The 70254-nt window shown below is 49.2% G+C and overlaps 3 protein-coding genes and 1 long non-coding RNA gene across 4 annotated transcripts; 3 read left to right on the top strand and 1 right to left on the bottom strand.

The window, feature by feature from the left end:
- Positions 1 to 17897: 17897 nt before the first annotated feature.
- Positions 17898 to 18961, top strand: LOC137467274 (cyclic nucleotide-gated channel beta-1-like; the record flags this gene model as incomplete). Its single annotated transcript, XM_068178772.1, has 1 exon — positions 17898 to 18961. A coding segment is annotated over exon 1 (639 nt), but the record flags the coding sequence as incomplete, so codon positions are not given.
- Positions 18962 to 19068: 107 nt separating this feature from the next.
- On the top strand, positions 19069 to 19986 carry LOC137467279 (inositol 1,4,5-trisphosphate receptor-interacting protein-like 1). Its single transcript, XM_068178777.1, has one exon. The coding sequence runs from the start codon at positions 19253 to 19255 to the stop codon at positions 19829 to 19831; it is 579 nt and encodes a 192-aa protein (XP_068034878.1). The 5' UTR covers positions 19069 to 19252; the 3' UTR covers positions 19832 to 19986.
- Positions 19987 to 30910: 10924 nt separating this feature from the next.
- Positions 30911 to 31775, top strand: LOC137467281 (uncharacterized). Its single transcript, XR_010995477.1, has 2 exons — positions 30911 to 31210; positions 31324 to 31775. It is a non-coding gene; the product is annotated as an uncharacterized lncRNA (long non-coding RNA).
- Positions 31776 to 31987: 212 nt separating this feature from the next.
- Positions 31988 to 64502, bottom strand: LOC137467273 (serine/threonine-protein kinase pim-2-like). The gene is made up of 5 exons (XM_068178771.1): positions 64485 to 64502; positions 55188 to 55646; positions 54929 to 54979; positions 54624 to 54737; positions 31988 to 31999 (listed from the first exon to the last, which is right to left on the bottom strand). Exons 1-5 carry the CDS (start codon positions 64500 to 64502, stop codon positions 31988 to 31990), a joined length of 654 nt encoding a protein of 217 aa, XP_068034872.1.
- Positions 64503 to 70254: the final 5752 nt, after the last annotated feature.

Below are 70254 nucleotides of genomic sequence, written 5' to 3'. Positions count from 1 at the left end.
GTGAAGTGCGCTTTACAAAAGAATTATTTCAAAAGATTAAAATACACAACATCTCCAACCTCATTCCAGCCTTATTTCAGGCACTTCTTCACATTTCTCTCCTCCTTTTTTTTTTTTAAACAGGAAGGTTGAAAAATTTAAAACATAATATAAAATAAGACAAAATACCTCAATGATAAAATGCATAAAACTTATCAAAACTGACAAAAAATCAAGAAGATTCAAAAGAAAGAGATTCTAAATAACATATATAAAATTGAACAAAGCATAATCGTTAGAAACATTGTGCCTGTTTAGGTAGTTAAATCAGAAAGTTTGACTGTGTGGCTGAGGAAGAATTGCTGTGGTGGACTCTTCCTCGTGGATAACTCTTCTTGAGTCTGCTGCCATTGCTGTCTGCATCCTTACCATGTCATGACATTGCAGTTTGATAATGCATGTGATTGTGAAAGTGGAAAAGTGTGACCTTGAGAAGGGTGCAGTAGGATAGGGAAAGAAATACGGAGTTGAGGGGACAATAAAGAATTGTGAGTAAATATGAATCTTCAAAATGACACATTTTCTGCCTTGAGATTTTGTATGCATGTGCACCGTCCATGTACATCTAGCTGGTCTTTTTTTGGTTTTGGTTTTGTTTTTTTGGGGGGTATTTTTTTTTGGTGTTGTTTTATGGTTTTTTGGGTGGGTTTTTTTTCTTTCTTATGGGCTTCAGGTAGTGATTCTCAAGAGAAATAACACTGGTTGGAAACAAAATTGGTGGTCTTTGAGCTCCAGGACTGATGAGTAGTGAATAGTTATTTCATTCCATGTTTTTGTTACATTATTTTTAATTTCTTAAAACCTTACTTTGTGCTTTAAATGACAGGGGAAAAAATCAGTTATTTGGGCTGATGTTTTCCTGTAGCTTCTGATTTGGTGTATTAACCAGAGGCAAAAATGTTATGTTGTGCAAAACACTAAAAAAACAAAAAAGATGAACCTATTGCTTATGTGTAGTTGAATTAGGACAAATACAAATATTTTGATGAATGGAAACAGTGAAGAGCTCAGTCCTTTGAAAAAGATATGCTGATTTGAAACTTTTACATTTCTGATATTAAAAAAATGTGGAATTGTAGAAAAGTAGAGCTGGAAGACTTCATGAGAGCTTATACTGCTGATTTCTTCCCTGTGGCCAGAGCAACTCAACCTGAACTATTTGGGACAGAAATGTATCCAGCCTATGCTTCAGAAGGTCTGGGCTACTGAGAATAGAAAATTTCAGGAACCTGTTCTCACACATCATTGCTATTGCTGTCAGGAACTTTTCTCTTAATACTCAGTTTGCATTTTCTTTGTAGGGACTGCAGGTTTTGATTCCTCTCCTGCCCATGACAAACCTGAAAAGAAATTTGTTCCCCTTTTTGAAACAGCCCTGCTCAAACCCGTCCTAGATGGGATTAGGATAATATATTAGGATGAAATTAAAGCATTTGAAACAATTCTAAATTCCTTTTTTTTTTTTTTTTGTGGGCTGAATACTCAGCTTTAAGAAGATGCAGTGTGGGAAAAGAAAGAGAAGCACCAAGAACTGAGCAGGCTTATACAGCTCAACAAAGCCAAAAGCAGAGAAGAGCCTTCTTAACTCCAGATTTGATTCCTGGTTTGGTACACAGACCATCTTCCTTACCTAAGAAGTACTGAGCTTCTCACCAGGGACACTTGTCATTTAAAGCAGCATAATTTAGAGACATTGGTCAGTTTTGAATCCAGCTGCTCGTGGTTCCGTGTGAGCCAGTTTCCGTGAGATTGGATCAAGACTCTTTGCAGTGTCTCTGGTAGATGGGATATGCAAAGGGGCACATGGTTTATATATGGCGAAGAGAAACACTGAAAAGAGATGCTGCGAAAACCCTAAAAGCTGTCTCTGAAATTCCATTGTTTTTTACTGCATAATTAAGCACTTTTGCTGACACATCCTCCCTTATGATTCCCTTTAAGGTGGAGCATCTGGCCGGGTGTTGCACAAGAGCCCAGTTTTCTTCTCCCTATACAACGGAGTTTTGATTAATTAATCATGGCTTCTGTTTGAATAATACATTAAAGAGGCACTTGAATGTTCTAGGAAAAAAGTAAAATTAAAAAAAGAATGCACACAAAGGGAAATACTGCTCTGTCTTGTGAAATGACATGTTCTCTTCAAATGGCAGGACTGTTCTAAATGTGTTACTGGTCAGGCTGTATTTCTTTTCCTGCTTGTTTCTTTTCATGTCCATTTCACATGGTGATAGTCACTTGCCTCAGCAGGCTTTTAAGTCACCAAAATATTGAATTTTAACATGATATGGAAGAATGCTACAGTTAGGACAAATATGCTTTTTGAGACAATGCTTTGCTATATTAAAAACCAAGGAATTATGAAGCTTTCATATTGTTGGCTGCTGTCCATTTTTATTCATGACTTCACAAGAGCAGCTTTGTGCTGATATGACCAGAGCAAGTTGAGTAGTTGTACTTCTACAAATTTCACTATGGTTTCAGCTCTTGGTCTGAGACTTTTTTTTTTAAATACTGAGGGTTGGACTAAGCTTGCCTTCATGTAATTTGAGCTTTTTGGAGTTGCTCAGTGTTTCCTGTGCATGCTGCTGAAGCAGCATGCTGATGTTGGATCATGCATCTTCAGTGTGTCTGGTAAATAGAGCTCTTTGCAATCCTGTTCTATTGACACTTTTTAAAGAGGTCTTAGTAGCAGTGACAGAAGAGATAAGGTGGTGCTGTGTGTTGAAGTGAGAGCGAGGGCCTGGCTAGCTCTTACTGCTGAAGAGCTGGGGTGTGAGAGGAGACCACTGCTGAAATCCCGACTATGCAAAGCTAAGGCAGCTTCTGTCCCTGGCCTAAAGAGACAAAGTGCTGCCTTTTCCCTAGATGAAGGACCATGGGGAAATCAAGGTTTCATGCAGTTGTTTCTGTGTCTCTCAAGTGGTGATAGCAGTAAAGCACAGGGTGCACCTGCAGCCTCATTTGGGTCTGCCTTCCTAGGTGACTGAGCAGGAGAGCTTTCCAGTCTTTATATGCTGTCAGATGGGACACTTGGCCAAAAGCCCCTACTCTGAAAATGCAACAAAGTGAAGCCCATATGACTGCTGAGATCTCACTAGATGGAGCAGGGAAGCACTGCTGGATGTTATCCATGGAGGCTCTTTCAAGAGCTTTTCTCCCCTTCTGCCCCCTTTAATCCATTTTCAAGCCTAGCAATGCCTCATGTTTACCCAGCAGGCCCACATGAAAAGGTCACTTCTATTTCTTTGACCTTTTTCAGCTCAGTAAACATCGGCAGCTGGAAATCCTTTCTCTAGACATGTCAGCTGCAGTGAAATGGTGCTGCAGGTAGTGACATGCATACAGAGCATCTCTGATCTCTGATGTTGTTTTCCCATCAACACAGAAGTTTTCCCAACATTTTAGTCCTTGTGACACCAACTGCTCTCAGGGAGCTTGTGGAAGGGTTTCCTTTCCCTTTTCCCTTGGCATTGTTTGGGTGCTCTCCTTATTTTGAAATGAGATAGTAAATATTTGCAATCTTAAATTTGTAGATGTGCCGGTTGTCACTAATGTGTGGTCATGGGTTTTATATCCCTCAGGTGTTAGTACCAGTTTGTTGGGATAGGAGGAAAATCTTTTCCTGACAGTTTCTTTCCTAAATTTTTCTCTGAACTGGGAGACCATGTCTAAGACCTGGATGAACTAGTTTTGGTGAGGATGAAGGGGAAGGAGAACAGCAACCTACGGGCTGAATCTTGAATTGTGACCTTCTACCCAATATCCACCAGAACCAACTGCTGAAATTAATGTCCCTGCTGTGGAAACACAGACACAGTGTGTGCACCATGAGTAGAGCTTTGTCCTGCTTTGGTTTAAGAAGTTAGGTTCTAGCAGCTCTAGTCCAGCTTTGGATGTTCTTTCTAAAACAAAAGTTAAACTACAATGTGTCTCTCCAATGCCAACCTTAAGCCATGGCCAGGTATTGCCATCAGTCTCTGCTGCAAATCCTGGAGAGTCTCATCAGCCAGAAGGCTCGTGGATAAGTGATGAAAAGCAAGTTGTCATGTTGTGTTCAAATTATGAGTGCTTTTGGGTGGAGCATTAGCTACACAATTCCCATGAGGCAGGTGATGTTTTTCTGCACATCCTGTGCAAAGCTGAACCTCATTTCCCCTTATTTTCGCAATTTGGCCTTGTTTTTTGAGTTTTTCATAATACTCTTGATGTGTAAGAAAGTTTTCATAGGGAAGTATTTGTGCAATCTTGCTGCCTCTGGGAATTGTTACAGGTGGTTGTAAAGCATAGGCTGTGATTTGTACTTGCCCTATGAACTCTGCATCTATCACACCGGGTAATACAATTACTCCTTTTTACTTGTTGACGACCTGCCACGTAAAAGTCCTCCTACTCGAGACTCAGCACTGAGCACAGGGCCTTTTACTTCAGCTGGAATCAATGTTACCTCTCTGTTGCTCAGGGTTGCCTCTACTGTGGTTGCCACGTCCACTCCGAGACTCCCTCGGGTGGCTGGGACGTGCTGGTATAGGAAACTGTATTTTTCATCTGTGTCAAAGGGGTGTGCTGGGTCAAAGGGGTCTGTACTTGTGTCTTCACACGGAGACCCCTCATGCTGCTCTGCGTGTTTCCTGACGGTCTGCGAGTACAGGCAGCAGTAGCACGAGCATCAGAGTTACACACACAACACCAAACAGTTTTGGAACAGGTTCGCTGCCTGTGACCAAATTCAGCGCATCAGAAGCGGGTACCAGTTTCAATCTTTTTGTTACTTTGACCTTTTATTTTAGTTTGCTTGCCTCCGCTTCCAGACAGAGCAGCTGCAATTACATGACCTTGTTCCTTTAATGTTTCTTTCATCGCTGCCGTGGAGGCGGCTGTCTGATTATTCTGTTCTGCCCGAGTGGCTCTCATAAGCATTTCGTCAACTGGGCTCCCTTGTGGTAATGTTGCCAGGATTGCTCTTGTTCTAGGATTTGCTCCTTCAAAAGCCAGAGTGCGGAACATATGTTCCTGGAGTTCAGGTGGCAACTCTGCATTGTCTTTTATTGCTGCTGAGAAACGGTCTGGGAATTGTCCACAGGGCTCTGTGCTTCCCTGACGGACAGTGGTATAGGGTGCAGTTTTCTTCTTATCAGGTACAGACAAAAGAGCTCGGTGGGCTAAAGTCTGTGCAATTTGGTGCATTTGAATAGGATATTGTAGCTGAACTTGTGTGTTAGAATAGGGTCCTTGCCCAGTTAGCATATCTGCTTGTATACCATACAGAGGGTCTCCTACTATTAAATGTTTATTTGCTTCTTCAACTGCTAATCTTTTCCATTCTCTTTCAAACAACAAATACTGAGACGGAGTGAGGAGAAGGGAAGCAACTCTTGCACAGTCAGCAGGGGCAAGGACATCTGCTGTAAAAATCAACTGAGTAATTTGTCGGCCAGCTTCTGATCGAATACCATGGGTAGTAACTGTTTGTTTTGCTTGTTGCAGTATTTTCCAATCATGAGGTTCCCAATTTGCTTGATTATTACTGATTATTACAGGGCAAGCAAGAGAACTGGCAGCCTGCCACTCACTTTCTATGACAGCATCTCGAATCACACCCGACCATCGTTGTTGAATTGGATTTTTTCTGGCCTTGGTGCCTGCAGGGGTATTGCAAGGCATCTGGGCATCAGTGGAGCAGTAGGCTCCACAGGGGGTGTCACTGGGATTGGGACAGAAAGGGGTGTAGGAATAGTTTTTAGCACTGGCACAGTCTCTGTTTTTCTAACTGTTCCTGCGGTATGGATAATTCTGCTAATTTCTTTAAGACTTCTTGAATGGAGTCATTAGAATTTGATTTTTTAACTTTGTTCTTAGATTCAGAGCGTTTTGACCTTCTAACTGTATCTTTTTCCTCTCCCTCGGACTCAGCCGACGGCATAGATTCATCTGACGCTGTGTGAGGCAAAGGAGGGTACAGGGAAGGGCGGCATTCTTTTCTTTTTCCTTTCTGCCCACAAGCTGAAACTCCCTTTTTCAGCCTTGAATCACCCTCCGCCTGAGGAAATTCTTCTATTTCTCCTGCTTCAGGCACTGCTTCCATATCTATTGCTTCTCCTGAAGGGGGATCGGTTACTTTTTCTAATTTTGGATCAGCTGCAGCAGACTCTGATGGGGCAGCCTCCTCTTTTTGTGATGGATTATTTAGCAACTCTTGCAAATTAGAGCAAACAGGGGCAGAGATTCCTTTCATGGGGACATTTCCAACTCCAAAAAAGTTAGCAAGACGTGACAGTTTGGAAGGAACTGGTTTTACATCGCCTCCCAAAGCCTCAATGGCTGTGGCAGCCACCTTTTTCTCAGCTTTCATAGTCTCTAAAGTTTTGATGATGGATTTCCAAGTAACTCCTAACTCTCTGGCTTCTTTTCCATTTTTTCCACCTTCTATCATAATGCCCCTGAGGTAGTTTCCTACCTCTTGCCACTCAGATTCACTAAACAGCACAGCAGGGTCAGAAACTTTCCTTTTTTATGTGCCCATTTTATTAGGGCTATGACATCTGCTTCTTTGGTGTCCTCACCTCTCTTAGAGAGGATAGTTGTCAGTAATTTAATTGCCGTGTCTAATTCCATCGTGGTCTTACCTCAGCAGGGACTTGATCAGCCGCTTAAGCTCTGGACTCTGGTCTCCTTCTTCACCAGGCCTCTCCTGCCTCCAGCTCTCTGGCTCCCAAATCAGGTGCTTGCCTGATGCTTCAGAGTCTTCTGCATTTAAGCAATCCGCATTTAAGCAAAGGTGTCCCTGTTCATGGCACCAGTATGAAGAGGGTCCCACAGAGAGCCGGCCGGAGTAATGACACTCAAACCACTGTGGAACCCCTGGGACCAAATGATAATACAGGACAACAGATTAAAGAGCTACCACGGGATGTGTTGATTGACATCAAGAATGCAGCATGCAATGCAATTTTACAAACTCCATCAGCAGGAACACCTGAAAACATCTACACAGGGATCAGGTGAGGACCTTCAGGACCTTTTACTTCATTCCTTGAGTGCCTCACACAAGCAGTGAACAGGCAAGTGAATGAAGAAACAGCAAAACCACTCCTGATTTGGGGTCTTGCATTTGCAAATGCCAACACAAAATCATCAACACACTGCCTGGTCAACCCTCGTTGGAAGAAATGGTGAGGGCCTGCAGCAGAAATGATACACCTCAACACACTGCATCCATTCAGGCAAACATCTGGGGAGAGCAACTTGAAAGGATCCTCCAAGTTCGGGATGGAAGATTTCTCAGAGCACTTCAATTACTGTTTCAACGAAACAACTTTACAGATGACACATGAAGATTGTGGAAGAGGACCAGAAGAAAGAATCACAATTACTTGTTTCTTTTTTGTGAGACAGGTTATCATTGTGTGGGATACACACTGTGAGAAAGGGACATCTTATCATAATGAAAATTGAAATAGAAAATTAAATAGCATAAATTTTTAGTAATTTATTATATTAAGGTTTAAGTTAGGTCGTATTTTAATATTTTATTGATGATGGGCTTGATTTTTATATAGTTTGGTTTGAGTTTAAGTATTGTTTAATTAGAGTATATCACTTGAAGTTTTATTTTAGGTTTGGGCCCTGAAGAAGTTAAGTTTTATAAAAGTTTAATTGATAATGAATTTATATATTATTAATTTGATACATCTGGATTTTATAAAGTTAATATAATTTAGGAATTTTTTACCAAGATATTTTTTATATTGAGTTTCAGTACTGTTTGATTCAAAAATTATTTTAAGTTTTTCAAAGATCAAGTTTATTTAGCTAACAAAGTTTAGTTGTTTTTCTTTAATGATGGGAGGATTTCAACTGAAAAGGAAGTCATGAGACATTGATGAACATTGATTTAAGGAGGAGACACAGTTTGTTGAATCCTTGGTTTTGTTTCAGTCTTCTGTGTTTTATTATAAGTTTATCAATATATAAGAGTCTTAAAGGAATTTGTTTTGGGTTTTCTGAGATTGATTTCATCATTTAATAGTCAGTTTTTATAGTCTGTTATTTCTTTATATAATGATACAAAGGGTGTTTGTTGTTTTCAAATCCTTTCTTTTATTTTTCAACTATTTAAGTGTTTTACAAATATTAGTGTTAAGAAATTTTATCTTATTACTAGCTGAAGCCTTGTGCTTTGTTCTTTCATAGCAAATTTTCATATGTTTTAATGTCCTTTATGCAATCTTATCCAGGTTGCATGCCATTTTGAAGTCTCATTTTGGTTTCTAACTGTATTGTGCATTTTTCTAGGTGGACCTTCTGGTTTGTTTTTATATCTCTTGTGAGTGGAATAATTGCATTTCTATTTTTTATCATTCTCAAATGTTTTTCAGAAGATCTCAAAGGGAGATGTCTGAAACATTTTGTCAGCCTTTTGTCAACTCTTGATCTTATGATTTCGTCCAATTGACATCCTTTTTCCCTCAAAGAAGTTTCAAGGAAAATGAATCTTTTTGTCATCTGATCGATTTACCCTCTTGAACTTCAAGTGTTTATTTTATGTGACAATGTTATGATAGGTTGTTATGTTTTAAGTATCATATATGTATTGTTGGTACAAGCTTGGTTTTAGATAATATGTTAGGGGACATCACTCCAGTTTAAAGTTTGGGCCCTGGCCAGGCTCTGATTTTAACTTGGACAGATGAGTTTGCCAGCAAAATCCAGAGGTTTCTGCACAAAAAATGAATAATATGCAGGTCATTTTGACCTACCAATTCGATACCACAGATGGAACAGCTGAGGCAGCTTTGAGGTGAAACTTGTCAGCCTTGCCCGGGAAAGGATGCCGAGGATTTTCACTGCAAACAAATGTTGCAGCTGTTTGCAGACTCTGAAGTGCTGGCACAATGTTTCTAATGATTATGCTTTGTTCAATTTTATATATGTTATTTAGAATCTCTTTCTTTTGAATCTTCTTGATTTTTTTGTCAGTTTTGGTAAGTTTTATGCATTTTATCATTGAGGTATTTTGTCTTATTTTATATTATGTTTTGTATTTTTCAACCTTCCTGTTTAAAAAAAAAAAAAAAAAAAAGGAGGAGAGAAATGTGAAGAAGTGCCTGAAATAAGGCTGGAATGAGGTTGGAGATGTTGTGTATTTTAATCTTTTGAAATAATTCTTTTGTAAAGCGCACTTCACTGATCATCGAGTGAAACGTGAGGAGAGTCCCAGACACTGGACACATCAAATTGTAAAAACCACTCAAATTAATAACTTTGGGAAAGAATTGTGTTTGTGTTTTCACAGGGGTTGAAAGTATGCATGAGATCTTGTTGAGTTCAGAGGAGAGCAGATCCTGACTCCAGAAGCAGAGAAGTCAGCACGCAGACGTGAGCAGGTGTCAAGACAGCGGACATCTCTTCGTTCTACATGCAGAAAGAGGACTCTGGGACTTGGGCTTCTTTTGGGACTTAAGTTGTCGTCTTTCCATTTCAGGAAAGGGAGATGATGGTGTTGCATTCCAGATTCCCACAGGGAATGAGGCCTGCAGTTTGATCAAGTGTTATACTTGTGCCTCATCTTCTCACTGATTGCCTTGGGCAATGGGGTGGTTTTGTTCATGTTTCAACCAAGGGAAATGTTTGGAAAACTTGGGGCAACACATCAGGGTTGACCCTATCAGTCTGAAACACTCAAGGCCAGAAAAGCCCTTTTCAACATGTTTGAATTTGCCAGGGAACAAATGGCTGATTCCAAAAGATATCCCTCCAACAATTTTGCAATTTGGAGAATGGAGGTGGTGTTTGGATGGGGTTTCTTGCTGCAGCTCCTTATGAGCCTTGAGAACTGGAAAGTTGTGGCAAAAATGAATTTTTATATAATTTTTCGGCTTTTCGGAGTGGCACAAAACAAAGATAAAATCATAGAAGTCACTCCAAACCACTGAATTTGCAAAGAAGCATCATCTTGGTGTATCTACACTAAGATGTCGAACAAACCATCCAACCAGGTTTCAAAATAATTGCCACGAGAGATCTTTTTCATTTGTAAGACAGTTTGATTTGCTATCCCTACAGATATCAGGGACAGTCCATGCAGCATTGGCAAATCTTTTGTTAACACGCAGCATGACTTTGATAAAAGAGCAAGAAGGAAAAAATCGAATGAGTGAAGAGATCCAGATTGTGACAATGATAATGTTAACACATGGAAAAAAGGCTCGGAAAACTGGGATGGTTCTGCTTTCACAGCAGGTGGCATCAAAAAGAGCCTTGGCACAGCTGGATCAAAAGAGGTTGTGGGCAGAGTAAAGATGCCCATGCCGTTTCTTTTGCATTGAATGATTTGTTAGCTAGGAGTGTGAAATGAGAACAAAGCAGCAATTGAACATCTATTGCGGGCACATGGACACAAGAGTGATAAATGTGAAGAGGTATCATGAGAGAAAACACACCTGGAGGGAAACTAAATCTTAGATGGATGCTGTGTTCAATTTGTTTAACCTTTCACAGTTGTAGAAGGAAATTTTGAAAACAGTTGTATATCTTTACAGGGTATTGTAATTCTTCTGATGCTTGTGCCGTGCATGCTTTAGCGCATGCGGCAGACCACGGACAGAGCTGTCAAAGAAGTGTTCTTGGTTCAAGAAGGAGGGGGAGATGTGGGAATCCAGGGCATCCCTCTGGCTGTCCTGGAAGGTCTGGGACCCTGGCAGGGGGTCAGGAACCCCCCTGCACAGAGCCCCAAGAGACACTGTCTCCGTTCTCTGTCCATGCAAACGATTTTTCAATCTTTCAGGATGAATTACAAGCTCTGACTGTTTGATTTAAATAGTAATTAGTGTGGCACGGGTGCAAAAGTAGAATTTTAGGATTCTAGATAAGGGTTTCAAAGGGGGCAAGATGGAGGAAACTGGGCGTGCCTTGTCCTTTTTCTTCTTCATACCCTCCATACTTCACTGTGGTGTTGGCATTTTTCTGTGGGTTTAGGCTGGGGACACACTGTTCAACATGGGTGATAGGTATTGGCTCATTATTGTAAATATAGCACACGTAGTTTTTGGTATATGTTTGTACCATCCCACTGAGGGGCAGAGCCCCACACACTGTCCTGCAAGACAGACCTGCTGCAGGTCAGAAAGAAAATATTTTAGAGAAGAAGAAATAAACAACCTTGAAAACCAGCAAAGAAGAATTACGACTCCTTCTTTGGCAGCGGGACTGAAAGACCGAGACTTTCTACAATCTTGGGAGCATCTACATATCACAGATCCCCACAGGTTTTGGTTTGGGTTTTTTGTTTTTGCTTTGGGTTATTTTTTTCATTTTGTTTTGATTTTGTACTTTGGTTTGGTTTGGTTTGGTTTTGGGTTTTTGGGTTTTATTCCCCCTCCCCTTTTTCTTTTCACTTCTCTTGAAGGAATGGCTCTTCTATTTACTTGGAACAAGAAACTTGTCCGGAAAAGAAATTTTCTTGGCAAATTTTATTTCATTTCCTTTAGTATCCAGAGCACTCCCAGACCAAGCTGACGGGCAGCCCGTGCCCTGTGCTCGGCCTGCTGGCACGCCGAACTGTCGAAACGGCCTCCCCACCGCCCCTTGCCCAGGACCCTACAAACCCTCCCCTGCAAAACAGCATCTCAGCGGGGCCAGCGGGGAAGAGAAGCACGTACGTGCGGCGGAAATCAGCAGCAGCCGCCGGCCCCCGATGCGACTCGGCCCGCCCTGCCCCGCCGCACCGCCGGCGGCAAGCGGCCGGCCGCTTTTGGGCGGGTTCTTTGAAGGCCCGCAGAGGTCTTCGGCCCTCAGCGGGGATCTGGGGGTCACGGGGTCTCAGTGCTGAGGGACAGTATTAAATTCTGGGTTTTTTTTGTCGTGTAGAGGCACATGTATCTGAAATAGAGCTGTCTTTTTAAACTATTATTTCTGTTTGCTCCAAGAGGATGTTAACAGACTACATAAATTCGAGGGGAGTTATACTTGAAACACTCCGAGCAGCATTGGAGATATTTCCATGTGGCTGGTGGGGATGATGTGAGACATGGAGGACATTCACATCTTCCCAGAGCATCAGAGAAGGTTGAGAGCGCTGCCTCAAGTGTTTCAAGGGGACTGACATTTATTTTTGTAATTCTTTTTCTATCACTACGTTGGTATGTTAAACTCCACATATGTGGTTTTCTTTCTCCTTGCCTCTTTGGATCACCAAATCGTGTTTCTCTGTGGAATTTCTTAGTCTTGTGTGTAGTTCTTGTTGGGAATGGTATCTGAGGAGTTTCAACACAGACACATTTATGTATTAATGGACAATTTTTTAAAGGAGATAGATTTCTTGTTGCTTTGAATGTAGATTACACCTCCACAGGCACAGAGATGAGACACTGATGCTGTCTTCTTCAGCTAAAACAAACGCTCTCCAGTTAGTTACGTTTCATCTATGTCAGCACCCTGCCCTTACGGGAGCTATTTCTGCTCTGTTTTTCAAACTTATGTCTTCCTATGCATGGCAGAATTGCACTCAGGATGGTGTGATGGGACAGGCTGTAAACCCTTCATCGGGGCTTATGATACGTTTGTCATGAGTTTAACACCCAGATGAATTTAATGAGTAAGCAGAATGACATGCTATTTATTTACAAGCTTCTCTTTTGCTAGATTTGCATGCCACTGTGCATGCTATTCCACTGTGTAGAGATGTGTTTGGATGTGTTTGTGTGAGAGAGATGGAGGAAGCAAGATGAAGGGATCTTGACAACATTTTCATAAATTCAGGAAACAGTTGCACTCACTGAAGCCAATGAATACAGAAACTGAAAACCTGACATGAGTTATGAAAGTTAGCAGTAAAACCCTCCTAACATACAGCCAGCCTTCTCACAGCTAGGCCTTTTGAGATAATTCCCAAAAGCAGCACATACCATATGGCAGTGGCATTTATTGTGGATTTGACACTCACGATTAGTGAATTCCTCTCAACTTCAAAAGCAGATAGCCTTTGGCAAAATCCTGATGGATGCATCTGGCAGGTAGAGAGGGGGAGAAAAAAAATACTGAGGTGAACACAGGAAAAAAAGAAATGTCTGAAATATTAGTTTAGAATAGTGGCAGAGACCTGCTGGGAGTGGTTGGGAAAATGCCTGAGCTCGTTTAAAAAGACAATGAGCAGATGATTGATATTTAGGCCCTGACCCAAACTTTTATTAGCAACTTTATAAACCTTTCAGTTTGGCTTGAGGGATACCGTTTCCTGTCCAAACTTATCCACCTCTATCCCTGTAGGGGGGAAAGCAACAACAGATACAGATGCAAAATTGCACATAAATCTTAATTTGGAGAGCTGTGATGGAACTCAAAAACCAGAAGAAAGAGAATTACGAGAATTTATTGTGCCTTTTCTTACTTTTTTAGAGGGGTGGAAGGTGTGTATTTTTCCACATGGATCAAGAAAAAATTCATTGCAGTTTTTTCACACTTAGGTATTGTAAATGATACCAGTATGGCTTATCATAATTAAACCATATTTTTTTTGTTGATATCGGGATGTCAGATGTACTGAATATTCAATAAAGTTGTCAGAATTAAGTCCATCTTGCTTCCCCCAAGTGTTTCAGACAAAATAATTCCAAGGTTTCTGTAAGATGTAGGAGAAATGAGCTGTCTTGCCAGTTCTCATAAGATTGTTAGTCATGTCACTGACAAGCCCTGGCATCTCTGTTCTTTGGAATTAAGACTTGAAATATCATGAGGAGGAAAATACAAGGTTCTTTCCCTTCTTTGTGGGAAACAGACGAAAACTGGCAACATCAGGCAGTTCCGGAAACCTGGTCACATGTGTGTGTTTGAAGGGAAGTTTTCATTCTCTTCCAGGTGCAGTGTGTTTATGGCATAGGTCCATCTTCCCAGAAGAGCTGAGCATTTGCTGGGGCAGGAGAGCTGAAAGTAAGCAAGATTTTGCTCCACAGTTACTGAATCTCCCAGCTGCATCAGTCAATGGTGGATGGGGAAGAGGGAGAGGGTGGGGTAGTTAAAGATGTGTCTGTAACTGCAGGAGTGCTTCAAGAAACCACAGCATGTCACAGCTCCTTTGTGTTCAGACAGCAATTAAAATTTTAGACCTTCTCTTAATGGCAGTTACAGGTTTTCATCTTCTCTGGGTTTTCATCTTCAGAAGTGGGAATCTGTGCTGGAAATGTTAAGATATTCCAGCGAGTCATGTGGGGATCAATGCAATACAATGCATTTCCTTTATTGCATGCCATACTCTAAAAATGTGTTCTAAAAAATTGTGCATGTATAAAACTAAAGCTACACACAACTCAATTGAAATATGTTGTAATACAGAATCAAAGTCATATATTCTCCACCTCTGTTTATATAATACACTGTGATCTTTAATCACATATCCTTTGTTCCCACATTTTCCCTGATCCATTAGTTGAAAAATTCTCTTCTTCACTTATACTTAACTTTTAGATACTGATTCATGTCATTACTATCCCAGAAATTGTCACTGCTTGCTCTTGTGATGTTTTTAGGGTGCTCGCTCTGCATAGACCTTACTTAATCTATGCAACTTAGATACTTCTACAACTTTGAGGTGCTTCTATTATTATGTTATAGCTTTAATACATGGAGGAGCTAACAAACTGTCTTCTAATAGAAGATTGACATCTTTAGAAAACCAGGGGATGAATTATTCCATATTTTCATACTCTTTGTCTAGCTCTGCTTTCAGTCTAAGAGAACTGTGTGTATTTATCATTCATTTTCGTGCACCTGGACATAGCCTGTGACCTTCATCCAAACTGCAGAACTCCTTAAGCACAGAAGTGACATTCAGCTTCCCTAAGAAGTGCATCCTCCTTGTCTGCTGCATCATTTAACATGCTCATTCCAACGTCTAGAGCAGATGCAGAAGGTTTTCATATACCAGTCTCATTCATTAATGTCATTTTCAGGACAGCATCAGTTTTGTTACTAAAGAATGGAAGAGTCTGTGTCCTAATTCATGTATGTTCAATTCATACAGTGTAGACAGTCATGTCTCTATCTTCTGGGTAATAATATTTTTTAATTAATTGAGAGGTACTTCCATACATATTTTCTGAGTGTATCTCTAGGTTCTATTTTATAGGGAAAAGTAGACTATAGCCAAACCAGAAGATTGATTGCCGTCTCAGGAAAAAAAAAACATTTGCATTTTGCAGCTGTGCTTGCTCTGCTGGAAGAGGAAGCAAAACCAGACAAAGCCCTGCTCCTGTGGTAGCATCAGCAGCTGTAAATCTGAATGCTTATGAAAAAAACAAAGAAAGTGTGTTGAGTGAAGAAATGGTGTTTTCCTCTTGTTTGTTATTTAATTAATTTTTGGTGGTTTGTTATCTCTCAGAAAAATCTATCTCAGATTCCTTTGCAGAAAAACATGAAGTGTTTATGTGAGAGTGAAGATCCTACTACTGGAAGATTGTATAGTTACGCAAAAGAATTTGCCTGTTTTGTCTCAAAAGTGCTTTCTGGAGGCAGTTATCATTGAGACTTATAATATACCCGAGACTGATGATGGATGGGCACTGCTGTCCATGCAAGGAAAGGCTCTTGTATGTGCATAAACTAAATATAAATGTGAAGGCATTTATAAATAGAAAAACCAGCAAATTTCTTACAGACTTTTTTTTTCTTTTTTTAAGCTAGTGAACTTGAAGGTCAGATCCAACTATATGTTGCATTTTTTGTCATATAATTATCATATATATGTACATATATAATGTCCTGGAGAGCAGCTTCCAGTCACTGACATCAACAGTTTACTTAGCAGATGAACTAAGAATAACCTTGGAGAACTGACCCATATCAACCTCTTAAGTGTAAACTGTAGCTCACAACAGTTTTTGTGTTTTCATGGTCACAGAAGGGCCTCAGTTGGGTAAAGGCAGAATTGTGTTCAAAAAATACGGAACTATTCTGCTGAGTGTTCACTTTATTAAATCTTGGAAAATGAGAGGAAACAAATCTGGAAGAGTGATACTTGGCAAATAATTTTTGCTCCCTTGTAAAAAGAAGGAAGGGACAACATCAAAAACAGCTTCCCTAGAAGAATGCGGGGAAGATACATGATAAGTGGCATCAGCTCGGAAGAGAGTTTAAAACTCTTTATTGGAATACTTTTACTAATGACATCTGTTAATCAAATCCAATTCAGAGCAGTTTTAGCCATCCCAACATTATTCTGCTACACACCAATGGGTGAGCGTGATCAGCCTGAGGTCAGTGTCTGTCTAGCAGTGGCCATCTGTGGTCACGATGCAGGTACTCAAGTCACATCCTGCTTCCCTTTCCTCCCTCCCCATTTCTGCAGTTCCATTTAGAGATGAGTTCCCCAAAGAAAGGTCGAGGAGTATAATCTCTCCTGTACTCACAGTCCTTTGGAGATAAGTACACAAAGAGATAGCAGAAAGAGACAGAAGTTCCTTTATCAGTCAAAGAGATTGGCTAAGACTGTTTAAGGGAGACAATTTTGAAGATGGTGGGAGTGACAGAGGTACATCTTTGCACAAATTTGAAAACACAGACATTCTACTTTCTGAACAAAATCCTGGCTATACCAGAATTTTGCACAGTGTTGAACCACAGAGTTTGAGAGCTAAGAGGTTATTGAAGGCATCAAAATTTTGTAATTAAATTATTTGGCCTTTTTAGGATGGTATTAACTCTTCCTGTGCATCATCCAAGCAGCCTGGATTTCTTCCAGAAAGAAAGAAATCTCACTAAATCTGTAACAGAGCATTAGCTTCCATGACATCCTACCCCAAAGTAATAAGTATAAATACTACTAATAAAAAATGTCCCCCACCAGTATTAAATAAAAGCCTACACTTGTACACTGAGAACATCCATGGGTCATGTCACCCAGATTTGAATTTGACAAGGGTTGTGTGTGAGGGTGCTTGTGCCTGCTCTGTCAAGGGAAGCTCTGGTGTTCCCAGGTTCCCGAGTGATGGATCTGCACTTGGTGTCTGTTGGGGCTCGGGGTGCCCAGGGCCACGATGAGTTCCCTGACCGGGCTGGGGACGGCGGGCGGGGCTGGCCTGTGCCGCGCTCTGGGTTCTGTGACATCGCAGGCGCCGTGTCACAATGGGGGCAGCTAGAAAAGGCCCCAGCGGGTGCCGCTGCCCCAGTAGAGCCTGGGCAAGCGGTGAGTGCACAGCAGTGAGGAGACGGGGCTGGGGGCTGGAGGAGGGCTGGGGGAGAAGCGCCGGTACCTGGGGCTGCCCCCGCATCCAGGGCCCAGCCCCGGCGGGAGCGCCTCGCTGAGGGCGCGCTGCTTGCTGGGGCAGCGGTGCAGGCCTTGCCAGCTGCCGGGGGCCCTCTCCTTCCTGCCGCCACATCCCTGCTGCTCCTGCCCCTCATTGTCTGTCTCCATTCCGGCCCCACTGAACCCCTTCTGTGTGTCCTCCTGCAGACCATGGCCTTACTGTCACTGCTCTTCGTGCTCGTGCAAAGCCTGATCCAGTACCCCCAGCCGGCTGGGGATGGGCTGGATGAGGCCACGCACCAGCGAATGAAGGAGCGTCAGGAGCTGCTGGACCGTGAGATGGCTCAGCTGCTGCAGGAGCTGGAGCGGGGGCCCCTGGAGCAGCAGGACGAGGGCTGGGGAGCCGTGCTCTTTGGTGCCCTGCAGCAGTGGCCGGTCTGGGTTCTTGCTGGCGTCCTGCTCTTCTTGGGCCTGTGGTTTAGCTGCAGGAGAAGGAGCTGTGACACCAGCAGCAGCAGCAGCAAGGACCAGAGCTCCTGCAAGACCTTGGGAGATGAGAAAGGAACAGAACAGAAAGAAAACAGCACTGATCCAGAGGAAGGTGGAGAAAACACTGACGTGACTGTGGAGGCAGATGACAGCAGCACTGAAAATGACAGAGGAGGCAGTCCTGTGGCTGTAGGTGAAGGAGACAGTGATGATGCCATTGAAGGCAATGACAATGTGAAGGTGAAGGAAGACAGCGATGTTCACAGAGACAATGGACATGATTTAAAGAAAGATGAGGGACGGAGTGATGGGGATGTGCCAGGAGACAGTCGTGGTGACGAAAATGAAGAAGAACCTGGCCATGTTGTTGGAAATAAAGAAGACCTAGATGAAGCAAATGAAGGAGAACACAAGGATGTGCGGGTGGAGCAAGACAAGGACACTGGAAAGGAAGAAGAAGGAGATGGAAATGAAGAAAAAAACAATAGTGTGACTATAAAGGTGGGCGACAACAATGACATAAATGAAGGTGAAGACAACATAGATGGACAGGAAAAATACATGGATGTGAAGGTGCAGGAAAGCAGTGATGCCAGTGAACAGAGAAGCAGAGATGTGACTGAGCAGGAAGATAGCAGTAAATGCGGGAATGAAAGTGCCCTTAATGGTTTTGCTGGACCTGAGAAAGAAAATAAGGATGTTACAGAAGAAGATGGCAATGATAGAAACAAGGTTGAAGAACAGGGTGATGTGAACGTGGAGGGAAACAAGAACAAGGATAGAAAAGAAGACAAACAAGGTAACGTGGCTGCCAGTGAAAAAGTTGGCAGTGATGGTGGCAAGGAAGAGAGCGGCAGTGGTGGACCCGAAGACAGAGAAGACACTCAGGATGCTGGGAATGAGCAAGGCATCCTTTTAGTGGATGGCATACAGTGGCCTGTGGAGGACCTGGAGAGAGGTTGCTCAGTGGTAGCTGAGCTGATGGAGAGCTTCACGCGTGTCTTTGTGGACAGCGTGAGCAATAGCTTCTACCCGGTGCCTCAAGAAGCCATCGGGGTGGGCAGTGCCTTTGAGGGCTGGAGTCCCCGTGGGTGGGATGGTGTGTACCACGTGCTGGTCCCACTGAATCCCCCGCCAGGGCACGTCTTCCACCTAGAGCTGAACAGTGCAGGGCAGATGGTCACAAGGACCTTCAGCGTCCGTGTGGAGCTTGCGTGCTTGTGCGAGAGGGAGCGGCTGGGCGAGAAGCTGTTGTGCTTCCTGCACCACTCGCAGGAGGAGCTGTGGCGGGAGCAGAAGCGCAGCCTCCTAGAGACACTCTGCACCGGCTCCTACTTGGATGTGGAGAAAACCTCCCGCTGGTTCTACCAGTTGGTGAGATGCTCATGGCTGCACGTGCCTCAGTCATACTCATGGCACTTGGTGTTTCAGCCCTGCAGCCGGTCCTGCCAATTCCAGCTGAGCAAAGGCAAGAAGAGCCTGACGGTGGAGATGCTCTTTGGGGTGCGCCAAGGGGACTCTGACATCTTTGTGGTCAGCCATCCCACAGAGGCCCAGAAAGGCAACTCCAGCATCTTTGTGAGCAGTCAGCCCGCCGAGGCCAACATCATCGCAAGCACAGCATGGCCTGAGACATATGCTGTGGCAGAGGCAAAATTCTTCCAGCACATCGCCAGGCAGATGCCGTGCCAGAGCTTGCACCTGAAATGCCTGCAGGTCTTCACCTACATCCTGAGGGGCACAGGTTTTTCCAGCTCTACCTGGAAGACTGTGGTCATGCACGTGCTGACCACCGTACCGCTGTCCCGGTGGCGCAGGAGGGAATTTGCACAGCGGCTGTGGGACATCATGGCGTACCTGCGCCGCTGCCTGCACTTGAAACACCTGGAGCACTTTGTGCTAGGCAACGGGAGGCTTCCTGCAGAGATCAGCTTGCCGCCAGCAATGCGAAGGCTTCAGCCACTCAACCTCTTTGAGCACCTGGCCCGAGATCCTGCTGCCCACCTAGAGGCGCTGCAAGCTTATGGTCGGCTGCGATTTCGCCTCCGGACGCTGCTCTCCAGCTACTGAGAGGAGTTCCCTGCACAGAGCTGTGCTGGGGGGGTCACACCCGATGGCAGCCACGTGAACGCTGCATAATTGTTGCATTTGTCACTGGCAATCCTGAAGCTGCTCTCCTGCTCCTGCGGAAGGAAGATGCTGCAGCACATGGATTCGTTGTGCAGACACATCTCTGAGTGGCCTTGCCCTTCACCTTCCAGTTACGACGGTGCTGTTGCCTAAGTCTATGAGGCAGAAACTGGCTCCACCTGCACATCCTCACAGAAGAACAGTGCAGTTGATGGAGGTTGCTTGAAATATCTCGAAGACAGCAACCTAGTCTGTTAGGGACTTAGTGTAGTCATTTAATGAGCTGTAGCTTTAATTAGACTAGTTTCTTAGCATTCCTTCCAGATGCCCTTTAGTCTCGTGAGTGTATAACTATTCTGCAAAGTTACCCTTAGTATAGAGAAATACCCTACTGTAGTTGCTTGTCTGCTTTTAAATAATATTTGAATATCTATGTTTGAGAAATTAATAAAAGAAAATAAGTTTCTCAAATTGCCTGAAATGTGTCATTCTTTGTATTTAACCCTCTGTATTTAGAGAATGTCCTTCCTATATCCCTATCTGAAATAAAAACTTGTTGCAAACAGAGATGTTGGATATATGAAGTATGCTGTCTCTCAAGCATTTCCATAGAAATGCATGAAGCTTGAAGTGAAAATGCCCTGAAGTGCCGGAAATTTTGCAGCAGAGTACTCCTGAATTTTTAGGAATAATTGGAAAAGTTTTCTTCACACAGTCACTTCTATACGCTCCTGGGGAACAATTCAGTCCTAAGAGTTGAAGTCAGAGAAGTCCCTAACTGCAAAACATGTGGTTCAATACATCTTTTTTTGTCTTCTCATAACCAAGGTTTTGGCACAAAATTGTGACAGTAGAAAGTAATTTTTCTGTTTTTCTCATTTCTCTATTCCTGGTTATCTGTGTCCTTTCGGAGAGGCCCTGCTGGTCTATTAATATAACCTTTTCCACCAGGCCTATATAATATTGTCTAGCAGTGAGAGCCACTTTCCATGCACAGCTTTACCCATGGTCAGATGCAGCTAAACAAAATATGATTTACTTCTTGCCATACATAGTAGAGATTCATGGTAGTTTGGAAGCATTTATTCTCTTTGCCTTTGTACCAACACATCAAAGAACAAATAGTGGCATTGCAGGTTGACATCTCAGAGTCTTCTGTGACATCACAGAGCAGCTGTCTGACATCACAGGGTGACATCTCAGAGTTGTCTCTGTGACATCGCAGGGGCTGTGTGACATCACAGGGGCTGTGTGAGGTCACTGGGGAGGTGACTCTGCCCCAGCCCCCCCTCCCAGTTCCCCCAGAGAAGTCCAACACTGCTCGTGCACAGCGGGGTCCCCTGTCCCCCCGCGTCCCCCCGCCCCTGGCGCCGCAGCCTCCCCCAGAGGATGTTCCACGAGATCGAGCCCAGAGCCTGACACAGGGCCATGGGGGGTGGGACAGGGGACAGGGACCCCCCGGCAGTGTCCCCGAGTCCCCCAGGGCCAGAGCCTGGCCCAGGGCTCCTTCACCCTGTTACCAACGAGGGCTTGAGAGCGCTGAAAAAATCCCCGGCAAGGGAGCAGCAAAAACCCGATTTAATATTGAGCAACAGCACCACAAAGTTCCTTGGCAAGAGTCACTCTGCTCCTGACTGGACACTTCAGGCACACCAAGGAAACAAAGCAACAACAAAACCAAACAGAATCCAGGCAATCAAACCAGAAATGAACCAAGAACTGTCCCTGTGAGAGTGTGAGACACAAGGAAATGAGGGCAAGGATAAAAGGAATACAGGCCCAAGAGCTTACAGAGCTCAAACTTAACAGGGCTTAACTTATACCTTAACCTTAACTTCCACCTTCAACTTCACAATTTAGCAAAAGAGCAGCACTCTACAGTATTTAACCAAACTTATAACCTATGACTTTGCAATTTCACTGAGAAATAACATTTAACAATATTCAACTTGGCTTATATTTTAAACCTAACAACTTAGCAAAGAACAACTCTTAGCACAATTTAACTTAGCTTAGACCTTGTGATTTAACCCTACTGACAGGCCTGACTGGCTCAGCTATCCAAGGCACTCAGACCCCTCAGAGAGCAGCATTTCTGCCACATTTCCCGAGCACAGGCACTCCTGTGTGCACACAGACACAAAGAGTCAGTGCAAGGCACCTGTGAGAAATTCCCCTGAGGGCCGGGAAATGCTCCCTGCCGATGCTTTGGCATCTCCCCAGCGGGGGAAGGGTTGAGCCTGGAGGAGTGGGGGGATCGGCCCAGGCTCCCTCGTTGTTGGGGATCCCCGAGTGCAGCAAACGGGAGAGTTCCCGGCTCGGAGAGGCCCCACTCCGAGGGAGTCGCTGGCCCAGGAGAGCTCCAAGGGGCTCCTTTTGGAGCGCTGTCTGTAGGGCCCCAAGAGAGGGGCTTCAGTGCCAGCAATGTTTCATCCTGGCCGCACTTGGCATCCACAGCTTTCTTTGGCAGGGTGAGAACAGGACTGTTGTGCCACCGAGGGAACAAAAACACTTCCCGGGGCTGCTCCTAAAGCCACCAGGAGCTGGTTGGGCAGCAGCAGTGCCTGGAGCAGACAGTGTTTGTGATGAGCTCCAAGGAGCTGAGCCCAGGGGCTGTTGGCCAAGGCCGAGGCCCAGCGAGCATTTCTCAGCTGGCAGGGCGGCCGGAGAAGGTGGAGGCGGGGGAATAATTCACGCCCTCAGTGTGCTCCCAGTCGCTCCCAGTGTTTCCATGTCCGTGCCCCAAGTGCTGCTCCCAGCCCTGATCCGTGGGGATGGGAATGTCCCGCTCCCTTGCCGGGGCAGGGTCACACCTGAGCCAGGTGTGCAGGGCAGGCCCTTGCCCTGACTGCCAGCACTGTCCCAGCTGCAGGATCTGCTTCCCACCGGCCTCTTCCTCCTGCGGCCCCGAGCCCAGCTTGGTGCTGAACAAAGGGGCTGTGCCGGGGCCATCCCCCGGCGGGGGCTGCACACCCCCCTGCCCCCTCCCCAAATTCCCTCTGGGGGAGCAGGAGCTGGGGCTGGAGCCCTGTGGGGAGGGACAAGGGGGTGACAATGGGATGGGGGGTGTCACACACGCTCTGGGGGGACACGCACGGCCCCGGGGACCCCCCCATATCTTCTGCAGAGCCAGGACGATGAACCCCAACATGGAGCCACTGACCTCTGGCAGTATCTTGGGGGGTGGGGTCTGGTGGCAGCTTTGGGAGTCTGGGGGAGTCACAACCACCCAAAAACGCCCTCCCAGCCCCACAGCCACTCCCAGACTCCTCAAACCACCCCACAGCTCCCAGCCAGGACCCCCCCCCAACTACTCCCTGCAAGATTAATGACCCCAAGAACCACCAAAACCCGTTTCCATGTCCCCCAGGACCCACCCAAATTCTCTGCAAGCCACACAGCCCTTTCAGGGACCCAAATCTCCCTCATAGACCCTGCCAGGCCCCCTCCCAGCACCACAAATGCCCACAGGATTGACAGAAGCCCTTCCCAGTCCCCCCAGGAGCCCCTAAACTCCCACCTCCCATGGCACTGACCAGGAGAGCTTGGTGGACAGGAACATTTACAGCCAGGATCAGCTCGGGCGCTTCAGCAGTGATTTGGGCACTTTGGGGGAACATCCCGGATAGGGAGAGCCAGGCCAGGGACTGGGACAGACAATTAGAATTATTGGAGAACAGGCGGGCTCAGGTGGACACCTTTTGCCGGCACACCTATGAGATTGTGGACATGTCCCCTGCCTTTGATAGCTTCAGAACACCCAAATCCTCCCAAATATTCTATTGAACCAACCCTAAATTCACCCCCAAATCCAGGTAAATGGTGCAGCTTTAGATCTCTTTGCTCGATTTCTTTATTTTCACCCCAGTTTTGGTTGTTTAGACAGGGTGAAGAAAGAAATTATTGAAATGGAAAAGACCTCCAAGATCATGCAGCACTGCTTGATGCCACCAGAAGAAATAACTGGACAGAGCGGGTGAGATTTTTTGGGGTGTAAAGTCAACAAATCACTTTCTGCCAGTGAATTTCCAGTTTAGATCAGAGTCCTGATGGATGTTCCTGCCCCTGTGTTCATCCAGGTGCCTATGGGGATCCAGGAGGATGTGGAGACCACCTTCCAGGTGTCTTCTCAGCAGGGATCACTGGGAATGTGGGTCACTAGGGCTCTGACCAAAGTGGGTCCTCCCATGGGGGATGGAGTTGGAGCAGGGCACGAAGCTCTTCCCACAGCTGAGGCATTTGCAGGGCTTCCTTTACCGGTGCCTCTGTTGGTGTTGGGTCAAGGTAGAGCTTCTGGAGAAGCTCTTCCCACACTGGGGACACTCGTAGGGCCTCTCCCCAGTGTGGATGCGCTGGTGGGTGACGAGGTGGGACTTTTGTTTGAAGCCCTTCCCGCAGCTGGGGCAGCGGAAAGGCCTCTCCTCCGTGTGAATCCGCTGGTACCTGAGGAGACTGGAGCTGGTCTGAAACCTCTTCTGACACTGGGGACACTCGTAGGGCCTCTCCCCAGTGTGCATGCCTTGGTGGGTGACGAGGTGGGAGCTGCAGCTGAAGCCCTTCCCACACTCCCCACACTCGTAGGGCCATTCCCCGGTGTGGATCATCTGGTGCTGGATCAGGTGGGAGCTCTGCCTGAAGCTCTTCCCACACTCCAAGCACTTGTAGGGCTTCTCCCCATGGTGAACCTGCTCATGGCCCACCAGCTCCGAGCTCTGGCTGAAGCTCTGTCCACCTTCCTGGCACAGGATGCCAGGGCTTTTTGGGCTCCCGGGGTCCCTTCTCCCCTCCTTCTCTGCTTTGGGCTGCAGGGGCTCCAAGGAGTCCCCCCTGCCCCTCTCCAGGCTGTTGAGGGTCCCGCCAATGACGGCGCTCCCCCCTCTCTGGGCTCCCCACTTTGGGCTCCTGGGGGACACAGGGCTCTGCTCCTCCAGGCTGCCTCTGCCGGCAGCTGCCACCGGGACCCCCCAGTGTCCCCCCAAGGGGCCTTTTCCACTCAGCTTTGCAGTTCTTCATTCTCCAAACATCCCCCCAAAAAGCCCAACCCAGGGACCCCCCCAGGATATCTGGGCCGAGCTCCCCATCCCTGGTCACCCATGGGATGGGGGCTGATGGTCCCAGCAGGGCTGTGAATTCAGGAAGGGCTCGACCTCGTGGTTCCTTTTTCTTTTCCTGATCCTCCTTTGTCCCTCCTCTTCCTCTTCATCCCACTCCTCCTCTTCCATCCCTCCTCCTCCTCCCTAAGCCCACCTCCTTCTCCTACTTCCATCCCTTCTGGCTCTCCTCCTCCATCCCTCTTCTTCCCTCCCTCCTCCTCCTCCCCCAGGAGCAGTGACACCCTTGGTGCCCTGTTCCCGCAGCCCTGACAGCCTGCGGCAGGAGCGGGGATGGAGCCGGGACAGGTCGGGATGGGCAGCGCGGGGCTCACGGCTGCTCCCACCCGCTGGGGGCGGGGGGAACCCGGCCCGGGCAAAAGGAGAGGCAAACTGGGAAAACTGGGGGCTGCGCATCCAAACTGGGCCTTGCTGGGGACCCTGCCAGGGGACTGCCAGCCCTTGGGGCTCCTCTCGGGAGATCCGGGAGGGGGGAACGCAGAGAGGGCTGGGAGATCCCAGGAATGGCAGCACTGGGAGTCACTTTGTTATACTGGGATCGTACTGGGATCATACTGGGAGCAGCTGGGGCCATGCTGGGGCAGACTGCGGTCACACTGAGGGAGACTGGGATCATATTGGGATCATACTGGGATCACACTGGGACAGAGTAGGAGCCTGCAGCGGGCAATTGAGACCATGCTGGCGCAAATAGGATACACTGGGAGTGACTGGGATCATTGTGAGTTTGACTGGGAGCAACTGTGAGCAACTGGGATCATGCTATGAGCAAGTGGGAGGAACTGGGAGTCACTGGGTGCATGCTGGGGGTGACTGGAAACAACTGGGCTTTTACTGGGATCAACTGGGATCATGCTGGAGGTGACAGGGATCATATTGGCAGTGAGTGCAACTACACTGAGGCTGAGTGGGAGTGGTTGTGAACAAATGGGATCATGCTGGAAGGAACTGGGAGTGACTGGGAGTATGCTGGAAGGAACTGGGGTACACTGGGAGAGACTGGGAGTGACTGGAACAAAAGTGAGGGTTAAAGGGAGCAACTGGAACCATGTGGGGCACAACTGGTTCATACTGGCAGTGACTGGGAGCACACTGGTCTCATCTCTAGACCATACTGAGAAGGACTGGACTAATCCTGGGAGTGTCTGAGACTGACTGGGAAAACACCAGGCACATCATCCCCCATACTGGCTGTGACTGGGAGCAACTAGGAACACACTGGATGAAAGCGGGAGCAAAAGGGACTATGCTGGGGGCAAATTGTATCATAATGGGGAATGACTGGCAGCAACTGGGCTCCTGCTGGGAGCAGCCCCTGGCGGCCCCGGGAGCCCCGCACCCCTTTCCCGGCCATGCCGCCCCTCCAGCCCCAGCACCCCCCATTGCCGGGGTGCCGGCACTGCCAGGGGTCCCCCCCTCTCGGGGTCCCCGCTGGGGCTTCTGGGGCTCTCCTCTCTCTGGACTCCCGCTCAGGGCAGCCGCGGCTCTCCTGGGGCTCCCCAAAACCGGTGTCCCCCTGCCGGGGCTCTGCTGCCCTCACCGCCCACCGGGACCCCCGAAAAACACCTCCCGGGGACCCCCCGATGTCCCCCCGAGGACCAGCTGCGGCTCGGCTTTGGAGCCCTGCCAGCTCCAAACATCCCCCCAAAAAAGTCCCAAACCCAGGGAGCCCCGGGATATTTGGGCCGAGCTCCCCCTCCCCGGGCACCTGCGGGATGGGGGCGATGCTCCCGGGGTGCTGCGAGCTCAGGCAGCGCCAGGGCCACGCGATTCCTTCTCTCCTCTCCTCCGGCTGCTCCCTGCTGCCGCTGCGCCTCTTCCTCCCTCCCTCCTCCTCCTCCTCCGCTCCCGAAGCCCCCGCAGCCGCGGGAGGGGCGGGGATGGTGCCGGGACAGGTCGGAACGCAGAGAGGGCTGGGGGGATGCCAGGAGTGGCAGTGCCTGGGCTGTCCTGGGATCATACTGGGAGCGGCTCCTGGGTGACCAAGTTCTACTGGGATCATACTGGGATCGTACTGGGAGTGAGGAGGAGCAGCGCGATGGCTCCAGCGCTGGGGCTGGGGGCGCTCCTGGGGCCCCGGGGGGGCAGCGAGAGGTGAGGGGGACCCCCGGCACCGGGACTCTTTGGTCGCCCATTCCGGAGCACCGAGGGGCCCCTGAACCCCCATTCCCGGGCGCCGCCATCCCCCCGCACCCCCATCCCTGGCCTGGGTTCCACCCCGCACCCCCTTATCCGGCACCGGCAACCCCCGCTCCCCTTTCCCGGCCATGCCGCCTCTCCCAGCACCCAGAGCCCCCTTTTCCTTCACCCAGAGACCCCCTGGACCCCTATTCCTGCCTTTCCCAGTGCCCAGCCCCTCCTTTCCTCAACACCGAGGACACCCGGGACCCCTATTTCCAGCCAGCCTGGGTTTTCCCACCTTTTGCTGGGAATGGGGACACCGGGGACACTTGGAGTCCCATTTCCTGACGATAGTGACACAATTAGGCTCGCCCAAACGCCTCCTGGATCTCCCCTAAGCCCCCAGTGGGGATTCCTGGGAGTTCCCCTGTGTTCCCCCTTTCCCAGGACTTTGGGGGTCCCCCTGACCTGTCCGTGCACCCCCAGATTTCTTCCACAGCCTCCTGTGATGGTGGGGGTGGGGGCCGAGTGCTGGCGCCCCCCTGCCTGCAGCAGATCCAGCAGGGAGGGGAGTTTGGGGGGGGTCCCTGAGCATTAGGGGTCCCCTGGGTTTTGGGGTGACCCCCGGGCCTCCCAGGATCTCCCTGAACACGCTGACGCTGCCCGTGCACAGTGGGAAGGTTCATACCCGGCACGGGGTCCCACTCTGTCATCGGCATCACCCAGGAATCCCCAAACCCTCCCGGGAACCCCCAAACCCCCCGGGACACCCCCACCTCCTCGGGACCCCAAAATCATCCCTGGGCCCCACACAGACACCCCCCAAACCCTCCCAGGACATCAAAATTCCCACAAGACCTCCCAGCACCCCCAGACACCCCTGAGAAGGTTCTTACATGGCAGAGGGTCCCCATCTCTGTCACCGGCAGGTACCCCAAACCAGCCTTGGGTTCCCCCTGGGATTGCCCAATCCCCCTCTTTGGGAATCCTGAAAACCCCCCTGGGAACCCCCAAAAATCCACCAGGACCCTAAAAACCCTGGATATAGACAAAACCCCCGTCAGGAATTCATCATGAAATTTATACCCAGCATGGGATCCCCATCACCATCATCGGCATCACCCGGGTACCCCCAGATCCTCTCGGGATCCTGTGCCTGATGCAAATGGAAAGAGAACTGGGGTGTGAAAAATAAAGCTTGTTTATTTTCAGAAAAACAGCAATGAAAACACAGAACACATTTACATTGTAAGAATATTTGTAACAACAACAATCTATAGAACGTATATACCTAAGAACATATGTTATGGTTTGACGCTGGCGCGATGCCAGCACTCCCATGAAAATGCACTTTTTAAAATAATTGCTGTGAGATGTGATCAGGAACAGAGCGGAGCAGGCTCAAGCTTAATAACAAAGAAAAGAACTTTATTAAACTACTACTACTATAAAAACACAGACACTCAATCCTGGACCTTCCAAAACACTCTTCCTCCTCCCAACTAATTCCCACCTAATTTCCAAATGGAACCACAGTGAGACACCACCCGGGATCCTGATCAAGTTGCCACCCTTCAGATATTCAAATACTCAATCTTTCAAGGGAGACAGGAGTCTCCCCTGTGCCACAGACCCCCCAGGAAACACAATTGCCACCCTTGTGTTTCCATGTCACACACGGCAACCGCCCAGAGAAAATCTGCCGTGGTGAAACTCTCCTCTCCATGTCACAGTGCTCTCACCACCGTGCATGGACAGACTGCTCATAGGGCTCCTTTAAGGATGCTTTGCCATGGACCAAAAGAGACAACAGTTCAGTTTCTCATTGCGGGACTACAGTCCCCCCCATTTTCCCCTGGGGCTGAGGGTCCAAGAACAGAGGTCTTCTTCTCCTCTTCTTCTTCCTTGAAGATAGAGGGCTTCTCCACACTTTCTCCTCCAACTCTCCTCTGTTCTCTCTAATCCTCTGCTGGTAATCACTAATACAAGTCTCTTGGCTCACCAAACCACCCCCCTAAGTGCAGCTTCTGTCAGGAGAATTTGGTTCAGTCTATGGCTAACAAGAAAAGTCCAGCCACAAGCCACTCCATCATCTCCTTCCAACTCAAGAATTTCTTCTTCCATCATCTTGGATCCCAGACTGTCTCTCTTCTACTTCAAATCAAGGAGGAGTAATAATTTACAAAGCCTTCATTTCTCAGGAAAGGGTTAAAAGCTCAGACTCCCTGGACGGCTGATATCTCTGCCCAGCAGCCGATTCCCAAGGCCAAGGCTGGGCACCTTCCCCCACCCCTTCTCCTCCGCGCCAGCAAAGTTACAAGTGCCGTCTGGACTCTCTGTCTCTTCCCTCTTGGCGGGGGAAACGACAAAGACATCTCCACTTCTCTCCACCCTTCTGTCCACAGGAGCTGGCTCGGTTCCAGTCCTTCAGCCCCCTCGGCTCACCTCGACCAGACCGCATGGCTTCCCCTCCCCCACCCAGCCCCATGGCTGGGCAGGGGAGATCTGCACTGCACCCTGACCGGAACCAAAGAGAGCGAGCTCTTGGGAGTTCCTGCTTTTAACCCCCTGTGTTCTCAGAGGCGTATCCACACCTTTAGTGGCCACTTAAGGTGCCAATATCCAAACTTGACTACTGATTGGTTTGACCCAACTTCCTGAAAGAATTCACTTCCATGTCAAACCACAACAGCATATCCAACAAAAGTCAATGAAACGTATTTACAGAAGACAAAAAGAAGCCCTGAAACCTATGGCCTAAAGACAACAACAAACTCTACAACGTATGTACAAAAGAGTGGCGTCTCTGTCCGGGATCTCCATCGGTCCTTGAGGAAAAGCAAGAGGCACAGTCACTCCAATCAGGCAGAGAGGGCTCTTCCATGTGCCCCCCCCCAGGCTGGCCCAGCAAGCGCAGCACAGGCTGGGGATGGCCACCAGAACCCAATGCACCGGGTCCCACATCCCTGAGCAGGGACTACCCAGCCCAGTCCCAGCCTGGCAGCAGGGGACCCGCTCTGCCTGTGGGGACCACATGCCTGTCCTGCTGCTGGTATTGCTCTTCATCCCAAGATCATGGCCTCTTCCTCATCTTTTTCATCAATGTCCATGTCCTCAAGGTACTCTTCCATTTCCACGTCCATCTCCTCTTCCACATCTACCTCCATCTCTTCCTCTCCACTCTCTTCTCCATCCACTTCCATCTTCTCCTCTGTATCAATCTCCATGTCCACTTCCATTGCATCGTCTCCACTCTCTTCTCCATCCACTTCCATCTTCTCCTCTCTATCAGCCTGCATGTCCACCTCCATCTCGTCCTCTCTGTCTGTGACAGCCTGCAGAGATAGCAACACCTCAGAGTGGGGTCCCTGTCCCACCCCATCCCCACAGAACTCCAGCCCAGCCGGGCAGCCGGGGGGTGTCCACCTCCATGGAATGGCACCGTACCTTCCTCAGGACAAATGTGAGCATCCTGCAGGGACGGATGACAAAATCCAGGCAACAGAGAGCTTTCAGGACTGATGGGAGTATCAGGGCGCAGGTGACGAGAAGGGTGACAGGGAGCATGGTGAAGGGTGAGCTGGCACGAGGGCTGGCACAGGGTGGGCTGACACAAGGGCCAGTGGTTGTGTTGTGCTCTTTGCTGGACGCTGGAAGTTCCTGCTGGAACATCACACCTGTGACATCACAGTGGATCTAAAGAGCATCTTGTTCCGAGCTTAGCAATCTTCCCCAGACCATGCTGCTCACAGCCCTGTTGCCAAGGATGGGGCATCCACAGCCTGGGCCAGTGCCTCAGCAGCCTCAGTGTAAAAGAGCAGCTTCCTCAGATCCAACTTCAATCAGCCTCCTGCAGTTGAAAGCCATCCCCTCTTGTCCTGTTGCCACGGGCCCGGCTGAACACTGTCCCCGTCTTTCCTGTGGGACCCTTCCAGTCCTGCAGAGCTGCAGTGAGGCCTCCCCAGTGTCTCCTCTTTCCAGGCTGAGCATCCCCAGCCCCACTTGGACAGCAGTCAGGTAGATCAGGGGGAGCCAAGGCTGAAGTCAAATAGCATCAGGAACTGGGAGGTGGAAGCTTTAGGCCCAGGTTTGCCTCTATAATAACAGTGGAGGGGAAGATGGTGGGACACTGGCTCTGGTCTAACTGGTGAATATTTTCTTTTTTTTTTTTTTTCCTTCTTTTCTGTCATGCTGATGCAGGTGTTGCTGTTTGCAAGGAAGCTTGGCACAATGTCCATTGTCTTCTCCATTTGTGAAACACCGAGCAGAGTCTGGGCAGGCTGATGATGCAGAGCAAAACCTGCAAATACACCGGTGATCCTGAGCCTGGAGGATGCAGCTAAACCCGGCCAAAAATAATTTCTGGAAAGTCAAGCCTGGTTTACATTTTCTTGAGTTTGGCTATGCCAACTTCACCAGTCATTCATAAAAAAGCAAACATAAAGCTCAAACCAAAATGGACAAAAACCCAAACAAACAAACCCACGCAAACCAATCAAACAAATAGATAAAAAAAAAACTAATAAAACCAAAGAGAAATAGGAGTTAGTATTAGTTGTGAGGATATCACAGCAGGCAAATGGCTGCTTCCCACAGGATCACCATGAAAATCCACATATAACAGCTGCTCCAAGATATAGCCAACAGGAGAACTGTAAAAGTGATACATGGCCACTTTGGGGGCAGCTCCACATTAAGGTGAAGGATGAGCACACAGTGGTACAGATCCAGCATTCCCCACCCTCCAGGCTGCTGTGTGCTCCTGATGATGCAACTGAGAGCTTGGATAGCAGCAATGACAAACCTGCCTCTGGAATCAAAGTAGCCCCTCCTTTCTCCCCTGAACAATCAGCAAATTCTTGGTTCACTGACGCCTCTGCCAAACGAGAGGGGAAGGTGTGGAGATACAGGGCAGCAGCCCCCCACTTTTCCTCTGGTGAACTAGTTATTACTGGGGGAGAAAGCAGTGCTCAGGCTGGGGAGCTGATAGCAGTTTGGAGTGTTTCCCAGCGTGAGGCACAGAATACCTCTCTTGTCTGTATCTTTCTTTCACCATCTTAAACGATAAAGGCTGATGGGTGCTGTGAGTAACGCCCCTAAGCACAGGGAAAGCCTTGGGACCCCCTGGCAAGGTCGCATCACCTGCCGTGTCCCGTCCCGTGGGCTCCACAGGGACAGCAGCAGCCGCCTGACTGCGAGGCAGCGCAGCATCACTTGACACCACGCTCCCCGCAGCAGCAGCAGAGCCAGAGGAGCCTCCTCCGCGATCCTGCAGGCGCTGCGAGGAGGCAGAGTCGCACATCTCCTCAGCCTTACCCAGGACCTCCTGCCAAAACCGCCCGCGGTGCCTCGGACGCACGGTCACCTGGCAGGCGGGGAGGGTCCACAGAGCCGACGGGGAGGGTCCGCGGCCACGGGAACCCACCGGTCTCCCGCCGGCCGCGTCAGCAGCCGCGCTCAAGGTAAACAGCCCCGCGCCCCGCCGCAGCCTCAGCCCCCGCGGCAGGCGGGGGAGCGGGGCCGAAGCAGCCGGCAGCTCGGCGGTGCCGCCCGCCGCAGCGCTGGCAGAGGGCACCGCGGCGGACACAGGCGCCGGCGCGGAACGCAGACCCGGCGCGGCGCCCCCCGCCCCCGGCGCGGGGCAGGGATGGGGCGCAGAGAGAGACGCGGTGTGCGGAGCCGCGGCACCGCGGGCCGACACGAGGGAGCCCGGCACGGCCCAAGGAGCGGCGGAGCCGTGCCGCGGAGCCGCGCAGCGGGCACCGCCCCCGCCGGGCGGAGCGGGGCGGGCTGCCCGCCTGCTGGGCCGGGGCCCGACGGAACAGCGGCCAGCGCCCCGGCTCCGGCGGCTCCCACTGCCGCCGCACGCCCAGCAGGCTGCGCAGGCTCGGGAACCGGAGACGCCGCTGCCCCGCAGGACGAGCCCGGGGTCGGAGCGGGCGAGCCCGCTCCCGCCGCCCCCAGGGGTATGTCGTGGAAACATTGACATGACAGCTTTTACTGAGAATAGCTCTGTGGAAAATCAGAAGTGTGGCAGCTTCACCATTTGTTAACTAGAACAGAAACTCAAGGGGAGAATGAATTGCAAGAGAAACTGTTTTGAAGGCCCACATAGCTGTTTTTTCACCACTCTGACCCCTTCCCCTGCTGAGCAGATTGATAGCCGAGATCCCAAGGTGCACTATTTCCACTCAAGCAGAGCCTCCTGAAGGTGTTAATGGCTGACAACGTTTTCGTGTGGAGCAAGGAGATGTCTCCTCCCTGTTAATTGCAATCGATGTACGATGTTTCTCTATCAAGCACTGAAATGCTTTAAAGAGAAGTGTTTGATTCCTGGTTTAAAGAACTGTTTCAGCCATGACCTGGGAGGCAGAAGGTGTCTCAAGGAATGCTCTGGAGTGCTTTATGTAGGAGTCAGATAACGGGATTGCAGTGGCCCCGCTCAGGGAGGAGGTAGGGTGGATGTTTGCTGCTGTTTTAAATGTGTGAACAGGCGATAAGGAGCAGCAGAAACACGGGGTTTACAGATCCATTGATTATGCGATCACTCCATTCAGCCAAGTAAAGGTTTTTGTGATTTAGACAATTAACTTTTGAAAGGAAGAGGAAAAAAATAAAGGTTGAAGAAGATACAGATGGGCACAAACACAGGAGATGAGCACTGATTTTAGGGTATGGGGTGAAGCAGAAGAAGGCAATTTGAAGGAAGATGAGGGAAGCTCTCAGGGTGTCAAGAGGCCCTTGAAAGGGACCCATCTGTCTGCAATTTCCTGCCCTCTCAGGTGGAAGGAGTGATTAATGACCAGGAAGTGATATGCGGGATGTGTAGACAGCTGAGGATCTTTTGTAGAAGTTTGTGAAGCTTTAAGTAGTCTGCTGAGTTTCTTGCAGCAGAGAAGCTGAGCCTTGGTTGTTGGTAAGCTTTGAGAAGCTGATGTTGAGCTATCTCAATTGAAAGAAAATCTGCTGTGGTCTGAAATGTTTTCTACCACTGAAGAACCAGTACTGGGGTAGAAATGTGCTCTAACCAGGTAGGAAGCCTTTCTTTTTGTGGGGCAATGTGGAGAATGAGGGAAGACCTAGTAAAACTGGGGGAGGATAAGGCTGGAAAACTGTGTGCTGAGATGTTGATTGGAAAATACAGGGATGGGGCAGCAAATGGAAGTTGCTGTTGGAGAAGAATAATATGATTGTGTTAGAAAGCTAAGTTTTTGGGACATGGCCTAGAGAAATGAAAGAGCAGGCAGGGGGAAATGTGGGAGAAGGTAAGGTTTGTGCATTGGGGCAGTACAATCCAAATAATAGGTTTTAATAGTGGTTTAACCTCCAGGACTGGCTAAAAAGTCACTCTAGAAGGAAAAGAACATTTCACTCTTTTAGATGTAAATAGCTGGATTGATTTCATGCAAAGAGAGAAACATGATCTTTTTGAGAAAGAGTGTTGGTTTTGTTCTGTTGGGGATTTTGGACTTACCTGATGTAGAAGCACTGGCTGGTAACAAGAGATGCAGACAGAGGATCAGAACCAGGACAGAAGTAAAACAGCCTGATTATGTCTTGGTAAAAGAGCTTGGTGGAGATGATAAGGAAACACATTGGCAGATATTAACACTGTTAATTAACATTCAGCCTTCATCTGCATGAAGAGCTATCTCACAGTATAATTTGGTAGTGGCAATGGAGATGAAGAATAGATGCAAGATTGGATGCAGCTGGCAAAGAGCACCCTAGATCCTCAGGATGAAGGATAGTCTGCTGGCTGTGATGCAAGGCATCAAGGGGAAGAGGAGCTGTAATAGGAGGGATCTGGCACTTGAATTAAGAGAATCAATCAGTGGTTGGTAACTGGCCATGGTAGACATCTGGCAGCATGACTGTACAGCTGTGACCCTTGCATCTGGAGACAGTTACATGGGTTTGTGTCCAAAGCAGGAGTTTCAACAGGAATCTGAACTCGAGTGCAAAGTCATTCCTCACTGATTGATGGGTGTGCAGTAAGACAAGGGTGCACCAGAGCAAAGCTCCCCCCTGGCTGCCTGTTCTGGCAGTTTTAGGATCATGTTGGCCAAGGGAGCAAGCCTGAGGGTGCCATCACACTGGGGATATATCTAGCATGGTGGAGGTGGATTCAACTCCAGACCTGTCACCTGTCCCCACTCCTTGGTGATGAGCAGTGACACAGCCATGGCTTTGCCTGTGGATTTGTGGCTTTCCAACCTTCCTTTGCTTGCCCTTAGAAGAAAGACAAGAGATGATTCTTGTTCTAAAATTAAATAGCTTTGTTCCATTGCCAGTGAAGAAAAAAGCAAGAGTTCATTTTTTTCATCTGCCTTAAAGGATGCCAAACATGGACTGAATTCCTCAGGGCATCTGTAGCATTGCCACTCTGTCTTCTTGTTACTCTGACCATCTTCATCACCACATTTGATGTGCAACTTTGGAAAGCAAGGCTTGGGTTTATAATGGCTAATTGCTGATTCTTTTTAACTGCTCTGCTCTATTGAAAAAGGGAAAACAAGTGTGTGAGTTGTTCTTTTTTTTCCTTCCTGAGCTGCTCACAAAGTGGAGTGAGACAGATACCTTCTGGTCATACACCTCACAGAATGGTTGAGCAAATGTAAAAAGAGCTGTACATACTGACTAGGCAAAGAAAATCAGCTCAAGCTGCTTCTTGGGACTGTCCTTATTAGTTTGAGGGTTGTCTGGACTCTGATGCTAATGGTGCACAATGTTTTGGGAAGCGTTTAGGCCAGCTGGATTAAGATACATTAGTGTTCCCAACCAATGAAAGGACCAGTCTTGCTGGCACTTGCTCACCAGTTATTTCTGATTCAGTGAGATGAAAAAAAATCAGGTGATAGGGAAACCTGTAGGTTAGCTTTTGTCATAACTAGTATTAACTATTACTGATCAAAAGAAAGATGATGTAACAAACCCATTTTGCACCATAGTATACCCATTAACAACCCATTTTATATCATCCATGTGAATGTAAGTGCTAAAAATGAAACTAGCCACAGCCCCAGGGACATAGGTCTGAAAAAAATTAATCTTTAACAACAAAATGGAGAAGGAGTAGAAGTAAGCATGGAAATGAATTTTTTGAGAAGGATTTGCTAGCATCAATATGTTATAGACACAGCTCTGGCAGAAGCACAGCTGTCCAGCTTTCAAGGTCTGCCTGCTGCAGCACCAGGCAGAGGGACCTGCAGGGAATGTGCCCTTTGTAGCAAGGGACTCAAATTACACTACTTATTCCTGTTTCTTGAAAGGGCTAATTAGCTCAAGAGTTGTGCAGAAGGGCTACCTGCCTTCCAAGGGCCTCCTCAGGCCCCTTGGTTTCACCTGAGGCCATTTGGACATAATGGCTAATTGAAGCAGAGTGGGTTCAGATACCTGTGTATCATGGAGCTTTGCCCCTAGCAATTGTCAGCTTTCAGAAAAAGAACAAACAACGAGTAATTGGCTTCACTTTTTTACAGACTGATTGTTCTAAGGGGCCTAAGCAGAGTGGTTTCTTTAAATTCAGGATGGACAGGTGCATCTGCCAGTTACTTCTCACCTAGGAGAAGTATCCAGCAAGCACTTGTCTTTGCTCATATTGCATATTTTTGAGTAATTAATTTGGCATTAAATTTTTGGTGGTTGTGTTCTGCATACTGGTATATGTTTTCTTGGGAAAAGCAAAACCCATATTGCCTGTTTAGGTAGTTAAATCAGAAAGTTTAACTGTGTGGCTGAGGAAGAATTGCTGTGGTGGACTCTTCCTCGTGGATAACTCTTCTTGAGTCTGCTGCCATTGCTGTCTGCATCCTTACCATGTCATGACATTGCAGTTTGATAATGCATGTGATTGTGAAAGTGGAAAAGTGTGACCTTGAGAAGGATGCAGTAGGATAGGGAAAGAAATACGGAGTTGAGGGGACAATAAAGAATTGTGAGTAAATATGAATCTTCAAAATGACACATTTTCTGCCTTGAGATTTTGTATGCATGTGCACCGTCCATGTACATCTAGCTGGTCTTTTTTTGGTTTTGGTTTTGTTTTTTTGGGGGGTATTTTTTTTTGGTGTTGTTTTATGGTTTTTTGGGTGGGTTTTTTTTCTTTCTTATGGGCTTCAGGTAGTGATTCTCAAGAGAAATAACACTGGTTGGAAACAAAATTGGTGGTCTTTGAGCTCCAGGACTGATGAGTAGTGAATAGTTGTTTCATTCCATGTTTTTGTTACATTATTTTTAATCTCTTAAAACCTTACTTTGTGCTTTAAATGACAGGGGAAAAAATCAGTTATTTGGGCTGATGTTTTCCTGTAGCTTCTGATTTGGTGTATTAACCAGAGGCAAAAATGTTATGTTGTGCAAAACACTAAAAAAAAAAATATTTTGATGAATGGAAACAGTGAAGAGCTCAGTCCTTTGAAAAAGATATGCTGATTTGAAACTTTTACATTTCTGATATTAAAAAAATGTGGAATTGTAGAAAAGTAGAGCTGGAAGACATCATGAGAGCTTATACTGCTGATTTCTTCCCTGTGGCCAGAGCAACTCAACCTGAACTATTTGGGACAGAAATGTATCCAGCCTATGCTTCAGAAGGTCTGGGCTACTGAGAATAGAAAATTTCAGGAACCTGTTCTCACACATCATTGCTATTGCTGTCAGGAACTTTTCTCTTAATACTCAGTTTACATTTTCTTTGTAGGGACTGCAGGTTTTGATTCCTCTCCTGCCCATGACAAACCTGAAAAGAAATTTGTTCCCTTCTTGAAAAAGCCCTGCTCAAACCCGTCCTAGATGGGATTAGGATAATATATTAGGATGATTTAAAGCATTTGAAACAATTCTAAATTCCTTTTTTTTTTTTTTTGTGGGCTGAATACTCAGCTTTAAGAAGATGCAGTGTGGGAAAAGAAAGAGAAGCACCAAGAACTGAGCAGGCTTATACAGCTCAACAAAGCCAAAAGCAGAGAAGAGCCTTCTTAACTCCAGATTTGATTCCTGGTTTGTTACACAGACCATCTTCCTTACCTAAGAAGTACTGAGCTTCTCACCAGGGACACTTGTCATTTAAAGCAGCATAATTTAGAGACATTGGTCAGTTTTGAATCCAGCTGCTCGTGGTTCCGTGTGAGCCGGTTTCCGTGAGATTGGATCAAGACTCTTTGCAGTGTCTCTGGTAGATGGGATATGCAAAGGGGCACATGGTTTATATATGGCGAAGAGAAACACTGAAAAGAGATGCTGCGAAAACCCTAAAAGCTGTCTCTGAAATTCCATTGTTTTTTACTGCATAATTAAGCACTTTTGCTGACACATCCTCCCTTATGATTCCCTTTAAGGTGGAGCATCTGGCCGGGTGTTGCACAAGAGCCCAGTTTTCTTCTCCCTATACAACGGAGTTTTGATTAATTAATCATGGCTTCTGTTTGAATAATACATTAAAGATGCACTTGAATGTTCTAGGAAAAAAGTAAAATACAAAAAAGAATGCACACAAAGGGAAATACTGCTCTGTCTTGTGAAATGACACGTTCTCTTCAAATGGCAGGACTGTTCTAAATGTGTTACTGGTCAGGCTGTATTTCTTTTCCTGCTTGTTTCTTTTCATGTCCATTTCACATGGTGATAGTCACTTGCCTCAGCAGGCTTTTAAGTCACCAAAATGTTGAATTTCAACGTGATATAGAAGAATGCTACAGTTAGGACAAATATGCTTTTTGAGACAATGCTTTGCTATATTAAAAACCAAGGAATTATGAAGCTTTCATGTTGTTGGCTGCTGTCCATTTTTATTCATGACTTCACAAGAGCAGCTTTGTGCTGATATGACCAGAGCAAGTTGAGTAGTTGTACTTCTACAAATTTCACTGTGGTTTCAAAAGTGCAGGGTTTGTGTTTGCTCAGCGCTGAACCTGCCCCTTCACAGGAGTTATTGCTGTTCCTGGGTTTCTGTAAGGACCTTAGTTCTACTCTGTGCATGTCCTCCACAGTCTGGAAGCAGTGAGACTTGATCTGAAGCCACAGAGGAACACTGTCTTGTATCCAAAAGCCAGGCTGTCCTGGTGCTGTGCTTTTCCCCAGTATCTCACTGCTGTCAGGATCTCCAAAGGAGGACAAAGCCCTGCAGTTGCTCTCATCCTGCATGCAGTCTTTAACATTGTGAATACTTGCTTCTTGAACACTGGATGTCAGCTCTTGGTCTGAGATTTTTTTAAAAAATACTGAGGGTTGGACTAAGCTTGCCTTCATGTAATTTGAGCTTTTTGGAGTTGCTCAGTGTTTCCTGTGCATGCTGCTGAAGCAGCATGCTGATGTTGGATCATGCATGTTCAGTGTGTCTGGTAAATAGAGATCTTTGCAATCCTGTTCTATTGACACTTTTTAAAGAGGTCTTAGTAGCACTGACAGAAGAGATAAGGTGGTGCTGTGTGTTGAAGTGAGAGCGAGGGCCTGGCTAGCTCTTACTGCTGAAGAGCTGGGGTGTGAGAGGAGATCACTGCTGAAATCCTGGCTGTGCAAAGCTAAGGCAGCTTCTGTCCCTGGCCTAAAGAGACAAAGTGCTGCCTTTTCCCCAAATGAAGGACCATGGGGAAATCAAGGTTTCATGCAATTGTTTCTGTGTCTCTCAAGTGGTGATAGCAGTAAAGCACAGGGTGCACGTGCAGCCTCATTTGGGTCTGCCTTCCTAGGTGACTGAGCAGGAGAGCTTTCCAGTCTTTATATGCTGTCAGATGGGACACTTGGCCAAAAGTCCCTACTCTGAAAATGCAACAAAGTGAAGCCCATATGACTGCTGAGATCTCACTAGATGGAGCAGGGAAGCACTGCTGGATGTTATCCATGGAGGCTCTTTCAAGAGCTTTTCTCCCCTTCTGCCCCCTTTAATCCATTTTCAAGCCTAGCAATGCCTCATGTTTACCCAACAGGCCCACATGAAAAGGTCACTTCTATTTCTTTGACCTTTTTCAGCTCAGTAAACATTGGCAGCTGGAAATCCTTTCTCTAGACATGTCAGCTGCAGTGAAATGGTGCTGCAGGTAGTGACATGCATACAGAGCATCTCTGACCTCTGATGTTGTTTTCCCATCAACACAGAAGTTTTCCCAACATTTTAGTCCTTGTGACACCAATTGCTCTCAGGGAGCTTGTGGAAGGGTTTCCTTTCCCTTTTCCCTTGGCATTGTTTGGGTGCTCTCCTTATTTTGAAATGAGATAGTAAATATTTGCAATCTTGAATTTGTAGATGTGCTGGTTATCACTAATGTGTGGTCATGGGTTTTATATCCCTCAGGTGTTAGTACCAGTTTGTTGGGATAGGAGGAATATCTTTTCCTGACAGTTTCTTTCCTAAATTTTTCTCTGAACTGGGAGACCATGTCTAAGACCTGGATGAACTAGTTTTGATGAGGATGAAGGGGAAGGAGAACAGCAACCTATGGGCTGAATCTTGAATTGTGACCTTATACCCAACATCCACCAGAACCAACTGCTGAAATTAATGTCCCTGCTGTGGAAACACAGACACAGTGTGTGCACCATGAGTCGAGCTTTGGTTTAAGAAGTTAGGTTCTAGTAGCTCTAGTCCAGCTTTGGATGTTCTTTCTAAAACAGAAGTTAAACTACAACGTGTCTCTCCAATGCCAACCTTAAGCCATGGCCAGGTATTGCCATCAGTCTCTGCTGAAAATCCTGGAGAGTCTCATCAGCCAGAAGGCTCGTGGGAAGTGATGAAAAGCAAGTTGTCATGTTGTGTTCAAATTATAAGTGTTTTTGGGTGGAGCATCAGCTACACAATTCCCATGAGGCAGGTGATGTTTTTCTGCACATCCTGTGCAAAGCTGAACCTCATTTAATACTTTTGATTCCTGATGAACATGACTGTCTTTACTGACTGAATTATATCCAGCATTCCATCTGCAGAGTGTTTTTCATCTTCTGGAATATAGTAAAGAATTTGTTTTCATAAGTTTGGAAAAAATTTTGACAAATTGTACAGCTGGATTAGTGCCGCTCAAAAACTAGGACTGTTTTTGGGAAGTTTCTACTCTGTGTCAAATTAATGATCTGTTAGAAAACTTTCAAAAAGCACAATAACTGTAAAAATAATTTCTGGGTAATGATAGGAACACCACTGGGTACTCTCTAAATCCTTTTGTCCCTTGTTAATACCTCATTTTGATTGTTGCATTTTGAATACTTGGATTGGGACAGTGACATGTTCTGATCATTTCTGTTGAATGCATGAACATCTGGATTTGTTGTGTTTTAGTGTTGTTTGCTGTTGGCTAGGGATGAAAGAAGAGATCAGATGGTTTGAAGATGACTTTTTTTTGTTTTTCAAAGTTGCCTTTGTTCATAAGCAGCAATCCAGGAGCTGAGCAATGGTTCTAATTGTGACTGACAAGCCATGATGGAAGGAGGAAAATGGGAGTGATGATATATTGGCTGTGCTAGCTCAGCAGTGAGAGAAAAAATCTGAAAATTGCTCCTTAAAATTGTCCATGCTTTGCCTAAGGGAGAGATGAGGTTGCAAAAAGAAGGTACTTTATTATGCATTGAGCAGTCTTGAGTATGCCATGTGCAGATTCGAGACCTGCTGCTTGCCCAGAAAATAAGAAGTATTTGGCACCTGCAGCCTGGTGACCCACGAAGGAGGGCATGGTCTCTCTGACCTGTGCCAGCTTAAAGGGGTAAAAAGTGAACCCCCTGTGCCCATGGATTATTGGAACCTGAGCAGAAGCCAATGCCCCATTAACAGGTCACAGTTAATAGGTTTACCCCCTTGTCCCTTCCCTCTGTTTTGAATATTTTGGGATTTCATACAGTAACTTGATGGCTATCACCTTGTGCCATTAAACAGTAATGTCAAGGAAAGGATGTTCCATGGGGTGTATTTAATGACAGGAATATTGTTTCATGCAGTGTGCTGCATGCAGCTGGCTGAGCATTCCTTTAAATAGTTCCCACATCTCTCATGTTTTGTGGGAGGGACTGTGCTGCCAGCTCTGAAGAATGGAGAGATTAATCTCTGCTACACTTGCTCTGGACAAATACCTTTTTAAAGTAAAACACCTCTTCTGTGTTAAAAGTTAGGGAAGAAAAAACGTCTGTACTGTAAAAACTAGTGCCTGAGCTCCTGCTAGGAGGTGATGCAACTTGCAAAGGATGAGCCAGGAAATGTCTTGAATGTTTCTGTAAAGACCTTTCCCTCTAGGAGTGCCTCACCATTTTCCTGGTCATGTCCACATGACCAGGTTTCATTCCTGAAGTTTAGCTTAATTCCAAGAGGTGAATTCCGCCTTAGTGAATAACAACCTTCCTGTACATAAAATAATTGCAATTAAAAATGAGGCTGAAGGAGGGAAGATGCAAGTGTACCATCTCCCTGAACCTTGAAGCTGGGGTTGGGTGCCAGAGTCCTGGATGGTGCAGTGTGGTGTCTGCACACTCAAGTGCCACTCACTCCTCACCAAGGATTTGTCTTCTGTACTCTCTCTGGTAAAAGTCACATTGGTCTCAGGCTTGGGTTTTTTTCCTTCTTGTGCTTGGGGAGATTCTAACTTAACATTGACTAATGTGTGTTTGCTTCAGCTTACTCAGGAAATTCTTAGCACCTGGAGGATATTCAGTCTAGTGTTGACAAAAGCCCTCGTTCCACTCTGCATGTGGCATTGCACCATCCCCTGCTGAAATGACACAGGGTAATGCTGCTGCTAAAAGAGACAGGAGTGCACCGTGTTCCCAATACAGCAAGCAGAGAACCTGGGGGAAGAACAGAATAAACATGCTGGTGCTGTTACATAGGGATGATTTTTGTCTGCTTAGGCCCTGTTGAAACAAAGGGAGGAATTTGCAGAGGTAAATAGCAATTATCTCTATTGGAATATGGCCAGGGCATCAGGATTAACATTAATGAAAAAATGCAGTAGGAGTGATCTTTAATGCTTCTTGGGATTAGGGAATTGGCTTGGCTTCACATCTGATCTGAAAGGTAACAGTTCCTGAAGCACAGCACAAGATGGCTTGGTTCAGCATTGGATGAAAAAATGATGCTGTTATTTTGTAAATAAAAATTAAAAAAATCTGCTGGCTGTCCTTACACTGCAGGGTACTGGAAGGAAACACCAAGTGAAGTACTGCCATGCCTTTTTGGACGTGTTCCATCCCAGCTGGCAGCTGGACATGCACGGTGCCTTTGCTCTTTCCTGCTCTTGCAGTTGCACTGTGTTCTTAGGGACATGTTTCTAAATACCACAACGTGTCTGAAGCTGGTCACCCTTGTCCTTGCAGGTGTGCCCAGTGGCTGTAGTGACTCTCCTGTCACTATTGTAAACACAAGTTTGCTCCTCCCATCTGTGGGTTAGAGATGTACCAGTTCCATGATACTGGAATCATGCTCTTCAAAGTTTGCCACCCTCTCTGGGGAAAACCAAACTTGCTGAGCAGTTCATTTTCACACAGGGAGGTTCCCAGTTATTATCCCTAAGGTAACGTTTAGAAGAGCCTCAGCATCTCTGAGTATTGGGCTGCAAAACCTCAAACCTCGTCCATTGAAAGCTTCCTTGGACCTGATCAATTCATTTGTAGCCACTCTAACCATGAATATAAATGTTGCTCACCTGATTAGCCTGTTTTATAGCACTTCAAAAGCCTTGATAAGACGGGTCAATGGAATAAAGACCTAATGAGTGCTGAGACTCCTTCCTTGCAAAGAAATAAATAAAGTATAGCACAAACTCTAGGTAATGCTTTCAATCAATCAGCAGAAACCTTTCTTTGGCTGCAAAGATGAAGCCTGAGATGATAAAATGGAGTTGCTTTGGATGTGCTACATTGAATATGTTATTTTTTTCTCCCTCACAGTAATAAGGACAAACACAAGTCTCTTCTCTTCCAGCTTAAATGCAGTTTGCTGGCAGTTTCACATCCTCTTCTAGTCTGTAGTACTTGCAGCACTGCTATTTTAATATTTTACAGGAGTGTGGCCTGCTGGTACTGAGTTTACTGGTTTCTATTGCTTTTAACAGGTACAGTCAGTGGTGGGTAGGTTGGGACTGCAGAATGGAAAGCTTTTCTTTTCGGGTGATTCTGTTGCCATTCCTTAACTCTCACACCCCCACAGCCACTCACACAGAGATCTTGTTGGTACTAGCAGTTTGGTTTTGGAATGCAGATTTAGAGCCATAATAAAACATGACAGCAGAGGATGCTGTCTTGATAATTGCTGTAGGAAAATACTTGAGAGAATGCTGGAACTCCTAAAGAAGGGGGCACTTTAATGTTCATCCCTCTGATCTCTTCTTATTGTGGCTAAGAAAGACCAACCTGGTGCAGGTACTCTAGAAGCAAAAAAAGTGTTCTCAGCATGGTTCATGATGGCTGATGGTCCACACTGCCTTTGGTCCCTCGTTTTGACCTTTCCTGGGCACTGCACTGTGCATTGACACATTTGGTTCTTTCTCGGCAGCTCAGGTTTACGGATGATCTACTGAAATCCTGTGCGTGTTACGATGAAACCACACAAAAAGTGGCTGTGCCCATTCCTGCTGGGGGTCTGAAAGATCTGCTAAATTGATCTAGGACTCTTAACAGTGAGAATAAAAGCATTTGCTTTTAAGCAGAGTGATTTATATCCCATGCTTGATTTGATTCTGTTTCTCTAAACCCTTATTTCAGTAGCACAGTTAACACGCTGGCTGGGTCCAGTTGGAACAATAACAAAACTGGGGAAGATTTTAAACAGATCTCAGGTCAGAGTGCAGCCTCAGCCTGTTCCCCTGTAGCCACCTGTGTACTCAGAGTGGCAAAGGCAGCAGTGAAAACACTGCACTTCTACTGAATGAGATTCAATCAGATCTTTGTGAAATCCCTGGATTTTTTTGCTGCCTAATAATGACTGTGAACCGCTTGTTCTTCATAAGCACAGAGTTTGGCCCTTTTCTCTCATCTTCAGATCTTACTGAAAATTCTCTTTCAACATCCTTCTTCTTTGGCTAGGTTTGGCATAAATTAACAATCTTTTTTCCTCCTTTTTCAGGTATAGGAGCCTTTTAAAGGTAGCAGGTATTGTCTCGAGTTTTCCTCAGCATCATAATATATGGATATGAATGTCAGGTTCTTCAAATTTTAGAACCTATGTGTAACTTCAGTAGTAAAATTGCAAATCTTTTTTATGACACCTTTTAGGTAATTCCATGAGTAATCCAACCTTCTGCAATATGACTAATTAAAGAATGAAGCAGCAGACTGCCAAGCTGGAAGAAAGTATTCATATTTTCCTGGCTTTTTCTAACAAGAACAGTTTTTGTCTGGCAACTCCCATGGTTTCTCAAGTTAATTAAGGTTTCGACAAATTGTTCTAAATCTCTCCACACCAGAAAAACAAAAAAGTTTTATCTTTAAAACTACAAAAAAATTATCACTGCAGTGCTGGCAGGGAAATGAATAGTTTCAGATGGGAAATTTTTTTTTTTTTTCCATGAACATGGAAAGGAGGAATGTCAGTGGGGTTTGCATTGATTTAACAAGTCTTTTTTCACACACAAGTATAGATTTATATAAATGTTTTTGCATGCATGTACACATGTGCACAAGTGTCTAGACAAGTTAGCAATTGCAGGTCAAGAGTGAAGCATATCTGTCTCTAGGAAAATTATTAATGTATAGGTTGGCTTGGGTTATTCACTGCACTGAAACTAGTAGTAGGAAAAATGTTTTTTTTTTTTTTGAAAAAAAAGTATTTGTTTGTTTGTATTTGTGTTTTGTCCTTTTCCTGGGAAACCATCCTGGTTAATAGCCTGCCTTTAGATGGGATGAAACCTAAGCACAGCAATGTTCTTTGGCTAACAGAGAATGTAAAGGGAAAACAAAACCCTGTCACATTGGTTGTAATCTAATGCTGAAGTTGATTCTGTTTCCAGTGCAACAGCTGCTCTCTCTTCTGGCAGAAGCTGTACCTTTAGGCAACCTTTCCTCTGACTGGGACAATCTGCTTGTCTGGGTGCAAAGACTGTCACTGTTTGTCCTGACTGTTCTGATGCTATCCTTAACAGGCTTTGAAATGACCATGCCAATCTATAAGACAGCAGCAGAGACAGAAAGCTTAGTTTCTAAAGAATTTCTTTTCATGCACTGGTGTCTTTTTTGTTTACTTTTGTCCCAAAATGGTTTATCCGAATCCTCTGGCATGGGTTCAGGGATGTTTGCAGATATTTATTTCTAGTAAATAAGCAGGTCACCAGAAGATGTTGTGGTCTGCCCTTGCCAGCTGACACCCAGCAGCTCAGCGTGGGCAACTGATCTGACAAGAGCAAAGCAGGGTTGCTCCTACAGTAGTTAGGAACTGAAATGCTAGTAAACACCTGGGAATAATTTGCATCAAAAGTCTGAAGAATTGAACATCTTGGGGGCAGAATAAGTAAGGAAAAGGCCAACTTGATTAAAGCCTCCCTGATGTGACTCAGTCTGATGTCTGACAGTAGGCAGACCTGCACTGGGACACCAACTGAAAGGGTTAATGAACGGTAGCATTTCTTGCTGGAGGGTGAGTTGATAGCTTAAGGACTTGTGTACCTGTGATGCCCAGGCTAATAACGCAGGTTTGAGCTGCCGTTGCAGTTTTCTCTGCTGTCCTTGGAAGAGGCTGTCATACAGATGCTTGGGAGGGAGCATAATGTTTTATGACTACACCACCTGCAGTCCTCTCGTGGAAGGAGTCCCCAGGAGATCCTAACCCTACAAAGCTAATGTTACTGAGCCACTGATAATATCAAGCTGCCAAGCTGAGTTACATGGATTGCTGTGGCAAGTGCCTGGCTGATTAATTTTAATTTAATGTAAACAGAAATGGTGTCAAGGATATATTATGTAACCAAGGGATGTCTTTACACAGGAAGGCATTAGTGGTGGACTGATGAGCTGAGATAGTGTGACCACCACATCCCTTGGTCTCATCTGACACAATTGCTGAGGTAAGGAAATGGAAAGTAGTGATAAAAGGATGTGAGGTGGGGCTCCTGAGGCTGATGGAAAAAGCTTGGTGGCAGAGTCAGCACAGCAGGCTCTGACTTCTTCTAGTGATTCTGGAGAGCACTGTGGGCTTTTTTTATTCCACCCAGCCCTATAAAAAATTTTAGTGCCCTCCACTTTAACCCATGAAGGAGTTGAGACGGGCTGAAGGGAAGTTGAGACTGTGAAGGGAACAGGGTGGCAAGCATGGTATGAAACCAGGTGATCCTTAAAGTCCCTTCCAACCCAACTGTTCTTTGTGTTTATGGGAGTTAATTCTCCTGAATTAACCCATCAGCTAACTTATTTCCTTTAAGCCCAGGGTGCAGAGAGAAACAATTAGGTGCAGGTTTATACTGCTGATGAAATCAGCTAACAAAGTGCTTCTCTTGCTGTGGTAAGGAAACTGGGCTTATTTATGATGTACCCTGTCCGTCCCTCTGCCCCCCTGAAAAGCAAAAAATCCGAATATATATGTAAATTAGGTGAATCTCTTAAGCTTCTGTCAGGTTGCCAGTTCAAACCTCCTTACTGCAGGCAGATCTCTCTTTATCATCAGAACCTGGTTGCTCTCTTTGGACCCAGTCCACAAACTTTGGTTTTTGCCTTTTAGGCTGTGCATACACAGTTAATCACCTTACAGCCAATACATGACTCCAAGTTGCAGTAGGTCATTAGATATAGATTTTTTTCAGTAGGTTGTTCCTCTTTTTTTCTTTCTCCAGAGCATTCTGAGGGGGAAACTCTGCTGTGAATATTCATGAGAATACTTAAAGTAGGCAAGTGAGGAGATGGACATATTAGTTATATTTGAGGAAGAAACTGTAGCCTTGCTTTCATCATATTGACCTCTGGTAATTTGCCTACTGGACTGAAAGAATTTAGTTAGGAGGGTTATAGGATGAAAAGGATGGCTGCTGGCTAGGGTTATGGGCGCTCTGTTCTGTGCCATACACCTTGTTTGACCTGGGCAAATCATTCTCCTTTAGTTTTCCCACTTGTGCTAAATGGGGGTAGTAATTACCCACTTCACTGAGGAGGGCATGTGGCTGAAATTAATTAATGTTTATAATGTACTTGATTTTCCCGATGAGGTTTGTAGCCGTGTTGCTGAGTACAGTCATTTCTGGGTTTTGGCTTGTGTGTGTGCATGCGGTGTGCAAAGATTGGCTCCAGCTGAAAGGGTAGTAAAATACAGTCTTAAGAATAAAATTTCTTGGCACTTATATAAATGCAATTAATTCCTAAAGATTTTAAAGCATGAATACAGCTGGTGCTGGCTTTCCTACTGCAATGTCACTGCTCTGTGGAAAGCAAGAAGGTAAATAACATGGTAGAAGGCTTCTGGTATTTTTTAATGGGAGCCAGAAAAATACTGGACCTCAAGGATAGCCCTTGGAGAAAAGAATTCTTTAGGACACTGAACATAGCTCGCCTGAAATCTTATGGGCTTGTGAAAAATAAAATCACTGTAACTTCTGGGAAGAAACTGAAATCCTGATCGAGCCTTAATTGCTTATTTTACAGTATGGTAGTAAGTGGAAGATGTTATCAATCATATCAATAGATAGAGAACAAATACTTAACACAGGGCAGACAGAGAAATACTCCCGGTGTCCTGGGTTTCCACATCATCCCTTCCTCCTTTATTCATGATACACAATTCACAAAGTTCAATTGTGACATTTGGGTCTTGGCCAGTCCTTTTCTGTAGGGTATTTAGTGTTACACTGAGCAGCCAAAGCTGACATATTGGCATTGTCAGCCTTATTTCACAGTATCAATTTTTAATTCTATCTGAAAAATGTATAATCATGTTATATTTTTATATAACTGTTATTAATGACAATAATAATAATGTTATATTTCACTTGCACAAATGAACCTGAGCTCAAGATTTAAACCTTCCTCTGTCCCTCCATGTGGGAGCATTCCAAAACCAATTCTTCCTTCTGTTGGTGCTGTTTCCAATGTGCCATTAAGAAAATTCTCCCTCATCTTCCCAAACCCACAAGTTCTTTTCCTTCTTCCATATGCAATTTTGGGATGCATTTGAAGACATCCAGGGGTTCAGCCTCTATTAACCGAGTGCCCCACTACTCACAGGGTGCTCTGACCTCAGCCCACTCCAGAGGCAGGGAACTCCAGGGAAGGGCTTCCCATCTGGGAATTTCTGATGGGACTGATTCCTCACATTTACATTTAAAAAATGACATTTTGTTGTGATCTGGCCAGACTGTGCCAGTTTTGTTTCCCCAGTGGGCAGGGTCAGCACCAAAGACACAGACACCAACTGAAGGACTCAGTGTCATTGACTGTAGCTCAAAGCAGCAAAGAATCACAAAAGGAGCAGCTCAGCAATGCACCCAGCCATCAGCACCAGAGATTGCAGCAGTGATTAAGAAAGATCCAGCCCCAGTTATCCTCAGGCTTTACCATGCCCCAGATCCACACAGCAGCTGGGGAAGCTGTCACAGCCAAGGGCTGCAGAGCCACTCCTGGACACTGGGAATTCCTGCAGGTGCCTCCAGCCACAGGTGAGGCTCCAGCCTCGCTGGGAGAGGGCCCAGCTCTGACAGCGCTGAATGAACAAACTGACAGCGCTGCTGGTGCGGGAACATCTGGTTTCATCCTCCTCCTGGGTTCCTCCCAAAGCCTGGCCAGGGCCCAAGAGGAACCAAGGGAGGTGACTTTGACCATTCAGCCCCAGACAAGGCCAGATGTCAGATTTCATGGCCTTGTCTGGCTTCTAAACACAGAAAGGTCAATCCATGTTTCACTAACGAGTGGATACATCTATCACAGCGCTAATGACCATGCATATTTCATTAGTGAGCAGATACAAAGATAACCTTTGGTTGGAAGGTTCATCCAGAGGCCACCTTTGGCTCAGGGCCTCACTCAGGGCTGTTGTCCAGGCCTTGGCACTTCAGGGACGTGGTTTAGTGCTGGGCTCGACACTGCTGGGTGACCGGCTGGACTGGATGAGCTCAGAGGTCTTTTCCAACAGAAAGGATTCTGTGATTCCATGATTCCATCTGCTGCATTCAGCCAGGTCCATGCTAGCAGCATTCATTTGCTCACAAAATCTCCTCAGGCCCAGCTCTTGAGGCCTGAGGCTTCAGCTCCTTCAGCTCCTGGTGCTCAGCCGCTCGTGCTGAACGAGACACTCGGAGAGAAGAGCACAGTCCATCCAATTCCTCCTCGGACACGGAGAGGGGAGGCTGTGGAAACAGGAGCAGTGTTTGGTGTGGCCTCCTCTCTGCCCTGCACGCCTTTCAGCGCTTTGAACCAGCCAAGAGCTTTCTCCAAGAGTGCAATGGAGCAGCTGTTCCTGCTGCCGGGTCTGGCTCTCTCCAGTCTCTGACCTTGCCTGCTTTTGTCCCTCTTGCTGTGCCCTCTGCTCCCCCAGGGCTCGGTGGCTGCTGCCCAGGACTGTGGGACTGGCACAGATCCCGTGGTCGAGACCCTCCTTTCTCTGCCCTTGGAGCTGCCTGGGCACAGCAGCCTTTTCCATCTGGAAGCTCCCCATGGACAGGGAGTCCCCAGCTGCGCTCCTTGCACAAGCTCCAGGAGCCCAGGGCTGCCATCTCAAGTCCCTGCTGGCCCTGGGGGCTCCCAGGTGCCTCAGGCTGCTGTGACACCGCTGCACACGGGAGGCAAGAGTGGCAGGGGCTGTGCTGAAAGTCAGCTCCACGTGCTGCTGCTGCTGCTGCTGGGGGTCATTTGTCCAGCCCTGCCCAGGAGTCAGGGATCAGATCCAGGCCCTGCTGCTGCTCCCTCGGGATCAGCCCCACTTTGGGTGTTGCTGTCAGGGCCAGCAGAAGCGGTGGCTGGAGCAGCGGGTGCTGACGGTGCCCCAAGCCCCGGGGCTGGAGGGGTCCCTGGGCTGGGGCTGGCAGGGAGCTGCTCCAGCCCGGAGTGCACTGCTGAGTGCTGTGCTCTGGGGCTGGGGCTCCCCGCACAGGGGACTGGACTGGTGTGCCACAGGAGACAGAGAAGCTGCAGCTTCAGCATAACTGAGGTGGGTGCGTGGGCTGGGAAGAGTGGGGAGGCTCAAGGGGATTCACTGAGCTCATCCTCCTGCAAGGACGAGGAAAAGGGAGTGGGAACTCAGCAGTGAGGAGAGCTGAGGGCTGGAGAGCAGCTCTGAATGACACTAAAATCCCACTGGAGCTCTGAGACATTGCTGCTCCTCAGCCAGTGACAGGATGAGTCCCTAAGCCTGGGGCTCGGCCTTCCTCATGGTGAGGGGCACCAAGGAAGGCGACAGTGTGATGGAGACTGCCATGGGCTGGGAACTCACTGGGGGACAAGAGGGAGCAGTTGGGAAGTAAAAGGCAGGTGGGGGAGAGAACAGATCAGAGAAGGGCTGAGCTACAGCTTGAGCAAGCTGCAAAATGTCATTTGGGGTCATCCCAGATTGATTTCATTTCAGAAGTTATTGAACAAGTTTAATTTTTGGGTGGTGTCATGTTTGCCCTTGGAGGTGTACACTCTGCACACTTGAGCTGTGTTGCTGAAATGCTCCAGCAGGTCTGTGCTGCAGGTCACCCCATTTCTTCTTTGGCTGATTGCGGCCCGGTGCTGAGCTCCAGCAGAGCCCTGGCAGAGCCCAGAGCAGCCTCAGCACCTGCAGAGCCCGGCTGCAAGGAGAGAAACCAAAAAGCGCCCGTCAGCTGAAGGCTCCTGTCCCCTTGTCCCAGCCGCCCGCGGTGCCCAGGCCATGCTGGCCGTGCCCAGAGCTGTGCCCAGAGCTGCCCATCCCTGCTGCCTTTGGGAGCAGAGCAGGAGGGCAGGACATGTGCCCAGCCTGCAGCCAGCCACGGCACATCCAGCCCTCAGCAGCTGCCCAGAGCAGGATGCTCCTGTGCTCGCTGCCATCTCCCCAAAGCTCTGATCCCACCATGCCAAGCAGACAAGACCCACATCACGCTGGAAGAAAAGCTGGTCCCAAACGATGTCCTCAGCCTTCTCCAAGGGCACGGCCCATCCACGCCACAGCTGCTCCCAAGCACTTCCCCATCCAGACTGGACCCCACCTGGAAAGCTTCCTCTAGAAAAACACACAACAAATGATTGAAAATAGATTACAGACAAAAAGGGGAACAAGAAAAAAGGTCAAAAATCTTATCTCTGTCAGGGGCTTGAGGAAGGCCCAACCCCTGCATGCCAGGGAAAAACCCACCCAGAGGTGAGGGAAGCCCAGGCTTGCTCCCTTCCCCCCTGCACTGCCCCCCAAAATAACGGTGATCCCAAGCAAACAGGGGCAGTGGAGCAGCCCAAGCCCTTCCTTGCCTGCAAAGCAAAGCAGCCCCTGCACAGGTTCTGGAGTCCCACCTCTGCTCCCACCATGGGGGTTTGTTTGTGTCGGGCTGGCTGCCCCAGCCCCAGCCCGGGGCACGGTGGGTGCTGGGGCTGTTGGCAGGGCCAGGAGCCCACTCCCATTTCATCAGCACCCCAGCCCATCCCCCCAGCCCTGCCAAAAGCAGCCTGGCAGCCGACTGAAGGATCAGCTGCATCCGCCCCAGCAAAGGGGGGAACCTTTGGTTCCTGGCCAGGCTGTGCAATGCCCAAATCTGGGAGCATCCCCCTGCGTGTGGACTCACCTGCACATTCCCTGTGCAGCCTGGCTTTGGAGAAGGTGCCAGAATCAAAGTCCATCATCCTCAGCTGCCGGTGACCAGGTGGAGGAAGAGGTTGTCATCCTTGATGTCATCCTCCGTGTCCCCAGCAGCAGCAGCCCCACCTGGTACAGCTTCTCCAGGGGCTCCTTCTCCTTCCCTGGGGTGAGCCCAGGCTGTCAGGGTTCTGCCCAGGGCCCCAGCTGTCAGGGAACCAGGACAAGCAAAACCAGCTCGGATGGTGGCCACCAGTGCTAGGCAGAGCAGCTGAGCTCCAGCACAAGGGCTGCGTGTTCCCATCTGATGACCCCTGGGCAGTGACACAGGCAGGACAAAATGTCTGGGTTCCTTTGCTTCCCATTGCCAAGGCATGTGTGGAGCTGTAACTTACCAGGGCCTTGCATCAAAGCGTGCCTGTGGCTCTCTCCCTTCTTCTAGGGCAGATCAATATCCTGCAGCCAGGGATCACAGAACAGCTCTTCTAAAGAGGGCCTGTCCAAGTCCAGCATGGATAAACACCGCCTGATCAGATCTTGGCACTCTGGGCAGAGAAACCAGAAACCGCCGGTCAGCTGGAGAAGGCTCCTGTTGGCTTTGCCCCACTATTCCCGTGCCCAGGCCATGCTGGATGTGCTCAGAGCTGGGCCTAAACGTCCCCATCAATTCCCTGTTTTGGAGGAGAGCAGGAGAGCAGGACATGTGCCACCTCCTCAGCAGCTGCCAGAGCGGGATGCTGACGAGCTGCTGCTGTCTCCCAGCACTGGTATTGCCCCCGTGGCCAGAGATGAGGATCCACCTTGAGAGAGCCGTTGTGGCAGCGAGAGTTGATGGTCCCAGCTGATGTTCTGGCTCCTCCTGAAAGGGTGGTCCCCGCAGACCATCTGGTGCAGCAGGATGCCCAGGGACCAGATGGTAGCTGGCTTGCTGTAGTACCAGCCAAATTGGGTCCATTCTGGTGGGCTGTATGACCGTGTTCCTATGGAATACAGATGGGGTTCATCAGGGGGACGCTGCTGCTCCCTGAGCCTGGCCCCAGCATCCCTGGGTGTGTGGGGGCTGCCCCAGTGGCACACGGGGTGACCGCTGCCCTCTCGCCAGCACCTGGGACTTGTGTACAGACTCGGGGATGGAAAAGAAGCCACTGGTGCTGGAAGAGGGCAGCAGAAGTCCTGTCAAGGCCCGACCATGACGGGAACAAACCCACTCATTGCTTGGGAAAACCATGCCCTCATCCTCCCTGCCTGCACTGCCCCAAAAACATTATGAATCCAAACCAAACCAGGTGAGTGGAGCAGTCCAAGCCCTTTGTCACCTGCACACCAAACCGGCTGGGACACAGGTTCCGGCCCCGCTCTCTGCTACCCCCACCCACGGGTGTTTTGTCAGGCTGGCTGCCCCAGCCCCAGCCCCAGTCCTGGGCAGAGTGGTGGGCAAAGGCTGCCAGCAGGGCTGGAAGCTGGCTCCCCACCCAGCCCTGCTCAAAAGCAACTCAGCTGAAATCTCAGTGCCATGAAGAGCAGCAAAAGGGAGAATCCCCGCTGCCACACCCAGCTTGGGCTGTGAGGTGTTGGGCCATGAGATGACGGGACTGAGAGCACAGCCCTGCGTGGGCTCACCTGCAAAACGAGTGTAGGCTGTGTCTTGCAGGTAGGTGCCGCAGCCAAAGTCAATCAGTTTGGCCTGCCCGGTGGCCAGGTCAACCAGGATGTTCTCTGGTTTGATGTCTCTGTGCAGGACCCCGCAGCTGGTGCAGTGCCGCACGGCCTCCAGCACCTGGCGGAACAGCTCCCGCGCCAACTCCTCAGACAGGAACCCCCGTTCCTGAATGAAATGGTGCAGGTCCTGGCAGCTCTCCGGGCGTTCCAGCACCATCAAGACGTCACTGGGGAGCTCCTTCCACTGCAGCGGCTGGACGACACCGGGGAAGCCAGTGGACACCTTGGCCAGCAGCACGACCTCCAGGGGTGCGCTGGTGCCGTCGGGCTGCAGGAGGAGCGCGATGCCGTCAGTGGGGCTGATGCCGTGCTGGTCGGGAACCCCTCACCCGGCCCGGGATGCTCTGCGCCTTGCGCTGGCCCCACGCCTGCTCTCCCTCGAGGTGTCCTGGTGGCTTCCAGCCTGCCGGGCCTCGGCTCATCCCCGCCCAGCTTCTGCCGCTGGCCCCGCTCACTCACCAGCTCGCCCCAGTGCTGGACGCGGTTCCTTGGCACCCTTTTGATGGCCACCTGCAAGCCAAGAGCAGCAGCGGGCTGAGCTCGCCACCTGCCCTGCCCAGCCGCATCCTCCCCCTCCTTCCCTTCTCCTCCACCTCCTCCTCCTCCTTCTTCCCCTCCTACCCCTCCTCCTCCTCCTCCTTTCCTTCCTCCTTCTCCTCCTCCTCCCCCTCCTCCTCCGCCCCCTCCTCCTGTGCCCGCCGCCGGCCCCGCCGCTCACCGGGGCGCCGTCCGAGAGCCGCGTGGCTGCAAAGACGCTGCCGAAGCCGCCTCTGCCCAGCAGCGAACCCAGCCGGTACCACTCCTTCAGGCCCTGCTGCGCCTTCCCTGCGGGCGGGACGCGGCTGTCAGCGCTCGGCCCGGGGCCAGGAGCGGCCCCCGAGCACCCCCCGAGCGCCCCGGGCCGGCCCTCCCCAGGCGTTCTGTCCCTGGAACGGGACAGCGGCGGCTCGGGGCCGGCGGCCGCGGTGCCAAGCGGCGGAGCTCGGGCCGGGGAAGCTGCAGCGGGGGCGGCGGGAGCGGCCGCGCCGCGTGTGTCCTCCGCGGGGCCCGGGAGGAGCCGGGGCCGGGGCCGGGACTGGAGCCCACGTCGGGGCCGGGGCCGGGCTCGGGCCAGGCGGAGCCAGAGGGCGGCGATGCCGCCCCAGCCCCAGGCACTGATGCCCACCCAGCAGCGCCACTGCCAGCACGCCCAGAGCCGGGCGGAGGCGAGACCCCGGCGGGACGGCCGGGGACGGGGACGGGGACGGGAACCGGGGCGGGGACGGGGACGGTGACGGGCTGGGGACATGGCCCAGGCCAGCAGGGGAGAGGGAGACTGGGAGAGGAGGGGACACCGTGAAAGGGAGAGCAGGAGAGGGTGCGGGACAGCGGGAGAGGGAGAGGAGTGCGAGGGGGTCAATAGAGTATCTGCTTTCGCTGCTGCCGCTGCTGCCGCTGCTGCTGCCGCTGCTGCTGCCGCTGCAACTGAAGCTCCGGGGCCGTTTGTCCCCGTGTCCGTTTTTCCGTTGCCCGCTCGCCCCCGTGCCCAGCCCCCCGCTCCCCAGGGGCAGCCCCTGAGCCTGTCCAAACACGGGAACTTTGCCCTGTTCAGCCCAGACCCAGAGTCTGGACTCCTGCACAGGGGCATAGGTATCCCCTTGAGCGCTGCTGTGCCTTGTCCCTGCTGAGGATCAAACCCTATCGGAGCACATTCCCTGAATGCAGAATTTGTACCTTACCCAGGCACTGCACTTACCTCTCCAGCAATGATTAAAAAAACAACAAAAAAAAAAAAAAAAACCAAAAGAAAACAAAACAAAACAAACAAAAAAAAAAAACCAAAAAAAACCCCAAAAAAACCCCAAAAAAACCAAAACAAAAATGGGGAAGGCAAACTGTGAAACTGTGTGTAGCTCATGGTATTTTACAGGGTCTAAAATTCGCCAAGTAATGAATCTTAGAGATGAGATCTATTTGGATTAAGGGGATGGAGCAGTAGTTCAAGATGGAAAAGAGGAGCATAAAAAAAACAGAGAAAAACATCTTCAGTTGTTTCTTGCCATTTTCATTTCATTCCTTAAAAGCTGTTTCAGTTTTCCCAGAATCTTCTCCACACTCCTGTTTGCTCTTTCCAAGAACCTTTCCTGGAGAACGAGGTGCAGCTTCTGTCACAAGATGTGCCACCAGCTGCACTTTCTCTTGGCTTTCCACAACGTGTGTGCAGCTCAACTCTTGCAGCATAGCAGGGCAAATGTTTGAAGGATTTGACAGCTTGTTCTTTCTTTTCCTTGTGGGCTGGGCAGTTGTGCCATTGGTAAGGTTTTCATTGTTACTGTTTTACCCTAAGAAACCATGAGGGGGTGCCAGGAATTGTCGGGAATGCAAGCCAGACTGAATGCAGAGAAAGAATCTGCAGAGCCTGCAGCCAGAAATGGAGAGCTGTGTGATAATCATTGCAACATCCCCATGGGCATCTTGAAAGTGATCTAGAAGATGAAAATGCTCTGACAGAGGGCATTTGTTTCTGAGTTCAGTGTAGAGGATTCCACATCTAGTGCATTGGTTCATAAATCAAGAGTTCAGTCAGTTCATGGAAAGCACCAGAACAAGCACTAGGACTGGGACACACTGGGAGCCACTGGAAATGTGCTGGGGGTAACTGGGACCACGCTGGGGGCAACTGGGGACAAGGGTGAGTGACTGGGGCCCTGCTGGGAGAGACTGGGATCATACAGGACTCATACAGGGATCGTACTGGGAGTGACTGGGACTAATTTAGGGGCGACTGGGAGAACTGGGAAAACACTGGATGGCACTGGGAACAACGGGGACAGCGCTGGGGGCAAATTGTATCATAATGGGGAATGACTGGCAGCAACTGGGCTCCTGCTGGGAGCATCCCCTGGCGGCCCCGGGAGCCCTGCACCCCTTTCCTGGCCATGCCGGCCCTCCAGGCACCCAGAGCCCCCTTTTCCTTCACCCAGAGACCCCCTGGACCCCTATTCCTGCCTTTCCTAGCACCCAGCCCCTCCTTTCCTCAACACCGAGGACATCCGGGACCCCTATTCCCAGCCAGCCTGGGTTTTCCCACCTTTTGCTGGGAATGGGGACACCGGGGACCCTTGCAGTCCCCTTTCCTGACGATAGTGACACAATTAAGCTCGCCCAAACTCCTCCTGGATCTCCCCTAAGCCCCCAGTGGGGATTCCTGGGAGTTCCCCTGTGTTTACCCTTTCCCAGGACTTTGGGGGTCCCCCTGACCTGTCCGTGCACCCCCAGATTTCTTCCACAGCCCCCTGTGATGGTGGGGGTGGGGGCCGAGTGCTGGTGCCCCCCTGCCTGCAGCAGATCCAACGGTGAGGGGAGTTTGGGGGGGTCCCTGAGCATTTGGGGTCCCCTGGGTTTTGGGGTGACCCCCGGGCCCCCCAGGATCTCCGTGAACACGCTGACACTGCCCGTGCACAGTGAGAAGGTTCATAGCCGGCACGGGGTCCCAGCTCAGTCACCGGCATCGCCCAGGAACCCCCAAACCCTCCTGGGACCCCCAAGCCCCCCGGGACACCTCGACCTCCCCGGGACCCCAAAACCATCCCTGGGCCGTCCAAAAACTCCCCAAGACCGCAAAAACCCCACACAGACACCCCCCAAACCCTCCCAGGACATCAAAATTCCCACAAGACCTCCCAGCACGCCCCAGACCCCCCTGAGAAGGTTCGGTCCTGGCAGGGGTTCCCCATCTCTGTCACCAGCAGGTACCCCAAACCAGCCTTGGGTTCGCCCTGGGATTGCCCAATCCCCCCCTTTGGGAATCCCTAAAACCCCCCTGGGAATCCCCCCAAAATCCACCAGGACCCGAAAAACCCTGGAGATAGACAAAACCCCCCCAGGAATTCTTCAGGGAAGTTTATACTCAGCACGGGGTCCCCATCACCATCATTGGCATCACCCGGGTACCCCCAGATCCTCTCGGGACTCCCAAACCCTCCTGGGACCCCCAAACCCTCCCAGGTACCCCTAAATCCTCCCAGGACTCCCAACCCTCCCCGGGCTCCGCTGCCAGAATCAGCAGGAGTGGTGTTGGCCTCTTCAGGGGAGTTAGAGTGGGACCCGACCAGAGCGGGGGCCCTTAAACCCCAAAAATCCACCCTGGGGGGCAAAACATCCCCTACAGCGACTTGGAGTGAGTCCCCCAGAAAAATGTCACTTAAAGCCGTCATGATCACCCCTGAAAAGGGGCTTGTGGGGCTGTGGCCCCACAAACACCTGAAAATGGGGAGGAAAAAACACCCTTGGAGTGGTGAGGTCCCCCCAAAAATCCTTAAAAAGAGAAAAACTCCTCTTCAGAGGGGCCTGAAGACCCTTCAGGGCCCTCGAGGAGGGACAAGATCCCCTCCTCTGCTGGGGCCTCTCTGAGCCGGGAGCTCTCCCGTTGGCTGCCCTCGGGGGAGCCCCGAACGACGGCGGCTCCTGGGCTGAGCCCCCCTCAGCCGGGGCATCGGAGGGAACTGGGGGGGCTGGGACGGGGCCTGGGGGTCCTGGGGTGACCTGGGGGAGCCTCAGTGGGTCCCACCTCCCCCTGTGCCCCCTCTCCCACCCCCTTCCAATTGTTCCCCCCAAACCTCCGCTCCCCCAGCTGGGTTTGGGGTGCTGCTACCAACACCCTGACCCACAGGGTGTCAGGTCGTGTTCTGACTCTGTCAGCAGTTTGGTTTTTTTGTTTGTTTGTATTATTGCAGTTATCTTTTAAGTTTTTCTAGTAAAGAACTGTTATTCCTATTCCCATATCTTTGCCTGAGAGCCTTTTACTTTCAAAATTATAATAATTTGGAGGGAGGGGGTTTACATTTTCCATTTCCAGGAAGGCTCCTGCCTTCCTTAGCAGACACCTGTCTTTTCAAACCAAGACAGATTTTGGTGCCCAACCTGCAGCCCGAGGGCATCGAGAGGAAAAGGGAATAACAGTTCTTGAGGAACCTAATTTTTGTGTGCTGCTCTAGAAACCTCGTTAAGCGACACCATGTGGTCCAGCTTCCCCTGGTTTGGGTAGCAGCACATGGTTGTGGCTGTGCCAGCGCCCCCACCGACCTCCAGCCCTGGGAACCTGGAGCTAGCGGAAACCACAACTTTGCAAATGCTACCTGTGCCTTTAGCAAATTGAAAGAGAACTGGGGTGTGAAAAATAAAGCTTGTTTATTTTCAGAAAAACAGCAAAGAAAACACAGAACACATTTACATTGTAAGAATATTTGTAACAACAACTATCTATGGAACGTATATACCCAAGAACATATCTAACAAAAGTCTATGAAACGTATTTACAGAAGCCAAAAAGAAGCCCTAAAACCTATGGCCTAAAGACAACAACAAACTCCACAACGTATGTACAAAAGGGTGGCATCTCTGTCCGAGATCTCCATCGGTCCTTGAGGAAAAGCAAGAGGCACAGTCACTCCAATCAGGCAGAGAGGGCTCTTCCATGTGCCCCCAGGCTGGCCCAGCAAGCGCAGCACAGGCTGGGGATGGCCACCAGAACCCAATGCACCGGGTCCCACATCCCTGAGCAGGGACCACCCAGCCCAGTCCCAGCCTGGCAGCAGGGGACCCACTCTGCCTGTGGGGACCACATGCCTGTCCTGCTGCTGGGATTGCTCTTCATCCCAAGATCATGGCCTCTTCCTCATCTTTCTCATCAATGTCCATGTCCTCAAGGTACTCTTCCATTTCCACGTCCATCTCCTCTTCCACATCTACCTCCATCTCTTCTTCACCACTCTCTTCTCCATCCACTTCCATCTCCTGCTTTGTATCCATCTGCATGTCCACCTCCATCTCTTCCTCTCCACTCTCTTCTCCATCCACTTCCATCTCCTCCTCTGTATCAATTTCCATGTCCACCTCCATCTCTTCCTCTCCACTCTCTTCTCCATCCACTTCCATCTCCTCCTCGGTATCCATCTCCATGTCCACCTCCATCGCATTGTCTCCACTCTCTTCTCCATCCACTTCCATCTCCTCCTCTCTATCAGCCTGCATGTCCACCTCCATCTCGTCCTCTCTCTCGGTGACAGCCTGCAGAGGTAGCAACACCTCAGAGTGGGGTCCCTGTCCTACCCCATCCCCACAGAACTCCAGCCCAGCCGGGCAGCTGGGGGGTGTCCACCTCCGTGGAATGGCACTGTACCTTCCTCAGGACAAATGTGAGCATCCTACAGGGACGGATGACAAAATCCAGGCAACAGAGAGCTTTCAGGACTGATGGGAGTATCAGGGCGCAGGTGACGAGAAGAGTGACAGGGAACATGGTGAAGGGTGAGCTGGCACGAGGGCTGGCACAGGGTGGGCTGACACAAGGGCCAGTGGTTGTGTTGTGCTCTTTGCTGGACGCTGGAGGTTCCATCTGGAACATCACATCTGTGACATCACAGTGGATCTAAAGAGCATCTTGTTCCGAGCTGAGCAATCTTCCCCAGCCCATGCTGCTCACAGCCCTGTTGCCAAGGATGGGGCATCCACAGCCTGGGCCAGTGCCTCAGCAGCCTCCGTGTAAAAGAGCAGCTTCCTCAGATCCAACTTCAATCAGCCTCCTGCAGTTGAAAGCCATCCCCCCTTGTCCTGTTGCCACGGGCCCGGCTGAACACTGTCCCCGTCTTTCCTGTGGGACCCTTCCAGTCCTGCAGAGCTGCAGTGAGGCCTCCCCAGTGTCTCCTCTTTCCAGGCTGAGCATCCCCAGCCCCACTTGGACGGCAGTCAGGTAGATCAGGAGGAGTCAAGGCTGAAGTCAAACAGCATCAGGAACTGAGAGGTGGAAGCTTTAGGCCCAGGTTTGCCTCTATAATAACAGTGGAGGGGAAGATGGTGGGACACTGGCTCTGTTCTAACCGGTGAATATTTTCTTTTTTTTTTTTTCCCTTCTTTTCTGTCATGCTGATGCAGGTGTTGCTGTTTGCAAGGAAGCTTGGCACAATGTCCATTGTCTTCTCCATTTGTGAAACACCGAGCAGAGTCTGGGCAGGCTGATGATGCAGAGCAAAACCTGCAAATACACCGGTGATCCTGAGCCTGGAGGATGCAGCTAAACCCGGCCAAAAATAATTTCTGGAAAGTCAAGCCTGGTTTACATTTTCTTGAGTTTGGCTATCCCTGAACCGGGGGAGAGGGCATTCGGGGCAGGGGGTACCACAGGGGTTCCCCTCCCCCGTTTTTGGGGGGTCTCCCATGGTGCCCCCTCCCCAAAAAGCTCCGCGGGCCCCCTGAAGTGGCTCCTGTTCCACCGGCTGGTGCCCCCTGATCCAGGACGGTCCCCGGTGAGTCTGGGGGGCTCTGGGGGGATTTTGGGGGGATTTTGGCGGCATTTATGGGCTTTGGGGGATTTTGTTGGGAGATTAGGGGGAATTATTGGATTTTGGAGAGAATTACTGGGTTTGTGGGGTTATGGGGGTTTTGTGGGATTTGAGGATTTTGGATTTTGGGGATTTTTTAGGGTTTTGGGGTGGTTATTTTTTGGGGGGTTTATTGAAATTTTTGGGAGTTGTTTTTTTTTTTTTTTTAATTTTGGTGTGTTCCACTGGGATTTTGTGGGATTCTTTGGTGTTTAGGAGTTTTTTATTGGGATTTTTGGGGGATTTTGGGGGGGTTTTAGTGGAATTCTGGGGGGCTTTGGAGTTGTCCCAGGGTGTGGGGAAGGGCTGAGAGGCACCAACATCTGGTTTAAACCCCTGAAAGTCCCAATAAACCTCATGAAATCGCAATTAAATTTCACAAATTCCCATTAGAATACCCTCGAATCCCAAAAAAAGCTCACAAAATCCCAATTAAACCCCACAAATCCTCCCAAAAATGTCTCCATAACCACAACAAGCCCCACAAAATCCTCACGAGACCCAAAGAAATCTTGGCAACACCCAAAAAAACCCACAACCCCCCCCCAATCCCCACTAAAATTCCTAAAAAACCCAAATCCCCAAAGAATCCCACTAAATGCCCCCACAATTCCAATAAATTGCCTCCAAATCCCCTAAAAATCCCAATAAACCCCAGAAATCATTCCAGAGGATCCCACAAAATCCCCACAAAATCCCAGTAAAACCTTCCGAACTTCAAAAGAAAACACAAAAAATTTCAATTAACCCCCAAATACCCCCAGGAAAACAACTTCCCACTCAAAGCACCAAGAAAACCCCTCAAAATCCAAACTCCCAAAATTCCCAAACACCCCCACACCCAATAATTCTCCCCAAAAACCCCAACAATTCCCTGTAAACCCCCAACACAATCCCCAAAAGCCCAAAAAAGCCCCAGATGCCCAAACCCCTCCCGAGCCCTCCCTGGTCCCTCCCGGTCCCGCCCAGGCCCGTCCGGGGCCGCGGCCAAAACTGCCCGGAGCGAGAGCGGAGGTCCCGGAGCGACCCCGGAGCCGATCCCGGGCTCGGCCCCTTTGGGGGATTTTGGGCCGAACCGGGCAGGTTTAGGGTGGGCTTCAGATCCCTTGCGGGGATCCCGAGCCTTTTCGGGTGGATTTTCAGCCCCTGTGGCTGATTTGAGGCCGAATCTGGTGGGGTTTAGGGGGGATTTCAGACCCCTTTGGATGATTTTAGGCCCATGGGGGTGGGGCTGGGGCCCATTTGGGTGAGTTTAGGAAAAACTGGGCCCATATGGGTGAATCCTAATCCTGTGTGGGTGATTTTAGGTCCCTTTTTTGTGTATTTTGGGTGCATTTAAGTAGGGTTTTTTGCTGCTTTGGGCAATTTTAGGTTGAACCAAGCCTTTTTAGGGTGGTTTTAGGTCTTCTTGTGTTGGTGTCAGGGACATTTTGGTGATTTTAGATACCTTTGGATGATTTTAGGCTGGACCAGATACTTTCAGGGTGGATTTTAGTCACATTTGAAAGATTTACGGGTGATGTTAAGCCATTTCTGGAGGGCTATAAAACACTTGGGGCAGTTTTAAGCCCCTTTGGTTGGATTTTAGAGCCCTCTGGATACTTTTAATCCCATTTGGTTGGTGTCAGGCCGAACCATGTGGATGTAGGCTGCATTTGATGCCCTTTTGGGTGATTTTGGGTCAAACCGGGCTTTTTTAGGAAAGCGCGTCCCCTTGGCCCCGCTCCTTTCCCCTCACGGTTCCGCCCTTTCCTCGCTCCTTTCCCCTCACGGTTCCGCCCTTTCCTCGCTCCTTTCCCCTCATGGTTCAGGATCCCGGAGCGGGGGAGGAGGAGGAGGGAGGGAGGAAGAGGCGCAGTGGCAGCAGGGAGCAGCCGGAGGAGAGGAGAGAAGGAATCGCGTGGCCCTGGCGCTGCCTGAGCTCGCAGCACCCCGGGAGCATCGCCCCCATCCCGCAGGTGCCCAGGGAGGGGGAGCTCGGCCCAAATATCCTGGGGGGTGCCTGAGTTTGGGTTCTTTTTTGGGGGGATGTTTGGAGCTGGCAGGGCTCCAAAGCCGAGCCGCAGCTGGCCCTCGGGGCGACATCGGGGGGTCCCCGAGAGGTGTTTTCGGGGGATCCCAGTGTGGGTGGCGGCAGAGCCCCGTCGGGGGGACACCGGTTTTGGGGAGCCCCGGGAGAGCCGCGGCTGCCCTGAGCGGGAGCCCCGAGAGAGGAGAGCCCCAGAAGCCCCAGCGGGGAACCCGAGAGGGGGGGACCCCTGGCAGTGCCGGCACCCCGGCAATGGGGGGTACTGGGGCTGGAGGGGCGGCATGGCCGGGAAAGGGGTGCGGGGCTCCCGGGGCCGCCAGGGGCTGCTCCCAGCAGGAGCCCAGTTGCTGCCAGTCACTCCCCATTATGATACAATTTGCCCCCAGCACTGTTCCCGTTGTTCCCACTTTCATCCCGTGTGTTCCCAGTTCTCCCACTTGCCCCCAGAATAGTCCCAGTCGCTCCCAGTAAGATCCCAGTATGAGTCCAGTATGATCCCAGTCTCTCCCAGCAGGCCCCCAGTCACTCACCCTTGTCCCCAGTTGCCCCCAGCGTGGTCCCAGTTGCCCCCAGCACATTCCCAGTGGCTCCATATGTGTCCCAGTCCTAGTGCAATGATGGGGAATACCAAATGCACTTGAGGCATCGCGTACGGTTAACACAAAAGCTGTGGCTATGTTTGTGATGGGGTCATAGGTAAAGTTCACTAGGTTCCACCAGGATTGGAATTCCTTTTCAAAATCAGCGGCACTGTCCCAAACTATTTTCCGAATCTCAGTAGGAAAAGTGCCTTCTTCACCTTCTCTTATAATCGAGGCAGCAACCGACTGCATCCATAATTGAGCCTGGATACAGCTGAGAGCTAAAGAAAGGTTCTTTTGTGTGGCACCGAGTGCATCAATTACCAATTTGTGATCATTTACGCTTGCTTCCTCCCAACTTGGTAATATGTTTGATAGCAAGCGCTGATGTCTTCCCAAGGCCAATAAGTACGACTGCAGTGGTTGTTGGAATTTGGTCAAATCTCTGGTGGTGGCAGCCAATGTATTCATTAATACTTCTGAATCAATGCTCTTTAGAATTCCCAATCCTGTTCCCACAGCACCGGTTATGTCTCTTAGCATCCGTCTTTTAGAAGGGTTCGGCTGTCGCAACCAGGTCGTCCAATACTGAAAAGAAATTTACAAAAAAGGTGAACAAGCTGGCTGAATTTCTGAGACATTTTTTTGCATCAGCAATTTGACTTGTTTGAGAGACCACGCTGGATTAAAGAATATTTGTCGTTGACCTGTTTTCCTGATTATGTATGGTCCACTTTCAAAAATTTTCAGGCCAAGCGTAACCGGTGGTTGGGTGGTAGGTGTCACAACATTAACATCAAGTTCTCCCCAGGATTTAAATCAATACTTTAAACTTAAAAAAAAAAAATAAAAAGCCGTTCAGTATTTTTAGACCAAAGCCAAAATTCTTCTAGAGTTTGTGTTAATGTGAAATTGTGCCAGTCCTGTACGCTTGGGTGCGTACAAACCTTTTAGTGCTTCAAAAGATCCTTTCACTTTTTTTTTCTGCATGCTACCACAATTATTTCAGACCACTCAGCTGGTTTCTGGCCATGGGGTTGTGGCAGGATGCAGAAAAGTATCATCAGTTTTATCATGGTTTAGGTGGTCTTCATGTCCCTCGGAGTTCTTCCGTAAAAGTAAACACAACAGAATCCTGCCCCCGAGAGGCAGAAAAGTTAGAATGATGGAATTATCCAGCATGTATTGATGCGATGCTCTTTCCCTAGAGCACCAGAGGCTTCCCATGCATATTTATTCAGAGGGGGTGTTAGCACAAGTGGTACTAGCCCTAGAGTAAGGGAGGTCCAGCAGCACAGGTTGGCCAGGGTAATGTGCTGGATTGTTGGGATCATTTGGTGCACAGCAGAGGAGTCAGAGTAGATACAGACAAGAGAGGTATTCTGTGCCTCATGCTGGGAAACACTCCAAACTGCTATCAGCTCCCCAGCCTGAGCACTGCTTTCTCCCCCAGTAATAACTAGTTCACCAGAGGAAAAGTGGGGGGCTGCTGCCCTGTATCTCCACACCTTCCCCTCTCGTTTTGCAGAGGCATCAGTGAACCAAGAATTTGCTGATTGCTCAGGGGAGAAAGGAGGGGCTACTTTGATTCCAGAGGCAGGTTTGTCATTGCTGCTATCCAAGCTCTCAGTTGCATCATCAGGAGCACACAGCAGCCTGGAGGGTGGGAAATGCTGGATCTGTACCACTGTGTGCTCATCCTTCACCTTAATGTGGAGCTGCCCCCAAAGTGGCCATGTATCACTTTTACAGTTCTCCTGTTGGCTATATCTTGGAGCAGCTGATATATGTGGCTTTTCATGGTGATCCTGTGGGAAGCAGCCATTTGCCTGCCGTGATATCCTCAAAACTAATACTAACTCCTCATTCTCTTTGGTTTTATTTGGTTTTTTTATCTATTTGTTTGATTGCTTAGTGTGGGTTTGTTTGTTTGGGTTTTTGTCCGTTTTGGTTTGAGTTTTATGTTTGCTTTTTTGTGAATGACTGGTGAAGTTGGCATAGCCAAACTCAAGAAAATGTAAACCAGGCTTGACTTTCCAGAAATTATTTTAGGCCGGGTTTAGCTGCATCCTCCAGTCTCAGGATCACCGGTGTATTTGCAGGTTTTGCTCTGCATCATCAGCCTGCCCAGACACTGCTCGGTGTTTCACAAATGGAGAAGACAATGGACATTGTGCCAAGCTTCCTTGCAAACAGCAACACCTGCATCAGCATGACAGAAAAGAAGGAAAAAAAAAAAAAAGAAAATATTCACCGGTTAGAACAGAGCCAGTGTCCCACCATCTTCCCCTCCACTGTTATTATAGAGGCAAACCTGGGCCTAAAGCTTCCACCTCTCAGTTCCTGATGCTATTTGACTTCAGCCTTGACTCCCCCTGATCTACCTGACTGCCGTCCAAGTGGGGCTGGGGATGCTCAGCCTGGAAAGAGGAGACACTGGGGAGGCCTCACTGCAGCTCTGCAGGACTGGAAGGGTCCCACAGGAAAGACGGGGACAGTGTTCAGCCGGGCCCGTGGCAACAGGACAAGGGGGGATGGCTTTCAACTGCAGGAGGCTGACTGAAGTTGGATCTGAGGAAGCTGCTCTTTTACACTGAGGCTGCTGAGGCACTGGCCCAGGCTGTGGATGCCCCATCCTTGGCAACAGGGCTGTGAGCAGCATGGGCTGGGAAAGATTGCTCAGCTCGGAACACGATGCTCTTTAAATCCACTGTGATGTCACAGATGTGATGTTCCAGCAGGAACTTCCAGCGTCCAGCACAGAGGACAACACAACCACTGGCCCTTGTGTCAGCCCACCCTGTGCCAGCCCTCGTGCCAGCTCACCCTTCACCATGCTCCCTGTCACTCTTCTTGTCACCTGCGCCCTGATGCTCCCATCAGTCCTGAAAGCTCTCTGTTGCCTGGATTTTGTCATCCGTCCCTGCAGGATGCTCACATTTGTCCTGAGGAAGGTACGGTGCCATTCCATGGAGGTGGACACCCCCCAGCTGCCCGGCTGGGCTGGAGTTCTATGGGGATGGGGTGGGACAGGGACCCCACTTTGAGGTGTTGCTACCTCTTCAGGCTGTCACAGACAGAGAGGACGAGATGGAGGTGGACATGCAGGCTGATACAGAGGAGGACATGGAAGTGGATGGGGAAGAGAGTGGAGACGAAGAGATGGAGGTGGACATGCAGATTGATACAGAGGAGGAGATGGAAGTGGATGGAGAAGAGAGTGGAGAGGAAGAGATGGAGGTGGACATGCAGATGGATACAGAGGAGGAGATGGAAGTGGATGGAGAAGAGACAGGAGAGGAAGAGATGGAGGTAGATGTGGAAGAGGAGATGGACGTGGAAATGGAAGAGTACCTTGAGGACATGGACATTGATGAGAAAGATGAGGAAGAGGCCATGATCTTGGGATGAAGAGCAATCCCAGCAGCAGGACAGGCATGTGGTCCCCACAGGCAGAGCGGGTCCCCTGCTGCCAGGCTGGGACTGGGCTGGGTGGTCCCTGCTCAGGGATGTGGGACCCGGTGCATTGGGTTCTGGTGGCCATCCCCAGCCTGTGCTGCGCTTGCTGGGCCAGCCTGGGGGCACATGGAAGAGCCCTCTCTGCCTGATTGGAGTGACTGTGCCTCTTGCTTTTCCTCAAGGATGATGGAGATCCCGGACAGAGATGCCACCCTTTTGTACGTACGTTGTGGAGTTTGTTGCTGTCTTTAGGCTATAGGTTTTGGGGCTTCTTTTTGGCTTCTGTAAATATGTTTCATAGACTTTTGTTAGATATGTTCTTGGGTATATACGTTCCATAGATAGTTGTTGTTACAAATATTCTTACAATGTAAATGTGTTCAGTGTTTTCTTTGCTGTTTTTCTGAAAATAAACAAGCTTTATTTTTCACACCCCAGTTCTCTTTCCATTTGCTAAAGGCACAGGTAGCATTTGCAAAGTTGTGGTTTCCGCTTGCTCCAGGTTCCCAGGGCTGGAGGTCGGTGGGGGCGCTTGCACAGCCACAAGCTTTTGTTTGGGGACAACAATAGGAAGGGGGTGGGAGAGGGGGCACAGGGGGAGGTGGGACCCACTGAGGCTCTCCCAGGTCACCCCAGGACCCCCAGGCCCCGTCCCAGCCCCCCCAGTTCCCTCCGCAGCCCCGGCTGAGGGGGGCTCAGCCCAGGAGCCGCCGTCGTTCGGGGCTCCCCCGAGGGCAGCCAACGGGAGAGCTCCTGGCTCAGAGAGGCCCCAGCAGAGGAGGGGATCTTGTCCCTCCTCGAGGGCCCTGAAGGGTCTTCAGGCCCCTCTGAAGAGGAGTTTTTCTCTTTTTAAGGATTTTTGGGGGGACCTCACCACTCCAAGGGTGTTTTTTCCTCCCCATTTTCAGGTGTTTGTGGGGCCACAGCCCCACAAGCCCCTTTTCAGGGGTGATCATGACGGCTTTAAGTGACATTTTTCTGGGGGACTCACTCCAAGCCGCTGTAGGGGATGTTTTGCCCCCCAGGGTGGATTTTTGGGGTTTAAGGGCCCCCGCTCTGGTCGGGTCCCACTCTAACTCCCCTGAAGAGGCGAACACCACTCCTGCTGATTCCGGCAGCGGAGCCCGGGGAGGGTTGGGAGTCCTGGGAGGATTTAGGGGTACCTGGGAGGGTTTGGGGGTCCCAGGAGGGTTTGGGAGTCCCGAGAGGATCTGGGGGTACCCGGGTGATGCCAATGATGGTGATGGGGACCCCGTGCTGAGTATAAACTTCCCTGAAGAATTCCTGGGGGGGGTTTGTCTATCTCCAGGGTTTTTCGGGTCCTGGTGGATTTTGGGGGGATTCCCAGGGGGGTTTTAGGGATTCCCAAAGGGGGGGATTGGGCAATCCCAGGGCGAACCCAAGGCTGGTTTGGGGTACCTGCTGGTGACAGAGATGGGGAACCCCTGCCAGGACCGAACCTTCTCAGGGGGGTCTGGGGCGTGCTGGGAGGTCTTGTGGGAATTTTGATGTCCTGGGAGGGTTTGGGGGGTGTCTGTGTGGGGTTTTTGCGGTCTTGGGGAGTTTTTGGACGGCCCAGGGATGGTTTTGGGGTCCCGGGGAGGTCGAGGTGTCCCGGGGGGTTTGGGGGTCCCAGGAGGGTTTGGGGGTTCCTGGGCAATGCCGGTGACTGAGCTGGGACCCCGTGCTGGGTATGAACCTTCTCACTGCGCACGGGCAGTGTCAGCGTGTTCAGGGAGATCCTGGGGGGCCCGGGGGTCACCCCAAAACCCAGGGGACCCCAAATGCTCAGGGACCCCCCCAAACTCCCCTCACCGCTGGATCTGCTGCAGGCAGGGGGGCACCAGCACTCGGCCCCCACCCCCACCATCACAGGGGGCTGTGGAAGAAATCTGGGGGTGCACGGACAGGTCAGGGGGACCCCCAAAGTCCTGGGAAAGGGTAAACACAGGGGAACTCCCAGGAATCCCCACTGGGGGCTTAGGGGAGATCCAGGAGGAGTTTGGGCGAGCTTAATTGTGTCACTATCGTCAGCAAAGAGGACTGCAAGGGTCCCCGGTGTCCCCGTACCCAGCAAAAGGTGGGAAAACCCAGGCTGGCAGGGAATAGGGGTCTCAGATGTCCTCGGTGTTGAGGAAAGGAGGGGCTGGGCGCTAGGAAAGGCAGGAATAGGGGTCCAGGGGGTCTCTGGGTGAAGGAAAAGGGGGCTCTGGGTGCCTGGAGGGCCGGCATGGCCAGGAAAGGGGTGCAGGGCTCCCGGGGCCGCCAGGGGCTGCTCCCAGCAGGAGCCCAGTTGCTGCCAGTCACTCCCCATCATGATACAATTTGCCCCCAGCGCTGTCCCCGTTGTTCCCAGTG

Source organism: Anomalospiza imberbis, unplaced genomic scaffold, assembly GCF_031753505.1.
Source record: "Anomalospiza imberbis isolate Cuckoo-Finch-1a 21T00152 unplaced genomic scaffold, ASM3175350v1 scaffold_56, whole genome shotgun sequence".
Classification (NCBI taxonomy): Eukaryota; Metazoa; Chordata; class Aves; order Passeriformes; family Viduidae; genus Anomalospiza; species Anomalospiza imberbis.
Note: the sequence above shows the minus strand (reverse complement) of the source record. Positions and strands in the feature narration are given on the sequence as shown.

Excerpts from the sequence above, each read along its gene's own strand:
- LOC137467279 (XM_068178777.1), top strand. The coding sequence starts at position 19,253 with ATGCTCTTTGGGGTGCGCCAAGGGGACTCTGACATCTTTGTGGTCAGC.
- LOC137467273 (XM_068178771.1), bottom strand. Across the intron at positions 54,980-55,187 it reads GGCTCTCGGACGGCGCCCCG|GTGGCCATCAAAAGGGTGCC; the intron begins GTGAGCGGCGGG and ends CTTGGCTTGCAG. Across the intron at positions 54,738-54,928 it reads TCCAGCACTGGGGCGAGCTG|CCCGACGGCACCAGCGCACC; the intron begins GTGAGTGAGCGG and ends CTCCTCCTGCAG.